The following is a 72,089-nucleotide window of genomic DNA, read 5'->3' as shown; positions in this document are numbered from 1 at the left end:
TTCAGATTGTTGACTCACTCGGCAAATATCTTGGTGTTCCTATTATCCACAAAGGAACCCGATGCTCAGATTTCGATTTCATCCTCGATAAGATGAAAGTACGCCTAAATGGATGGGTGACCAAAACTCTCTCCTTTGCCGACCGTATCACGCTTGCGAAGTCAGTTCTCTCTGTCATTCCCATTTAGTTCATGCAAACATCTCTCTTCCCGAAGTCTGTTTGCAATGAAATCGATCGACTCATAAGAAACTTCATTTGAAGTGGTTCTTCCCCAGATACAAAAGTTCTTTTAGTAAATTGGGACTCTCTCTGTCAACCCATCGAGAATGGTGGTCTCGACATACACAAAACTTATGATCATAACATAGCCTTCATAATGAAATTGGATTTGCCTTAATCACCAAACCGGTAGCCCTTTGGGTTCAACTTCTTCGTGAGAAATACAAAATGATGGACATATTACATCAATATACTTCGCCAACGCTACTCCAATCTTTGGCGATCGATTGTAAAAATCTGGAATAATCTCATTCCAAATTTAGTTTGAAGCCTTGGAAACAGTAAGCATGCCTCCATCTGGCACGATGTTTGGGTCCAAGCTTTTGGTCCAATTCGTGATCATGTTATCGACACTTTAAGTATGGCCTCGTTCATGAGTATCCACGACCTCACTGATGGTGCTTGGAATCTGGAAATTCTTGCCTCTATTTTTCAATTGGCTACTATTCATCATATCCTTGCTATCAAATGTCTGAATCTGCTTGATATTAATGATGTCTGTTATTGAATATGACCAAAACAATAATTTTGAAATGTCCTCAACTTATAAATCACTTGTTGACCACCTTTGGCGCGAACCTGACTCTTTATGGAATCTATTTGGCACATTCCAATCTCTCGAAGAATCCGAGTTTTCATTTGGGCTGTGTCTCAACAAAAAATCATGACCAACTTGGAACGTTTTGATGCTCTCTTTCAAGTGACCCGGGCTACACTATGTGGCTCAACTCAAGAATCAACAATCTATGTTCTCCGTGATTGCAATCAAGCCAAAAATATATGGCAGTATTTCAATGTATGTTCTCTCATCTCGGACTTTTGGACAGTAGATATCTGGCAATGGCTTGCATCAAACCTTGGTTGCACTCAAATGTTCCCTACAACGAACAATGAAACCTCTATCCCATGGATATTCTCCTTGCCTCCCTAATTTGAGTATCTGGAAAAGATGAAATGACTTCGTTTTCAACTCAAATCCAGCTCTTTCAACGAATCATTACACAGGATAACCTATGGGCTATCTATTATCACCAACATCGCATGTCCTCATTTGGACTGGACCTTTAGCTATTCTCTCTATGGCAATTGGCCGAAACCGCCCTGTGGTTGGATCGTCCTCAACACGGACGGAGCAATCCATAAAATCTCGGGATAAAGCTCAATAGGGGTCTCTTCCGAGACGCAGACGACTCCTGGATCATAGGTTTTTCCGGTACATATGCATCTCAAACCCGTTGCAAGCTGAGCTATGGCCGGTCTATGAAGGATTGAAGCTAGGCTGGTCTCTTGGCTTTGAATTCTTACAAGTTCAATATGATTGCTCCACTGCGATTGCCCTCGACAATTCACCAAATGCCAGCTCCAGCCCTCATGCGCTAGTCTGAACAATCGATGATTACGCAAACGAGTTTGGGTGATAGAGATTATATGACTTCCTCGACGTGTTAATCTTCTAGCCGATTGCCTCTCTAGACTAAGTGCACCACATGATTTCGCTCTTCAAGTTCATGAAACACCATCGATTGCAATCCTTGACATGTTAACTAAGGATATTTCCAGTTTTTCTGTAAGTCTCGCTGAAGGCAATAGCTAATTATCTTTATTCCTTTCAATTAAAAAAATAGTGGTAGAGCTAGGGATGAGCATGCAAAACCCAACTCGACCCAAAAAATATATACCCTTATCAGATTGAAATAATAAAAAATATTATTTAATTGAAAAAAATAATATATAGAAAGACATTATTATAATTATTCTTAAATATATAAGGTAAAATTATATTTTTTTTCAGATCGGGTCGAGTATTTTTCACCCTAAACCCGAATCCAACCTGACATGAACATCAAATTTAAAAAAAACCCGACCTGAACTTATTTTTTTTTTAAAAATACCCGATTCGATCGGATCAAGTCGAATCGAAACCCGTCAGATTCGAATTCGAGTCGGATGGACCTAAACCTAGTCTAGTCAGCTCCATTTCTCCGTACCATTATTATGTGTAGCGTTTATATATTTTCAACTCCCTCGCCGTTTTTCAAGTCAAATTTAATAACTTCTCATCCCGGTAAAGCAAGTTGGCCCCGATCATTCTGTTTGCCCCTTCTAAACAAGTTGTTCAACATGATGCGCATTGCAGTTCCAATCATCGATTTAAATTAACATTGGGATTGAATTTCAATTATATTATATTTATCACAATTATAATAATAATGATAGTTATTATAAATATTATGACCATATAATAATAATTTTAGATAATATTTTTATGATTATATAACAATTATTATTTGCTCTTGTTCTAATATACTGTTTTTGTGTTATTTTTACGCGTCGAACCACAACCACAGCTGTCTTAACTATTGGACAAAAGCTAAAGGCCTAGAAAGCGTAGAGCTTTTTGACATGCAACCCAAGCTATGATCTCTGTTTATGGTTTCTCATGTCTCCTCTGTTGTTTCATCTGCGATCATAACCCTCCTTTTGTTCTTCGCTTCGGTAGTTTTATATCTTGAATTCGTTCACAACACAAACTTCAACTCCACAAATCTCTTCACTTTCGGCGATGCCACCATTGATTCTTCTTCTTCTTCTTCTTCAATATTGGTTTACGATTACATGGAGAACGGGAGCGTCGATAAGAGAATTTTTTACTGCGATGAGGACTTAATGTTGAGTTGAGATGAGAGGGTTAAAGTCTTGAAAGATGTAGCTTCTGCTATCTGGTATTTACATGAGGGTTGGGAAGCTAAGGTCTTGCATAGGGACATCAAGGCAAGCATGTCTTACTTGACAAGGATATGAACGCCATATTAGGCGATTTCGGATTAGCACGTACTCATCACCACGACAAATCAGCTAGCACTACACGAGTGGTTGGCACCATAGGATACATGGCCCGGAATTGATTAAAACTTGACGTGCCTCCACTCAAAACAGACGTGTTCTGTTTCGGGGTGTTGATTCTCGAGATAGTATGCGGATGACGACCAATTGAAGAAGGGAAGCCGGGTTTAATTGACTGGACATGGAGGTTAATGGAGAGACAAGAACTGGTTTCGGCTCTCGATGATCGGTTAAAAGGAAAAAGCTGTCACAATAACGATGAAGTAGAGATTTACTGCAACTGGGATTGTTGTCTGCTCATCCGGAAGCTCATGTTAGGCCAACAATGAGGCAAGTATGAAGCTGTTAGAGGCAAGGGATGAAGGTGCCGAATCGGAAGGAGAAGGCTCGGAGTTGAATCTAAACAGAGAATGAGAACTGCAACAACAATGTGGGAGAGCTTAAGCAGCAGAGGAAATCATCCTACATTCAATGACATTCAGAGGAACATTTCTTCTTCCATGTCAGTGAGTAAGTCGGATGTCATCCGAGAAGGACGATAACATCGATGAATTATGTTTGTCATTAGAGAAACGAGTGGTGTGTTCCATTTAGTCTTCCATTTATCTTATGGGAAGTGGGAAACAATGCTGATTTAGAACATGCTCAAGCAATTTGCAAGCTTTGGGATGTTACAATATTCAAATGGAAACATATGATTTTGTTAGCACATAGCTTGTCCCGACATCGCATGATATAAGTTTCTTGCACCAAAGAAATTAAAACATAAAATTATTAACCTTTATAAAGAAGCACCAGTGGTCTAGTGGTAGAATAGTACCCTGCCACGGTACAGTCCCGGGTTCGATTCCCGGCTGGTGCAATCCTTCTTTTAATTTTGCCCGTCTTTTTTGGGCCGGTGCACCATTTCTTCTGAATGTGTCAAAGGCCCATTTCCTGAAACCGAAGTACATGCACGATTCCTTCATTTCTTAAAAATCCTATCGGAACTAAACGGGTACTAATAATCATTATTATTCTAATAATATTTAAAATATAAAGAAATTTAAGAAATATATTTATAAATATTCTAAAATTATATTAAAAGTATTAACAAATAATAAGAGTGCAAGAAGTACTTAACATTTGAAAAAATAAAGTAGTGATCTGTTAATCGGATGATTTGTACATTAAATTAAATTCTGTATCTTGAAATTTTATCATTCTATTTACTTGACCAACATTAGTGATTGAATTTAGATTTATTTGGATTAATTGATATACTGTATTGTGTCGTTATAATGTCATCTAATATTTCAAAATGAAATTTTGGTATTCAATTAAACTTTTAAGTCATTTGAATAATTTTAAGCCTTAAATCTTAATAATTTTCTAAGATATTATGGTCACGTGATACACTACAGTTTTAACACATGGGTTTATAGATTATTAAATGAATATTTTAAAAATATTAAAAATTCTAAAATTTTAATTTTTATGAAAATACCACGTGATAGCATCGTAATGATCTAAAAAGAATAATACAATTCAATGGTGAATTTTAGTTAAAATAATAAATTAATAAAAATTTGAAATATATAAATTTAACTAGATTAATTTTTTAGAGATACTATTATTAAAGAATAGTTAGTACGTATGGGTAACAATAATCAACGTTTATCATGGGTAGTTAATCGAGTAAACTACTATTGACTTAAATGCTTTGAATATGGTGAGTCCACTTCCACCATCACATTTCACATCAAAAAGTGCTTATCACGACAACCAAATAATAATAATAAGTAGTTTAGTAAAATACAGGAGCTGATTTAAGTAAAAAAATAATTTGATATGTTTATATAAAATTTTGTGTTTGAATTTTTGTGTATGTAAAAGATTTATACTGGGAGATTTACCCGTTAAAATTATGCATACGACACGGATTAACCCAAATTAATCAGGATGAAACTTTAATATCGGGAGGATATATTTTTCTTTTATTAAAAGTTTGTACTAAATCTAAACATTCGTTTTAATTTATACCTGAAATTAATCTAATAACAAAGGGATCAATTCATATCATTATCAAAGCATCAAAATTTCATCATTTACGTAATTGGATTATCCACGTATTATTATCAATATGGAACAAGCATTTTAACTCAACTTCATGTATCAAACATGTGAGTTAGATTAATTTCACAAAGATATCATATTTTTCATATCAATCATAGATAGTAACATGCTGAGACATATCCAAATATCAAATTTTCATATCGAAACATACATAGTGATACCTCTTCAAGACGCAAGACAACCATTTACTCAATTTAAAGTCAATAATGAGATTTAAGCATTTTAATCATATACCACAACAAATATAAATGCAAAATCAAACATAATATCAACTACACTCACTTAATATGAACTTAAACTTTACTTTGGATCAGTGAATTGCTTGATAATCTTCGCTTTCTCTAGGGATGTAAATGAAACGTGACAGATCGTGAGTTACTCGAGATCGACTCGGTCAAAGTTCGATAAATACTCGACTTGAATAAACTCGACTCGAGTCCTTAACGAGCCAAAACAAGCTACTTGATACTCGACTCGAAAAGCTCGCGAGCAACTCGTAAATATAAATATATTAAGATTTTATTTTTTTAAAAATAAATTTATAACACCCCCAACCCGTACCCGACCCGGATACGAGTCTGAAGTGTCACATTGACTTCTCAAAACATTTACTTTTACAAAATACCCAAGATTCAGTTTGATATTTCTAATAAAACCATTTACTTTCTATGATACAAACATATGGTTTTACAAAACTAATCAGAGCGTATCTAATACAAATCTTTTAACTACATGCCAACTAGATTCTATATAACAAAATACATGTTATTCATTTATGTTATGATCTGACCTTCAGTAAGGAGAAACTAACCTGCCTTGCTACTCTTAGCTTCTCTTCCTGCTTTCCTGAACCTACGTGTGAAACACTCACACGCTAAGTCATAGACTTAGTGAGACATATAAATCCATATGTAAATTATCAAATGCATGTACATATAATGTAATACAACGTCATACTTGTATACATACTTTTTCATGTAACAATTATATACACACATGCATGTCATCATTTATATTTCCTCATACTCTTATATGATTATCCTTTCTATCTCTTATTCATATGATCTCTTATTTTCATATTTTATATCTTATAACATCTTCTTACATCATCATATGAGTCATTGATATTCATTCATATATATATATTAACATATATTCATGTACATCATATAACAAATGCCATAACCCATAACACACATTCTTTCTTGTAATACATACACACATTCACATATATCCTCATATAAAACATGTAACACATTTCTCATTACAACTCACATTTTATTTTTATCCTTTTTTGTTAGCCCATGCATACTACTGAGAACTTAAGGTATGTGAGTACATAGAGGTTGTGCACAATGTTGTCACCACAGCTCATATAAATCCCACTAGGGGCGCGTAGAATTTGTCCTGTAGGACCACTATGTCCCGAAGGACCACTGTGTCCCGAAGGACCACTGTGTCCCGAAGAACCATTGTGTCCCGAAGGACCACTGTGTTCCGAAGGACCATTATGTCCCGAAGGACCACGTAGACCCTCGACTCTTGGCATGCCAACTATACCTATAGCTCTCTTATTATATAACATAGGCATTATTATTCATCTTTTTATATATTCACGTAGGCACATAGTTCACTTTCACATAACATATTTCCATGTAATTCACATTCACTTATCACATAACTTTTCACTTTTACTTGTATTCTTTTTCACATGGCTCATAGTTATGATTCTTATCTCATAACACATGTTCACATATACATATTCTTGCTTTCACATGGTCATTTATCTCATGTTAATTAATCATTTATATTAATATACCACCTTTATATCACATGATCTTATTTCATATAAACTTATATTCATATCTATTATCATCACATAATCCTACATCTTATTATCACATAAATCATGGCTATCAAATTTATCACACAATATACATTCATATAAATCATATATACAGATGCAGTTAACTTCTAAATGCATATATGTATATCCATCTACTCATAAACATCTTATGCAACATGCTTGTATCTTTGTACTCATGTAATCTAATATCGGAATTAGACTCATCGCAAGTCTAAATTCCCTAACATAACATATACTTACTATCATGTACTCACCTGATCACAAATAACACTACCAAGCTCTTTCTCTTTCTTGCGCATCTTACTCTGACGACCTATCCGAACTTTGCCTTCGATCGAATCTTAACTTGATAATCGTTCCGGAACTTGTTCGTGCTCGATATCTATATAATCGTACATTGATACATATCAGTATCCAATTGATATATTCTAATCTATCATTTCTTAGACCAAAAGAAATGTCTATTTCAATTTCCCCTTGAAGTGCATCGATGCATTCTACAGTGCATCAATGTATTCTTTAACATGTGCATCGATGCACTACCCATGCATCGATACACAAATCACCTTCGATGTTTTCATTTTAAGGGGATGCATCAATGCACTCCTTATGCATCGATGCACCAATTGCATTCGATGTTTCTTCTTTAAAGAGTGCATCGATGCACATTGAATGTGCATCGATACACCTTTCCCAGAATTTGCATTTTAAGCCCAAAAATCATCAATTCTTCATTCAATTATTCTATTTTAAGCCTCTATTATGTCATTAAATTCAACTACCATTACTTAAACCAACTTATATCCATGTAAACCATCTTTATCTTCCATATCTCATCATGATTCTTAAAATCTAAGAATCTTCCTAAACTTTCAACTTTGTTATTAATCATTTCTAACTTCATATATCTCTTATTCTTAGTGATGACAAGTCAAATTCCTTCTCAAATTTCACTTATTAACTCTTTTCCAGAAATTCATCTAAAAACTCATTTTCTTTAATCTCTTATATATCTTTCATCTTGTTGTTTTAGAACAACTTAAGCTTTCCTTAAGCTTAATTATCATCTAATGATCATAACTCAACCTTAAAATCAATAATTAATCAACAAAACAAAGAAACTCACCTTTGAGTCAAGCCTTCACGTATGAAGAAGGAAGAAGAGAAGAGAACTCTAGAACCTTTTCTCTCTTCCCACGTGATTTCCTTATCTTATAAGGAAAATAAAAATCTTCCTTGTCAAATGACCCTTTTGCCCTTCAATTCATCTTATAATTACTAACAACTTTTATGATTTATTTCCAAATAAATCATTGAACTAATCCATGGTTCTACTCTAGTCACCAAATTCTGAAACTTTACAATTTGATCACTAACCCGGTATTGAGGATGTTACAAAATTATTAATAATATTAACATTTATGTGTTGGTTTTTTTTTTAAAAAAAATACAGTATAAGGTTTTCATGTATTTAACGGTCATCTTCGAGTTTGAGCTTCAATCTAGTTAAGTTTAAGATTTTTTTTCCATTTTGAGCTTTTATGAGCTTTAATTCATGGTTTCAAGTTCGAGTCGAACTTAAAAATTTTAAACTAACGAGCTTTCAAGCCGAGCCGACCTCCATTTTAGAGTTTTTTGAGTCAAGTCGAACTCAAAAATACTCGAACTCGACTCATCTTATTTAAAGTCCTAGCTTTCTCGCTTGTTTTGGTTTTTCCAACTTCACATTCTTAAACTTCAAATAACGCATACACATTTCATCAAACATTTAATAAATTTAAACACTTTCTAATAGTTCAATAGAGTGTTTTAATCCTCGAAAAGTATATTTTTAATCATCGAACTTGTAACACACCAATTTTGAATTTGAATTAATTAAGGCAAATTTTGGAGACCAATTTGTGAGAATTGAAAATGTTTGTCTAGTTCTCAGATTTCTTGAAAGTTCAAGGACCTAGCTTAGGATTTACCCCTAACATGGACCTAAAGTATGGTTTCCCATACCCCTGCTATTTAGGCTGGAATACTATTGGAATTAAATTAATACAAATATCTTCTATATTATATATGAATTAGATTTAGGGGAAACCAATAACCCCTTATTTCAATTGAACCTCGAAATCATAAAAGATTTAAAACCCACTGTTGTCGCCACCATTAAATGTTGATCTTTCACCGTCCGACGGTCGTGAATTGCATCGCCCCCACCATCTTGCTCTCCGGTACCTCACGACCAAACGCCCTTGGTCCCTTATCGTGGAACGTCAACAAATGTCGTAAATTTGACCATCAAGCGTTTTTTGAAACCCACCGGCCACCGTCGAATTTCTTCTATTTTAATCGATCCCAATGTTAGTTTATTGCATCGCCACAACTGTAAAGACCCAACCGACAGTGTCCCTTACCGTCGTGTTTTCTCTCCGACCACCATGTGTAAGAACCCGATCACTTGTCGTTCGTTTCTATTCATTTTTGGTTGGATTTAAGATTTTTTTTGGTTTGATAATTGCGAGATGATGTTGCAGGGCTAATTAGACTGTTAAGATAACTCCCGTCATCACCCCACGTACCCTCACGCGTCACCCTTACGCTTAGGGCTTCTCCTTCGTCTATTGTATCTAGAAACGGGTCACACCAAACTGAACATGTTCAAATCAAATAGCATTGGTTCAATTAGAACTAAGCTGAGCCAAACCAGCTAGAGACCAAGTCGTTGACTAATGCTGACTTTGACTTTTATAAAAAGTCAACTTTCCTGAAAAGTCATATTTTATGTTTTTTGATGTCCTGAGTCCGAATCTGAAGTCAGTTGACTTTTTGCTACTGCACATGATATGGTGATCACTAACCCTTTCTTTAACAAGAGAGATATGAACTTGATTACGTTCCATAGCGGGGGACATTGTACCCAAATCGACTACATCCTGGTTCAAAATCGGGATCGATGGGCTTGCATTGACTGTAAGGTGTTCCCTGAAGAGGCATGTGCATCACAACACAGATTGTTGGTTTTAGTGTTCTGCGTACGCCATGGGCGGAGCACTCATAGGAGGGCTAAAATTGGTAAACCTAGGATCCTTTGGAAGAACTTACATGGAGTGAAAACTGATGACTTTAGGAGTAAGGTTTTATCTAATACAGGTTTTAGAACTCCAAACTCAAATAATGCAGATATGTTATGGAAAAATATGGCAAATTCCATCAGAGAGGTGGGCAAAAACACCCTTGGGTTGTCGACAGGGAAGGTCAAAGAGCATAAAGAATCGTGGTGGTGGAACGATGAAGTCCAAACTAAGGTGAAGACAAATCAAACTTGCTTCAAGGAGTATCTACAATGCAATGATGACGAAGAAATATCGAGAGCTCAACAAAGATACAAGGAGGCAAAACGGAAAGCAAAGAAAACGGTGGCTAAAGCAAAGGATAAGGCATACGAGGAAATGTACAAGAGATTAGACACCAAGGAATGACAAAATGACATCTTCGGGCTAACAAAATCCAGGGAGAATAGCAAAAAGGATCTATGTAGCATTAGATTTATTAAGGACAATAATGAAGTTCTTTTAGTGAAAGATCATGATATTAAGAGTGTTTGGGGTAGTTACTTCTTTGGCTTATTTAATGACAGTGCCTCTTCCTGTAGAAATAGTACCGTTAATGGGTCAGCCGACCATCATACTACAGCCAATGACTGCACTACAAGTAGGATTGGGTTTGAGGAAGTCAAAATGGCTCTTAGAAATATGGGGAGAGACAAAGCTGTCGGTCCAGATCAAATTCCAATCATTGTTTGGTTGGCCCTAGGAGAAGAGGGAGTTAAGTGGTTGACCATTATCTTTAATATTATTTTAGAGACTGCCAAGATGCCAGGGGAGTGGAGAGAGTCTACGGTGATACCAATCTATAAGAATAAATGAGATCCTCAACGTTGTGGCAACTATAGAGGTATTAAACTACTCAGCCATACTATGAAGCTTTGGGAAAGGGTGATAGAGGCTAGGTTGAGACAAGTTACTAGGGTTTCGAAAAACCAATTTGGCTTTATGTCAGGCAGGTCTACTACGGAGGTGATTCATCTACTTCGACGACTTATGGAGAAATATAGGGAAAAATAGAGATCTTCACATAGACGACATATTCGCCTTGATTATGGATGACATCTATTGTACGACATCTGACGGTGTTCCATGGTGTATGCTTTTCGCTGACGACATTGTCCTAGTTGCTAAAACAAAAACTGAGTTGAATAGTAGACTGGCTACTTGGAAGACTGCTCTGGAAGAAAAAGGTCTAAGGATCAATATTGAAAAGACATAGTATTTATGTTCAAACTTCAGTGGGAACCAAAACGATGAAGATGTAGAAGTATGCATAGAATGACATGTTCTCCCCTCAAAGGATTGTTTCAAGTACCTAGGGTTTATGATACATAAATATGGGGGTATGGATGATGACGTTACACATCGTATAAAGGCGGGATGGCTAAAGTGGAGGGCTGCAACTGGAGTTTTATGTGACAAGAAGGTGCCTCTAAAACTTAAGGGAAAATTTTATAGAATGGCAATACGACCAGCGTTGTTGTATGGATCAGAATATTGGGCAATCAAGAAGGATCACGTAGGGAAGATGGAGGCCGCAGAAATGAGAATGCTTCGATGGGTATGTGGTAGGACTCTGTGGGACATGACACCAAACTCTGCTATTAGGAAGTCCTTGGGGGTGGTGCTTGTATCCGAAAAATTGAGGGAGGGAAGACTACGGTGGTTTGGGCATGTCCTTTGGCGACAACCAACGGATACGGTCAAGAAGGTAGAGTCGATTACAGTCTATGGTGCCAGAAGGAGAGCACGACCAAGGCGAAAGTGGGAAGACTGATTGATATCTAATTTGAAGGATTTAGCCATTACCGAGGACATGACCTCTGATAGGAAAGTATGGAGACTTAAGACCAGGGTAGCCGAGTAGTGCGGGCCACATCCATAGGGTGTATCATCTCTGTCTTCTTTTAATGTCTTTGTAGTAATTTACATGATCTCTACTTTTTATATGTTTTTTTGTCATTGGAATTTATGAAGGCTTAGAACTAGGGTAGCGAAGTAGTGTTTCCTTAATTTAGGTTTTAACCCTTTTGACTTAATTCTTTTCTCGTAGCTTGTTATCGTTGACTTATGTGTATACTGCTCTTCATGTTTCATCTTTTTAAATTTAGTCGGGTCTTACGTTTCTGACTATATGCAGATATTTTTACGTAGAGATTTATTTTAAGGGATTACTTCTCATTACAGACGCGCATACGAAGACTGCATATGAAGAGTGTCAAACTATATATTTATTTACACATGCATTGCATTTTATCTTTATTTTTAATTTTCTGACTGTCGGAGGTCTTCCACGGAAACTGCTCTCAACCTGGCGTTGGGGGCAGCCTACTACCCTACCTCCCCCTTACCCCATTACATATGGGAATATGGTTTTGTTGTTGTTGTTGTTGTAAGTCATTTTCAGCATTTTATCTTCTGATTTGATCCGTATTTCCCTATTAAGTTTTGTTTCTGACGTAATTTGTTTTGATGTGTATCTGGGATATTATGGGACATTGAAATCAAATTTGAGAGAGATCTTTGGACTTTAAATGGTCGACCGATATGGCTTGAAAATCAACATAATACTTTACTACCTTATTCATGCTTCATGGTACATGTTGGTGATTGTTTAACACATGATTGGAATTATTAGTCAATTTCATATAGTTAATTATTGATAGACTCGAATTGAATATGATATAAAGATAATAAACCCAATAAGACTCGCTTGACTCATGTGAGGAACTAGAAGACTGATAAGACATAAATCTAATTCAGTGATTTAATTAGTAAATCAATTAATCTCATGACCCATAAATTCTGACTAATCTCGTTAAAGGTTAAATATCGAAAATACATGGATAAGGAATTACAAAAAATATCCATAGGATGTAAAAAGATAAGGATTACCCTCGAAATTAGAAATAACCCTGAAAGTTATACCTAACCCGATAAAACTATTGTCTCACCTTTTAAAGGCTTGTTTTACCTAGAAAGTCATGATAACTAATTTTAACCTTCAGGATGGCAATTGAGTTAGAATTTCTGATTTTGGAATAAACACCCAATAACTAAATTACTGGAATAATTCATACAACTGAATTGAAGAAAATAACCAAAATACCCTTGAGTATTGAAATAACCAAAATGTCTTTGAACCCTATAAGGGACAAAAAACCTTGAACTCCAAATTGACCAAAATAACCTTGAGTGTTGAAATGACCTAATTACTCTCATAAATTGGATTAAGGGAAATGCTTGTGGACGAGTTCTGTAAGTACCAACGAAACTATATGTTGTAATGACACCAAGGGTCTTGGAGTACAACCTAAGTATGCCAATCACCTTTGTTATTATTACAATATGTGGAATGATTATCATCTGAGTATATGTTTGTCTCCTCGAGATTCATTCAACGATGATTCTACAGGTGATCAGTTCAACTAGAGCAATCAATATTAAGAAGTGAATAATGGTGAGGTACCTCAGTCTAAATCATTGACAAGTATCCCAGTGTTGGGATCGATTAATTTCACTTGACTCGAAATCTTGATAATTCAATATAAATCCTAAATACTATAAATTGTCATTTTACTCTCATTGGGTTAAATTACTAAGAATTCTTCAAGAAACAAAAATGTCTAAAATGCCTCTGATTGCCTGAATAATGGATTCACTTCTGTCATATGTAAAATCTCAAGTAACTCTGATGTAAAAGATTCTGAATACATTCCTAATTATTTAGTGCCTCCGAAAAATATATGAATCCTCTAGTGTGTTTCTTGTGTGCTATCTAATTATTTTATAAGCTATGAAAGATGATGGTTTACCTGAATTGATTTATAATGCTTTACTTGATCGATATTATGTTTCCTTATTTACTGATTATGGATTATGTTTACTTGATACAAGCTCTCTAGTTGATTTGTTTTTACTGGGAAATATAATTGTGCTTGATTTATGGATCATGGAACTACTGTTACTAATTGATTTGTTTTAATTGGATACTATTTGGGTAGGTTGGAGTATGGAGGTTCCACTCTGATCAAGCTGGCAAATCTTTATAGACCTAAGGTGACCCTTAGGTAGGCTCTTAGGCCCCGAGATGCTCTTGAGTAGACTCTTAGGCCCCAAACATACTCCCTTAGGTAGGCTCTAAGGCCCCAATGAATTCCTTGGGTAAGCTTTAAGGCCTCATGGTGTTCTCTTAGGTTGGCATTTACGCCCAATGGACCTAGGGTAAGTCCTTATGGGTGCAGTTTTGGGGAACTGCATATTGGTGTACGGGTGAATGGTATTATGTTATTTTTAAATATGTTTTACTGAAATGGACTATTATTGTTTTCAGACTACTTGTACACTTATTTTTCTAATTTTATTGGAACACACTAAACCTCCCAACTTAATCTTCTAAAATTGTCTCTCTCTGAAATGTTCCTTTTGAACTGTAAATTTCATGTCTATCACATGCGGAGTTAATCAATGAAACCTCAACTTATCTCTATGACTTATATATGCCTGGATAACTAAAGAAATATCATGCTTCCATATACCGGCTTGTCCTTTAGCTTCATATGGTAGTTTTGTATTACCGAGCCAAAGCTCACTTTGTTACTCACCATTTCAGGTTAAAGAATCATTTCAGGTTAAAGAATCATCCTGTGCAGAATCGACATCAGTTTGGGAGTTCTTTATGTGTTGCTTGCGAAGTACGGTACAATTGTAACTAGGGGCATGTGGGTCTCATTCTATATGTATATCGGAGTCTGTAACTTGTTTTGAAATTGTGTATGATTAGATACTGAATTTAATTTGTGAATGTTTTTTTTGAAATGATTTAACAAAATTATTATTTTCTAGTTTTTTATTCTAGGTCGCTCCGATGGCCCTAATATGACTCGTATCGATTTGAGGCTGTTAAAGAACTTGAAAAATACTTCGTAAAATAAAAAAAGGTTATACAATATTTTTCTATAGTTAAATGATCCAACATAATCCCTTTCTCCCTAACCCAAATTAGGGTCCCCCATTATGTGATTGAGACCCATTGCTCCCCTGTTCCCTTAAAACTTAAAATAACAAAAAGTGAAATTGGAAAATGAAACGAACCTAAAAATTAATAATGATTATCATTACAACACAATTAATATCTATTGGTAACAATAATCAGCAATTACCATAGATTTAATCGAATAAATAATAATTGACTTGAAAGCTTTTGGATATTGTGAGTCTACTTCCACCGTAACAATACACATAAAAAAAACGCATGATTAATATTTGATACATATATTACAAACAAGTTAAATTTAAACTTGTTTCGTTTGATTCTTACAAATTTTAATATATTAAATATCTATATATTATTTGAAGTTTTAAAATTTGAAATTTCCATTTTAATTAAATATATTATGTGTATATATTACTTTTATTAAGCAATGGTTTTGAATATATATTATGTTCAATTTAACACAGCCATGCGAAGGAGGAGTCCACTTAGGCATAGCTGTAACTTCAGCCTTTATTAAGCAATGGTTTTGAACCAGTAAAGGTTCATTAACCAGACTTTCCAACGAAATGAAGCATTCACCATACTTAGCTTTGATTAAAAAAACCAGTTGCAGTCAATCCATCATTTTGTCATTAAAAATCATGTCGTTTTGAATAATCATACATACAAGACCATATCTCACTGATCGATGAAACTCCAATACCCCTCCAAGCCTCCATAAACGCAGTCGTGTCTTTGGGCATAATTGTTGAAATTCGCAGCCAATGACAACAAGTCATCCACACCTTCCAACTACGCCAACGAAAAGAAAAAAGTGATAAGTGATTTCAGGCATTTCTTCGACAGAAAGCTCTGTTTTGAAAACCGGACCGGACCGGACCGGCCGGTTCAACCGGTTCAACCGAGAACTGTTGCTTAGTCCGGTTTAATCTAAACCGGTTGAACCGCTATTAGTGAACCGGCTAGAACCGCTGAACCGTTCGAACCGGACCGGCTGAAAACCGGGAAAAACCAGGATTTTTGTTTTTTTTTTAAAAAAAAAAATTAAACCAAACAACGTCGTTTGTTAAACGAGCCAAGTCGAACTCGAGTATTGCTGAGCTCGACTCGAACTTGAAAACTTTAAAAGTAAGCTCAACTCAACTCAAACTCACAAGCTAAAAATTATCAAGTTCTACTCAAACTCGAAATATAATATTGAAACTTGAACTCAAAAAGGCTTGAACTCAAAAAAATTAGAAGCTCGATTGAAGCCTAAAATTCGAGCTTGATTGAAGTGAAAGAATAGTTCACTCAATGCTCACCAAAAGGCTCCATGATTTTGAATGTCAAATTACCACTATTATTTATAGAAGTTAGTTGTGATGTGCTTCTATGTTTCTTAGCAATGTGAGATTATTTTGTTTTCATATTTTCTCTTTAGACTTTTGGGATGCTCTTCTGTGTTTATTAGCCATGTGAGATTGTTTTTTAAAAAAATTAAACCAAACAATATCATTTTGTTATGATTTTTTTAACCCCAAATTTATTTTTTAATTATAGTTATATAATTATATTTATTATTTAATATGTTTTACCTTAAATATTATGTTGTAGTTAATTTGAATCATTTTGTTTCACTTGATTTTATGGTTTTTAACTTATATATGTTATGACTTGCTTTGAATATGACTTGTGATATAAAAAATTATTTTTTATTAAATATTTTTGGTATTTTTATTTAAATTTTTAAATAATTATGACGTCGTACGGTTCTTCCGACCGGTCAAACCGGTTCGATCGGTTGAACCAGTGAACCGGTAACCTGACCGGTTCGTTAACCGGTCCGATTTTTAAAACCATAACAGAAAGTACATATATTATTAGTCATAAAAGATACTCCCTTTGAAAAGTTCAATCTTTACCGGCACCCGTTCCTTCATCATCGGCCATAAGAAGAGTTAAGGGGAGCGAAACCAAGCCACACGAAACTGCTCTAAAAGTTGCAAAAAGGCAATGAATCGTAAAGGAGCTTTTTTAGGGATTTTACCGAGAAAGAACCATCACTAGAACCCATCCATCTTACCCAATCCTCCTTTGGCTCAATGGATTTAAAGTTTTTGAGTCTATTCATAAATTCGTTCCAAACTAGTAATTCTCGTTCAAAGAGATCTCTTCTTTAAGGGATATGCCATACCCATCCATCTTCTACTTTCCTTCCAAATTCCACGATCGACCCATTTCTCTTCAATGTCACAACGAACAGACGGGGATAGAAGGAATGTAGAATTTTAGAGAAGAGTCACCGATCCATACATCCTCCCAAAAGGATATGTGTTTACCGTTACGCACTTGCAAGGACAAATTCGCTCGAAGCAAATTAGTAATAGTTTGGAGAAAACATTAGTTAACTGGTAAGGATATTAATCGTTAGGATTTTAGAGAAGAGTTCCCAAGTGATGATGTGAATACATAGCACATCACCCCATAGTGATAACATCACAAGCGTCACATTAATAATTAAACGCATATAAAAATGTCATATCAACAACATATGTTGACCGTTAGTTAACTAATTATTTCTTTCCAACAAGGGTACTTAGACCAAAACTTGAAATGTTGGGTTAAAATATTCCAAAAAGAAGGAATATGAACAAAAATGATCATTTGTGAAAATGTTGGGTTAATTTTATCATTATGCCTAAATCAATCTTAAATATCTAACATGTTAATATAAAATAGGGTAAACTACGCATTTATTACTTAAACTATCAATTTTGGTCCATTTTAGTACCTAAACTTTCAATTTTTTTTAAAAAACAAACCTAACTAACATTTAGTTTTTGTTTCATTTTAGTACCCCCACCGTTTAAAATTTAATGCATTTAGTACCTAAACTATCGGTTTTAGTCCGTTTTAGTACCTAAGCTTTCAATTTTTTTCAAAAATTAACATTAAATTTTGAACAGTGATACTAAAATAAAACAAAAACTTAACTTTAGGTATGATTTTGAAAAGAAATAAAAGTTTAGGTATTAAAACAAATTAAAATTGATAGTTTAGGTACTAAACACATAATTTACCCTATAAAATAAAGGGTAAACTACACGTTTAATACCTAAACTATCAGTTTTGATCTATTTTAGTATTTAAACTTTTAATTTTTTTAAATCATGCCTAACGTCTAGTTTTTATTTCATTTTAGTACCCATCATTAAAAATATAATGAACGGGCTCGCTGCTAGTCGCGCCACAGTTGGCAGACGTTGCACCCGTCGGCTAATGAAGCCCAAACTTCACATCTCGCACATTTTTTAACCCCTGAACGTAATTTTGACCTCCATTTCACCATGAAACGCCTCAATATTTCCAAATCAACGATAGACTCTTCAATTTCTTCATCCCCGATCTCTATGATCCATTGTTCAGATTGGTCGTCCATCCACTAGAGCTATGCCACATCAGTCTTTCTGTTAAGTTTTTAACGATTGGGTATTAAAATGAAACAAAAACTAAACTTTAGGTATGATGTTGAAAAAATTAAAAGATTAAATACTAAAACTGATAGTTTAAGTATTAAACACGTAGTTTACTTTTAATATAAAACAAAAAGGCGACGAAGTCTGGTCTTTTGCGTGCTGGTTCTGATGGTATTGTCCATGAAGTTCGAAGGAACTTCCTTGCCGGAATTTATGTTCTCCCGTTTATACTGTGAAAGAAGAAATATGTAAAATTAGAAAAAACAACTTAAACTGAACATGGGTGGAGTTGACTCAGTCAAACACTGAATGGGAGAAGGAGGTGTTGGGGGCATGAAAAGGAGGATAAAGCCGCAATTCAGACAGTGTTTTCCCATCTACCAGACACGTATTAAACTAAGCTGCCTTGTCCTTCCCTTCTCCTATAGTTACATAATTTTCGGAAATAAACTTATAAAGTTTTAAAGAACATATATAAATATATGAATTGGGATTGAGTGACACAAATTGATCTACATCATTAATGATTGCAGTGATATGCACCATTAAAATAAAAATATAGTAAAATTTATAAATAATTATTAAATTTATTAAAATGATTTCATTTGTCATTAAATTTTTAAAAATTATAAAATAAACATTAAACTTTAAATTTTATTAAAAATAACAGAAACTATAAAATAGTATAAGGAAATGACGTGATATATTAAATTAATAAAAAATATTCGATTGGCCCTCAAAACTAGGTTCGGATGAGTAAGTATAAAATTTTAAAACAAGAGGAAGAAAAAAAAAGAATTTATTTTTTTTTTTTAAAAAAAAGAGCGATTGCCCTCTATCATTCCTATCTATGGTCAAAACAACATGAAGTTCTACAGTACTACACCTTTAATATATAATTAGAAAAATATATTATCGGTTTTGTTATTATTTAAATAATAAAATCAGTAAAAAATTATCTAAAATATTATTATTTTTATTTATAACATTAATATTTTTTAACATTTTCGGTAAAATGTCCAACAATAATAAAACCGGTGGTGCTTTACCGGTTTTTTTACAAAACCTATAAAACACCCAATAATAATAAAACTAGTAAAAATAATAATGTTTTCAAAATTTTTTTACGGGTTTTATTATTTAAATAATAATAAAATCGATAATAATTTTTTTTAACATTAATACTATCACAGTGATCGTTTCCCTCCAACAACACTGGTAGTCAAAGTAAATTATTCAAGTCTCTCTGCGCTGAAATTTGACACCCAATTGGATGCCCGATTCCTGCAAGGAAAATGTATGGGTTCGGTTGACGGCTCTGATTCATCGAACACTCGCTCTCATAGAGTCCATCCTCCACGACAGTTTAAGGATGTTTTTCTATATATTAAAAGACGCTACTAACAATCGGTACGACGAAATGAAATATTAAATATTTAAATAATGTTTAAAATTTGAATATTTAAATAATTATATTAAAAAAACTAATCTCATATTAGACCTCTAAAATACTATGATACCAGCCCATATTAATTAATGTGTAGAACAAAAAAGCACCGAGCAACATTAAAATATTATAATACTGCTGTAAAATGAAACATTAGCATTGACTTGAGATAAAATTAAGTTTGTTTATGTGGTGAATGAATTATTATAATAAGTAAAATTATATTGATTGATATAATCCTCGAAATGAGTGTTATTCTTTGAAATTAATACATTCTTTAAAATTTTATACACTTAAAATCTGAAGTGAAAACCACGATATTACTCTTTTAAGAGCTTTGGAAAAAAATAGAGAACTCAAACAATAATTTAGAGAGAACTGTGCGGAGAGAAATTATATATGAATGGATTATAGTGGACGGAAATGCTCTCTATTTACAGTTAATAGGTTGTCTAATTAACCCAAACAACGACTGAAAATCAGTAGTCAAAATGTTCTTATAATCTTAATAATAGATATTAATTCGCTCATACACATGAAGACCAACCTATAAATAACAAAGAAGATATATCATATAAACTTAAAACTCTTAGAAAAATCATTCAGATTCTTTCCAAAACATTTATGTGCATGATACATATTAAAGACATAAAAAACTACAAACCAAACGATGATGTTGACAACTATACATATATTTAAAAAACATGTCCACCAATACTTAACAAAGAAGGGGAAAAATGATACATAAACCATCACTATTTTCTCCAAACTTACATGGGATTTAATTTTGAATATTTTTAACACTTCATATATATATATATTATACTATATTGAAACTTTTAGTTAAGAAAACAATTTTTCCTACTAAGAAATATACTAATATAAATTTTAACCTAATTTGCTTCAACAACACATATTTTACCATTAGAATCAGTGGCAAAACTCGACATTATTTGCTAGAGGGTAATTTGAAAAGAACTTATACATTTTAAATAAAATTCATTCGTTCACATAAAAATTTAAAAAAAAATACATAGATAATAATATTATCTAGAATTGCAAATGATGTTCTTTTAAAGAAATAAAATCTTAAAGAATTGAATTTGAAGTAGAAGTCTAGGCAATCTATCTTTTGATGTTAATAACCAAATTATCTGTAAGAAATTAATCTTTCATCTTATTGCGCAATCTTGATTTGACGTTCTTCATAGCTGAAGATGATCGCTCACTAATCACTATAGACATTGAAACAATTAAAACATGTTTGATCGATATGTCAAGAAGATAAAACTCTTTTGTTTTTCTTGTAATGCCCCAAATGTTGAATAAAGGACTTTATTGAAATGATTTAAAAATATGAGGATTTATTCGATTAAATGATAAAAGATGAGAATGAATTGGGAAGAATAGTTTAAAACTAAATTGTAGTAATGGAGGATTATAAAGGACATTTTGGTCAGTTGGAGTAAATGAATTTAAAATTCATTTCTCTTAGGGTATTAAAGTAGAGAGAAAAGGGAAAAAAGGTTTTAAAATTTTGGTCAACTCTTTTCCTTCTTCTTCTTTCCCGTGCATAACCTTCCTCCATAGCTCAAAGGTGAGTTTTCAATTCATTAGTTTATTACTTTGTTTTTGTTGGATTTTGAAGCATTGAGCATAATAGAAGTTTAAGGAAGGATTTAGTGAGATTAAAACTATGAAATGGAGAAAATATGGGAGATTTTAGAAAATGGGTTTTGAAATGATATGTTGGTATATTGTTGTTTATTGAGGTTTAATGGTAGATTTGACTTGCCAAAGAGGTAAATGAGAGATTAGATGTATTAGATGGAATATATAACATATTAGAAAAAGTTGTTTGATTCTTAGAATTGAATGTTCTTGAAAGATGTTAGATGTTTTAGGAAACAAAATGAAGGAATGTTAGTATGGATAGTTAAGGAAGAGTTTAATAGTATTGAATGGGGTAAATATAAAGAAATTTGACCCCGTTTGGGTGATTTACGAGCTGAAAACTGGAATTTCTGGGTGAGGGTATCGGTACTGCTAAGAACAGTATCGATTCTATAGGCAAAAATGAGATAAATTAGATGAGTGATACCGATACGGATTCAATCAGTATCGATATCTAAGAGGTAGTATCGATACCATGATAAGGGGTATCGATACTGTAAACACCAATTTTTCATTTTACTTAAATTATTATTAAAATTATTATTATTATTATTAAATATTATTATATTATATATATTATATTATTATTAAATAATTATTATTTACAAACTGGCCCAGACTAACTAGAAACCCTAAACATTTAGGGTTTCAGCTAGGGTTTCTAAACCCTAGCTCCAGCCGCCGCCTCAAGCTTCCAGAAGCCACAGCCGCCGCTCATTGCCATCTCCACGTTGCCGCTTCAGCTACCGCCACGCCTCGCCACCACCGAAAGATCCAGAAGACCCAGATGGCCGTCCACGTTGCTGCTCTAAGGGTGAGTCACCACATAGCTCGATGACTCACCGAGGTGCCCCCTTCTGTGACCGGTCCGAGAGCCACACCGTCGATGGCTATAAAAGCCATCGACCACACCTGCAACAAGAGAAGGAAGGGAAACAAAAAAAACAAAGAAAAGGCCACAGCAAGCAAAGACATAGAGCAAGAGCAACGATCGGACAACCACAAAGAAAAAAACAATCCAGCAACCACAAATCACTAAAACAACAAGGAAAAGAGAGAAGAGAAACTTACCGAAGGAATAGCGGTCATCAGAGCCTCTTTACACCGTCGGAAAGTCAAAGGTCGAAGGTAAAAAAATTGTACATCTACGCATTTCAGTAGTTTTTTAGGCTAAAAAACCTCCGGATTTAGTTTTAGGGGAAACCAGGCTTTAATTTGGGGTGGTTTTGGTATTTTCCGGCCACCAGATGTGGTGGCCGGCGGCGGGTTGGACGGTGGCCGACCGGAGACTTTCCCTCCGGTGAGGGAAATTAAGAGAGAAGGAAGAGAGAGTTTCTTCTTCTCTCGTTTTTGAGAGAGAAGAAGAAGAGAATAATGAGGCTGTTGGCCCTTTGGGCCAGCTATGAAGGGGTATATATATCCCTTCCCGAACGACGTCGTTTTGGGAAGGGGTATATGCGTAATTTACATGTATGGCTAAACCCTTTCCGTAGCCATCCTAGTTTTGTAATTATTCATTTTAGTCACTGAAACTAACTTCTGAATATTTTAATTCAGTCTTCGAATTTTATTTTATTATGTTTTAATCCTTACCAGTATTAAATAATATATTTAGGATAAATATCACATTTAGTCCCTAATAATTTTAATATTTCTATTTTAATCACCGATTAAATAAATAATGGTTAATTACACTACTAGTATTTATATTTTATGATAATTCTAACCATGTCTCTTAAATATTTATATTTTATAATTTGATCATTAAATTTTATATAATCTTAATTTTAACCATAAGTTTTATTATTTTTACATTTTTAAGTTCATATATTTATGAATATGATCCATTAGTGTTTAATATTATTACTTTTAATTTTCTTTCATTTTAATTATTATTATTTTATTTTATTATTACGTTTGATATATGTTTAAATTATTATCTTCATGATTATTTTATTATTATTATTAAGTTATATAAATATATTTATATAATATTTATTTATTTATTCTATTTGTTTATTAAATAAAAATCCTATTTATAAATTTAATTTTATAAATTACTTTTAAGAAAAATAAATATATTTTGATATGTATTTATTTTTTAATATCTAAGAAAAGAGCTGTCTTAAAATAACTAGAAGTCATTTTCTGATATTTCTAAGTAAATAAATATCTTATTTATAAAAATAAAGGTATATATTAATATATTTTCTTAAAATTATAGTAATAAATTTAAATTAAATAGAATTATAAATTAAATATATCTTTGAATTTTTCTAATAATAGAGACAATTTATAATTAAAAAGTACTAATTTTGGGCGTTGTAGGGGTGTTAATCCTTCCCTAAACGTAACCGACCACGAATCCCTTTTTATTATTAAAAAGAATGAATTTTTGGTTAAAACACAGATCAGTTTATCTTTTAATCGATGTTTTCTTAAAAACTCTTTTAAAAGATAATTTTTTAGGTATTCGACCTACCTGACCCAAAAGGCCGATGGCGACTCCCAAATTATTTTAAACCATTTATTCACATCACTTTTCCCGCCAAGTAAAAAATTAGTGCCCGGGCGAAAAACGGTTACGACAGCTTGGCGACTCCGCTGGGGACCGTCAAACTTTAAAATTAATTATAAATTGTCTCTATTAATTAGAAATTAAAAATTCATTTATTTAATTTTTTAATTCTTTTCTTTCAAATTTTTTATTACTTATTATTTTTATATTATTTTATTCAGGTATTAATTATTTTATTTGTCTGTTAGAGGTTTGAACATTTCTCCTCACACACAACACTTGCGTTGCATAACATAAAGCTCTATAATTGAGTTTGTCCCTTTTAAGTGGGAGTGAAAGCGACGTCTTCGTGAGAATTTATTCTCCGTGTCAGACCTAGCAAATAACTTTCGGGGTTCATATGCTCTATATCTTCGTGAGAATTTATTCTCCGTGTCAGGCATAAAGAAATGTGTCCCCTCGAATTGAACTCGGTCTGCTTAAGTCTGTAGAGGACTAGGATTGAGGGTTGGTAGCCCAAGGGGGCATCAACAAGGACAATTCGAGTACCTTTACTCCTAGAACTAAAAACCTGCATATAATAAACCCTAGAAATTCTCCTAATCTAAGACAGTATTGAACCTCTGTTCATAGGTGTACACAAAGGAGAAATAAGCTCTAGCTTTTAATTTATTTAATTTATTTTTCTCTCTGAATAAATGCCTGCGAACTAGAAATCATGCGGTTAGGATAAATTTTACAAACAAAGCATGGAACTAGGAAGCATGAGGTTAAGATTTATACATTGATAGATAGAATTTTTATTTCTATTAATTGGTACTAACCAATTTCTTTTTTCACTTCTCATTTTTTTTCATACATATTGTTTGCTCTAAACTTGTTTATATTTGATTTCTTTTGTTTGCATTGAATGATCATGGCATAATCAAAAGGTGTTGACTTGAAAGAATGTTCATCAAATTGAAAAGAAATCGTAAATGGACAAAAAGTTTTGTGATCAAACAAAACATGATGCGACCAAGGAAAGACATCCTGAAGAAACTCTGAAGATAGAAATGAGCAATGCACACAGAGATCATGTTATATTAATACCAAAAGTACTCCACAAAGATTCTACCAAATTGATACCAAAAGCAGTCTATGGTAAGAGTATCAGTCAGGGCATTCAGAGTAGTGGAGGTTTTTATGAAGCTCAAGCATGTTATTTGAAGGACTTGAACGACCAAAATAAGAAATTGAGCACAGAAATGAAAACCATGCATGAATATTTTCAGAAGATCAGTCAAACCTTTCAAAATGCTAGCCTAGGAAGTACCCCAAAAGAGTGGATAACAGGGGTCACCAAGCTGAAAAAGAGTTGCAACATATATGAGGATCTTGTTCAAGAACTTCTTGGATAGAAAGTTTCTCTTACAAGGGAAATGAGCAACTCCGAGAAATGACACAAAAGATGAAAGAGAATATCATGGAAGAAGTTGCAGTCCAGACAAGCAATATGGTTCTTAAATGATAGATTTAGCTGATTTTATAAAGAGATGAAGCAGACTGAAGACTCAATTTTTTAAGCATGAATGGAAACTAACTGGGCTTTGGAAACGTTAGGAGTGAAAGATATCCTTATATGTAAAGTTTTGTTTGATGTACCGAAAATTTTGTGTTCAATGAAATCTGTTCTAGGATGATCACTCTTGAGTAAACACCTTTTCATACATACATTTGCATTTTGCATCTTTGCATTTTTCATTGTGCATTTATACTTTTATATCTGTTTTTGTACTATACAATTTGCATTTTTATTGTTACATTCACATATTTACATTTGCATTTACATTTGCATTTTTTACGTTTGTATTTACATTTTCATTTTTACATAATTACATTTCGTTTTAAACTATTTTACATACATTTAAACATGAAAACATGAGAGTAATTCGTGGAGGATTCCATGAAAGAATTTCTGAAATCAAAATGGAGCTAACTTGGTCTTCCTAAAGAAGGATAATAGCCATGAATGAGATTTTAGCAAGGGTTGGTAGAATTGAGAAATTGCAAGAACAACTTATCAATACTCAACAAGAAATGACTGATCATGCAAAAAAGTTTCAGGACGATTCAAAAGAGCAAATGACCAAGCTGATGAACCTGATGAATGTTGTGATACATGGAGAGAAACCTTTAGAGGATCCTGTTGTGAAAGATTTGAATAGGATTATGAATAATGTAGATGATGCAATGGAAACAAATGACCAGAACTTTGCCAATGAATGTGGAAATTCGATAAATCTCCAAAAATTGGGTATGACCCCAGAAGATGAGACAAAGATCAGGTTGAAGAGAAACATAAAAGAAATTTCAGTACCATTGAAGAAAGCTAAACAAAGCAAACATCTAGATCGTAAGTCACAAGATCTTCAAGAAAGCAAAGAAAATAATTGTAATGTGACAGTGATGTCAGGGGAAATTCTACCCAAGTTTCCTTCAATCTTATGCAGCAAGTTATATCCTGAGTTACTCAAATCCCATCTTATTGGCCCATGTCAGGCTAAGCCTTTGTTTCCTCCTTACCCGAGATGGTATAATGAGAAAGTCTTTTGTGAATATCATGCTGGAATCCGATGACACTCCATCGAGAATTGCGGTAACTTCAAAAGACAAGTTCAAGACCTTTTGGTTCATAAAATCATAAGAGTAGATGTTAACAGTCAATCCATTTTGATCAAACAACCGGGATTCAAACCCCAAAATGAAATTAACACGGTCAAGGCAAATGAAGATCATACAGCGGAAGATATTGAAAAGAAAAAAGGCAAAATTAAGGAATATGAAGTATGTATGACAGATTCAACTCCTGATACTTCTCTGATACTAAAGAATGAAAAAGAAAAAATGAAAAGAGAGGTAATTCGAGATTGGCCCACCAGTTTAAGAATGAATGGGAAAAATGTAACTCTGAAGAAACCTCAAACATTTGTATTAGATGTTCCGAGGACAAGTGAAGCAGTGGGCAATATAAAGAGTCTAGTGAATACTACTTCAATCACAACTGCAAGATGCATTCATAATCAGAACAAAACTTTCATCACCAAAGGAAGCTATTCTGAATATAAAATTGAGCCCAATTTCCACTCGGGGAAGAAGAAGATGATGATAGAGACTGATCAGGAAGAAGCAAAGATTTGTGCATTTGAGAGTTTATCCAAAGAATTTGACACAAAAGATGATCAAGAAATGGGAGGCAAATGAGGACAAAAAACCTTAGTCCTATTACACACCTAACATTATAATGAGGCATGATAGATCAACAAGCGGAAGTTGATATCTACCACTGTAGTACCTTTCTACTTTCAGCATCTTGTTTGAACTTGTTTTTTGTTCCTTTCTACACCTTTTGTGCAATAAATAAATGTGTTTTGCTTTTATGGTTATGAGTAAGGAGTCAAATTTTAATCTTGAGATTATTGAGTATCAAGTAGATTAAATATTTTTTTAATTTTTCAAGAGTTATAGATCTATTGGCAAGTGGTAAAATTATATCTTCAATATCCCATCCAATGCCAATTACTCGACCCTTACCAAAACCAAATCCTGACACTACATTTATCTGAGATTCTGAAGAAATGTCTTTACTTGTTTTTGAGACATCAACTCTAGATGTTTACCTTCTCGGATAGAGTTGGTTGGTTTATAATACTACCCCTTCCACTATATATATGACCTCAAAAGTCACACATTTGACCTTCCAAATACAAAACCATCATAAACCAAAAGACCTCAAAAGAACCAAACTTTCAATTATCCGTGAATCTTACTACAAGAAAAGACGAGATGAGGCATCAGGGACCAACTTATTGAAGATGATTTCGAGTGATTAGGGCATACTCAAAGAAGAAGGAAAAAATGATTGATTAAAATAAATATGTCATGCATTAATTACATTTTTCATGTAAGTAAAGATTAATCTTGAATATTCATTCCCCTGGAGATACCTCTTTTTACAAAGACTTCTATGTATGAGATGACTAACTTCGCGCACAGATCAAGCACGCCAACTCAGTGTCATATCGCCCAAATCTGAATGGGGCATTTGCAGGAGCAAATAAGAACCTTAAGAGGATCATTACAAAAACCACTGAAGCTTACAAATATTGGCACGAGAAGCTACCATTTGCCTTATATGCATATTAAATTACTGTGCGAACATTTATTGGGGCAACATCTTATTGTTTAGTCTATGGGATGGAAACAATATTATCAATTGAAGTTGAGATCCCATTATTTTGTATCCTAAAGGAGGAAAAATTGGAAAATACTGAATGTATCTAAGCTCGATTTAATCAATTAAACCTTATTGATGAGAATCAATTGAAAGCTATTAACCATGAGCAAATGCATAAGAAATGGACAAGAAAATACATCCAAGAGAATTCCAAGAGGATGATCTAGTGCTGAAAAAAAATATTTTGCCTATACATAAAGATTTCCGGGGGAAATAGATGCCTAATTGGGAAGGGCCATACGTTGTAAAGAAGGCTTTTTTCGGAGAAACGTTGATCTTGGCAAAAAATGGTAGAGAAAGTTCTGAGAAACCAAATAAACTTAGATTCTGTCAAGAAATATTATACTTGAAGAAGAAAAAAGGACAAAAAGGAAAAAGAGGTATTCAAAGCAATTGAAGTCATATACTCATCCAGCAAAGAAAGAAATAAGAAAAATCCAGCAAAGAAAGAAAAAAAAAAGAAAAAAAAGATGAAAAATAAAAAATAAAAAAAAGAAAAAGAAAAGGAAAAATAAAAATGGGAGAAATTGAATCAAGATGGGTGACTCCAGGGAGCCTCAAGTTACAAGATGGATCAAGTACAATTAATTCAGATATTCATATTCAACAAGAAGAGCAAGAAATGATGAAGATATGAAAAAATGGAAATGAATCCAAAATTTGGCATTTTAGAGGGATCCAAATGATGGAAAAATTCCCAACAAGGCAGATCCAAGTCAAGCAAAGCAAGAAGGCATCTAAAGAGAATATCTTCAGATTTCATTGCGCCTCTCAAGATTGATTTTTATTTGCAAAAAATTGATTTTTAAAATCTTTAATGCATGATATGAAAAATGATAAAAGGAGGGTTCAAGATATAAATTTTTAAATAAACATCTTGAAACCAAAGGAGGATTCGAGTTGAAAACCTGAAAGGGCGGCTCGAATATTGAATGGTGCAACAACGACATAAGAGACAATTTTAAGCTCTTAAATGAAGCACCACACATCTAAAAAACGTTCCTGAGATTCTGGAAACGAGAAGCATCTTTACAATATGAGTATAAAAACCTTTTCTTCAAGTTAGTGGAAGTCGAAGCGACATACTGAACCAACTTGAAAGAACCTACTTTACCAAAATCAACCTACACCTCATATCAGTCAATAATTTTGACACTTGCCATAGGACTATGATTTTTGAATGATTTAAAAGTGTAGTTAATTTATTGGATATTCATTAAACTTATTGTTTATGATTTGATTATATTGTGAACCTGAAAGGGGTAATACTTTGCAAAATTCTTTCATTCTTCAATAAAGAAAGGAGAAAAAAACATTTTCAAACAGGACAGTCTCAAATGAGGAAGGTCCTTGAAGCAATTGTTGTTTATTCTACCTCTGTTGTAAAATAGAATGAACGAGGCCAGAATAATGAAGCACTTCACATTTTTGAAGGCAAGTGGTCCAAGAAGCCAGAAAGTCTGGAGAATTGAACTTGTGATACTCTCCGATGACATTATTAGTAGCTCATCAAGAAATATAATCGTTTATCTCATGCTGAGGGCGATAAGCATCACCCGACATATTTATTTTCCCCAACCATCAATTCATGTTCTCTAGAAAATTACATCATAGAGCCATGAACAAGTCACTACCTGCACTCTGGTTATACCGTGATGCTGGCTCAAGTCTTGATACATCATTGCTACTTCTTCTATGCCGATCACTTTCTTTGTCAAGATGATATTCATTATGTCCTTTAGAAGATTGCTGAATTTGAATTTGAGGACTTATGGCATAGAATAAGACATTGGAACAGAATCTACCCTTATAGGCCTTTTATATAGGGTAACATTGGTTACAGGATTCCAAAAGTTGAAGATGACCAGTTTTACTGCCAACTAAACCATTCTATGATTCGAAAAGAGTGGGATATATTGGAGCAGCTGAAGAGAGAGTTATTGTAGCAGTCATTGCAAGAAAATGAACCAAAAAAATCTTCTAGTTCATCCTGATGATGTTTATTTCTTCCAGTAAGGTTGTTACACTTGATGCCACCGACAACAAGGTCGAGTCCGTTAAATCTACTCATCAATTGCTCCAACCGATCATCATTCAGTTCTTGCACATCTGTTTTCAAAGATATGCCAAGACAGTAGAATGCGACCTTTGCATCACTGATCCCAGAGAAAAGAGACAGGACATTGATACCACCATGGAACATGTCTCTATACAGATCCTCATGTATGGTTTTTAGGGAAATCTAAAAGCATTTCCACCACATCAGGTTCAAGTGGAACAACTTTATTTCTTCCAACCCATACCAGATTCCATTTTCGGCATTCATCAAGAATATACTTATGGACACTCGAAGATGGCTCATCATCACAAGCTTCAAGAACCTTGCGGATCTTTTCTGTCAATTTGGCACTTCCTGTACATGTTTGTAAACAGTTCAACTTTGTTCTTGGATCCCAGGAAGGCCATCATTTCTTTGTCAATGGAAAAATATCATGTATAGTGCGTGGAGAAAACAAAATAAGAGGAAATCTGTTCTCAATTGGCAGATTATGAATATAGCCCTTTTCAGTGTAGCAGCATGAAAATGCTTCGAATCTACAAATTCTGGCTCTACTTCGAATAAGTACTGTGATATTCCAATCCAAACATTAACTGGAGCAAGTGCCACATTCTCGTAATAGAAATAAGGAGACCCAATAGCATCTTCTGGAAGTGTTCTTTTAGTTATCTGATCTGATTTGTTAAACCAATCATTGGATTTGAAAGATGAATTTACTCATAGTAGAAATAAGGAAACCCAATAGCATCTTCTGGAAGTGTTCTTTGAGTTATCTGATTTGGTTCGGTAAGAACCCCAAAACCAATCATTAGATTTGAAAGATGAACATGATCATCTTCATTAAGAAGCTTCTTTTCAAGTTTCCTCTGCTTCTTCCTTTTCCAAAAATCATAGCCAGAGTTTCGTCTTTGCTTGTAATTGGGGTCATTGTATAATTGCTTCCTATCTTCTACTGAAAGAAGTGTGTCAGCAGCCTTAGCCATTTGAGCAGCACATATAAAATCTGTCAACTCTGTAATTGATGAATTCGGACCACATCTCTCCATGGCTATTGAAACCTCAACCTCTGAATATCCTATTTTCGTCAAGAATAACAGTTTATTCTCCTCATCAGAATCAGAATTCAGGATTTCCTCGGAATCAGAAAGAACTATCAATATTTGTGAAATCATCCTGAAAGATCGCTTCATAATCAGATGAGTTGTTATCAGAATCAACATGTTGCATGGGTGTGGATTTTTCAAGAGCATGTACCATTGTATATGTAGTTTTTCCAGTGCATCAGATTACTGTTTGCATAAATTGGTTTCTCTCCCACAGAAAAGTATATTTCAGAGATGGCCTTCACTGAAAGATGATAAGCCACTGTGTCATCCTGGAACGGATTACCAAGTTATATATACTGCTTTGTCTGACTAAATCCCTCCAGATACAGAAAATGGTCATCTCATTCAGAAGATACATATCTCAGATGTTTCTGTCATAATGATTGAGTACTACTTAAGTTTGTGACAACATGAAGATAATTCTTCCAGTTACCTGACAACACTACTGTTTAGTAACACCAGAATGAGATTATTCAAGTTAAATAGATTTGGGGCACGAATGAAGCTACAAGTACCTACAACAATTCATTGTCAAAATTGAACCTTGTGGGAATCATGATATTCTAGTCAAACATACATTGAGAGTGAATCAGACAGATCTAGATGGACATCTTGAGGGCCCATTTCAACTAGAAATAGAATATTGGGGCATTTTGAAGGCTCACAACAATATGAATATTTGGGCATTTTGAAGGCTCATCTCAACAAGAAATAATATGAACATTTTTAACATCTGTATCAAAATGTTTGGGTATGCTGAAAGCCCATTTCAATCAGAATCAGAACTGTTGATGCATCCTGAACACTTGTATTAGCCAATGTTGGGGCATGCTGAAGGCCCACAACATCCTGTGTCAAGATCATTGACTTGAACAAATATTTCCAATGAGACAGAAAGGTGTGAAGAATGAAAATGGTGAAACAGTGATAGTCGAGCTGACTATACATAATTGCTTCGTTCATCAAGCAGTTATATTATGATCATGTTGTTGAACAAATATCTACTCAGCAAGTATATCCAATCTTCTTAAACCATGTGTCACATGACAGTGTGTTCTTTGATAAATTACATCATGGTTGCATGAATAAAGATGGTCCCCAGGTAGACTACTCGATCCAGGGTTCAGTTCCTCAAGATTTCAGCTTTGAATTTTGTATTATATGTATCGGTGATGATTGGAAATATTTCTTTGAGATTCCTGGCAATTAGTTACAACCATACTGTTGGGATTATGAAGCTATTTTTCACAATAGTTTTTGCTTACTTGATGACATTGAAAAGGGAGACTCGACTCTCAATTATTACTGTTATTACCGTTGTTATTGGGATCATCATTGCTAGACAAGATGAATTGAGTTTACATCTATTTGGGTTTTATCATGTGCGTTTCATCCCCAGCAGCAAGAAATCCACGGATATCTTTTTGTACATTGATCCTATAGCTGAAGTATTTCTGCTTTCTACAATGCTCATTATGAAAGAAAGCATGATCAGTATCACATTTTCCTTTTCCAGAGATGATATTAAGATTTGTTGGTATCTCCTATTCAATTCGACACCAGCACATTTTTTGAATTTGACCAACTTTTTGGTCATACCAACATTACACTTGAATCCCCACTGAGTTTTGTTCTCAAATGGTCTTGTGACATCATTCAAAAGCTTTGAACACTAGGCAAAGAGCTTCAATGATTGAAAAATATTGGCAGAAGCCACAGAAAAGGATGAATGTGTTGTCAAACGCTTTACGAACGTCTGAGCAGAAACCACAAGAAATGATGAATGTGTTGTCAAATGCTTTACGAACTTCTGAGCAGAAACCACAAGAAATGATGAATGTGTTGTCAAATGTTTTACGAACGTCTGAACAGAAACCACAAGAAAGGATGAATGTGTTTTCAAATGTTTTACGAACATCTGAGCAGAAGCCATAGGAAAGGATGAATGCGCTGTCAAATGTTTTAAGAACCTACTATTCTGATATTGAACCAATGTTGTGATCATATGGTTTCCATTTATTGATCCAAGATGAAGTCTGTCTTCTTCAACTTCAAGATTAGAAGTGAGATATAATGAAGATTTCTTTCCACATAAGGAGAGCTGAAATTTTGACAACAAGAAACTAGTGGAACCAACTAAAGTTGAACGACAGGTTGTTGTTAAACATCTCGACATGATATGGTCCTAGTTGCCTTATTCGAGATCTGATTATATGTGAAGACATGAAAGGAATTGAGATAAATTCTCCTTATGATGTGTTTCAAGAGTTAAATCAGAACAGACTCTACTCCCCTAATTAATCCCCACTGAGTTAGACATATATACATCTACACTCTTCAAAGATGATAGATTCTCTTTTTGAAGATAATAGATTCTCTTTTCAAAGATGAAAGCTTTATGGGATTTTTACAAAAGTCCAAGCAAATAAAGTTGGTTCTATCCAAAGACAAAATGGGGCATCAGGGTCATAATTTTGACTACGAAAAGAGTTCCACAAGTGAAACATTTCTTCTGAGACTTAAATAAAGCAAAGAAGATACAAATATACAAGTTGATCAGATGATTCTGTAGAAATGCAAGCTTGATAGCATAATTTTCTACACTGATATCCAGAGGTAACCCTGGCAATAAATGATGAAGTAAAGGAAGACCAAATTCACCACTTTGAAGTCAAATGAAGATTGCATCAACATTCATGCATTCATAAGAATATCATTTACACAATATACAGTGCATTACATTGATACATCTGAGTGCATTCAAACATGAAGTTTTACAGATCTTCGAAAGAACAAGAAGATTCATGATAAAAAAAATACCTTACAAGAAGAAGGTATTCAAAACCGCAAATACAAGAATCAGGCAAACATATGAAGAAGAGATGGAAGCAATCCACAAAAATCAACATTATCTTGAGATTGGGGCATGTTACCCAATCAACATGTTATTTAAAAAAAACAGAATGAGAAAACGATTTTCATAGTTTCTCATTTTATCTTTTCTAAAATGAAATTATTGAAAAGTAAGAAAACGATTTTCTTAGTTTTTTTTACTTAGTAAACTATTTTCAATAGCCTTATCTTGAGATTGGGGCATGTTACCCAATCAACATGTTATTTTGAAGAAAAAAAATAATGAGAAAACGATTTTCATAGTTTCTCATTCAATCTTTTCTGAAAATGAAATTGTTGAAAAGTAAGAAAACGATTTCCTTAGTTTTTTTTACTTAATAAACTATTTCCCACATCTGTAAGTCCTGTAGTGCATGATGTTTCCAAAAAGCCTTCGGGAGCTTTTTGATGTTTTCAAAACCTTAGGGTCATATGTAAGTCCTACAGTGCATGATGTTTCCAAAAAGCCTTCGGAAGCTTTTTGATGTTTTCAAAGCCTTAGGGTCATCTGTAAGTCCTGCAGTGCATGATGTTTCCAAAAAGCCTTCGGGAGCTTTTTGATGTTTTCAAAACCTTAGGGTCATCTGTAAGTCCTGCAGTGCATGATGTTTCCAAAAAGCCTTCGGGAGCTTTTTGATGTTTTCAAAGCCTTAGGGTCATCTGTAAGTCCTGCAGTGCATGATGTTTCCAAAAAGCCTTCGGGAGCTTTTTGATGTTTTCAAAACCTTAGAGTCATCTGTAAGTCCTGCAGTGCATGATGTTTCCAAAAAGCCTTCGGGAGCTTTTTGATGTTTTCAAAGCCTTAGGGTCATCTGTAAGTCCTGCAGTGCATGATGTTTCCAAAAAGCCTTCGGGAGCTTTTTGATGTTTTCAAAACCTTAGGGTCATATGTAAGTCTTGCAGTGCATGATGTTTCCAAAAAGTCTTTGGGAGCTTTTTGATGTTTTCAAAGCCTTAGGGTCATCTGTAAGTCCTGCAGTGCATGATGTTTCCAACAAGCCTTCGGGAGCTTTTTGATGTTTTCAAAACCTTAGGGTCATCTGTAAGTCCTGCAGTGCATGATGTTTCCAAAAAGCCTTCGGGAGCTTTTTGATGTTTTCAAAACCTTAGGGTCATCTGTAAGTCCTGCAGTGCATGATGTTTCCAAAAAGCCTTCAGGAGCTTTTTGATGTTTTCAAAACCTTAGGGTCATCTGTAAGTCCTGCAGTGCATGATGTTTCCAAAAAGCCTTCGGGAGCTTTTTGGTGTTTTCAAAACCTTAGGGTCATCTGTAAGTCCTGCAGTGCATGATGTTTTTAAGACCTCTGGAATGATGTTTTCAACATTTCAGTTTTACTTAAAAGAAGTCAAATGAAAAATTATTGTTTTTTCGTCTTTGCTCTATTCTTGTTAAAACAAGAATGAGCAAAGAGAGGCAGCTGTAAACACCAATTTTTCATTTTACTTAAATTATTATTAAAATTATTATTATTATTATTAAATATTATTATATTATATATATTATATTATTATTAAATAATTATTATTTACAAACCGGCCCAGACTAACCAGAAACCCTAAACATTTGAGGTTTCAACTAGGGTTTCTAAACCCTAGCTCCAGCCGCCGCCTCAAGCTTCCAGAAGCCACAGCCGCCGCTCATTACCATCTCCACGTTGTCGCTTCAGCTACCGCCACGCCTCGCCACCACCGAAAGATCCCGAAGACCCAGATGGCCGTCCACGTTGCTGCTCTAAGGGTGAGTCACCACATAGCTCGATGACTCACCGAGGTGCCCCCTTCTGTGACCGGTCCGAGAGCCACACCGTCGATGGCTATAAAAGCCATCGACCACACCTGTAACAAGAGAAGGAAGAAAGACAAAAAAAAACAAAGAAAAGGCCACAGTAAGCAAAGACACAGAGCAAGAGCAACGATCGGACAGCCACAAAGAAAAAAACAATCCAGGAACCACAAATCACTAAAACAGCAAGGAAAAGAGAGAAGAGAAACTTACCGAAGGAATAACGGTCATCAGAGCCTCTTTACACCGTCGGAAAGTCAAAGGTCGAAGGTAAAAAAAATTGTAGATCTACGCATTTCAGTAGTTGTTTAGGCTAAAAAACCTCCGGAATTAGTTTTAGGGGAAACCAGGCTTTAATTTAGGGTGGTTTTGGTATTTTCCGGCCACCGGATGTGGTGGCCGGCGGCGGGTTGAACGGTGGCCGACCGGAGAATTTCCCTCCGGTGAGGGAAATTAAGAGAGAATGAATAGAGAGTTTCTTCTTCTCTCGTTTTTGAGAAAGAAGAAGAATAAAAGAATGAGGCTGCTGGCCCTTCGGGCCAGCTATGAAGGGGTATATATATCCCTTCCCGAACGACATCGTTTTGGGAAGGGGTATATGCGTAATTTACATGTATGGCTAAACCCTTTCCGTAGCCATCCTAGTTTTGTAATTATTCATTTTAGTCACTGAAACTAACTTCTGAATGTTTTAATTCAGTCTTCAAATTTTATTTTATTATGTTTTAATCCTTACCAGTATTAAATAATATATTTAGGATAAATAACACATTTAGTACCTAATAATTTTAATATTTATTTTAATCACCGATTAAATAAATAATGGTTAATTACACTACTAGTATTTATATTTATGATAATTCTAACCATGTCTCTTAAATATTATATTTTATAATTGATCATTTTATTAATCTTAATTTAACCATAAGTTTTATTATTTTATTATTTATTTTATTACGTTGATATATGTTTAAATTATTATCTTCATGATTATTTATTATTATTATTAAGTTATATAATATTTATATAATTTTATTTATATTCTATTTGTTTATTAAATAAAAATCCTATTTATAAATTTAATTTATAAATTACTTTTAAGAAAAATAAATATATTTTGATATGTATTTATTTTTTAATATCTAAGAAAAGAGCTGTCTTAAAATAACTATAAGCACTTTTCTGATATTTCTAAGTAAATAAATATCTTATTTATAAAATAAAGGTATATATTAATATATTTTCTTAAAATATAGTAATAAATTTAAATTAAATAGAATTATAAATTAAATATATCTTTGAATTTTTCTAATAATAGAGACAATTTATAATTAAAAAGTACCAATTTTGGGCGTTGTAGGGGTGCTAATCCTTCCCTAAACGTAACCGACCACGAATCCCTTTTTATTTTTAAAAAGAATGAATATTTGGTTAAAACGCAGATCAGTTAGTCTTTTAATCGATGTTTTCTTAAAAACTCTTTTAAAAGATAATTTTTAGGTATTCGACCTACCTGACCCAAAAGGCCGATGGCGACTCCCAAATTATTTTAAACCATTTATTCACATCACTTTTCCCGCCAAGTAAAAAATTAGTGCCCGGGCGAAAAACGGTTACGACAGATACCATGAAACATCGAATCTAATTTTGGTATCGATACCATAGAAGGGTAGTATCGATACCATGGTAAGGGTATCGATGCCAGGAAACATCAAACCTATTTTTGGTATCGATACCCAAATGGGGTATCGGTAACATAATATAGAAGTATCGGTACTAGGGTATGGGTATCGATACTGAAGGGTCAGAAATTTTAAGTTGGACTAATATTGTTGTAGAAAGGTTAATAATAAGTTTTTTGATTAATGTTTAAGTTATAATTTTTAGGAAATACACTAACAATTGATATTATGCATGTATTTAATGAATGTGGGATAGATCGAAATCAAGCTCCCGAGTCGAGTAAGGCGAAAGGTAAGGGTCAAGTTCCAGAGTAATTATCTTCCCATTTTGGATATCTAAGCAAGGCGAGTCAGGTGAGTGCATTTAATTATGTACGTATATACTATAATAGTCATAATGGTATGATTTATTGATGTATGTATGGTGATTACCAAAAAGGGCACTAAGTGTGCTAAAACGATAAGGAAATCATACTAAATGTATGAATTTCCAGATAGGGCACTTCGTGTGATAAAACGATAAGGAAATCATACTAAGTGTATGAATTTCCGGATAGGGCAATTCGTGTGCTAAAACGATAAGGAAATCATACTAAGTGTATGAATTTCCATATAGGGCACTTCGTGTGATAAAATGATAAAGAAATCATACTAAGTGTATGAATTTCCAGATAGGGCACTTCGTGTTCTAAAACGATAAGGAAATCATATTAAGTGTATGAATTTCAAGATAAGGGCACTTCGTGTGCTAAACGATAAGGAAATCATACTAATGTATGAATTTCCATATAGGGTACTTCGTGTGCTAAAACGATAAATCATACTAAGTGTATGAATTTCTAGATAGGGCACTTCGTGTAACGATAAGAAAATCATACTAAGTGCATGAATTTCTAGATAGGGCATTAAGTGTGCTAAAAAGATAAGAAAATCATACTAAGTGTATGAATTTCTATATAGGGCACTGTAACACCCCCAACCTATAACCGACACAGATACGAGTCCGAGGTTTCACATTGACCAGTCAAAGCATACGTTTATAAAAACCATAGAAAATTTAAAAGTTCTATTCTATAAAGTAATTCTTTACATAAACCTGTTTAAAACCTTAACAGACTCTATCAGAGCGTTCATATATATAATGACTTATTACATGCCAACATACTAAATTATATGACAAGACATACTTTACAAATATTTCTGATCTGAACTTTGCACAGAGATATCCTGCTTTACGGATCCGAAGCTTGATCTTCTGACTTATCCACACCTATGTGCAAGACACTTACATGCTAAGTCATAGACTTAGTGAGACATGTAAATATAAGGTAAACTAACAATTGCATGAACATCTTATGTAATACAATATACTTATACACCTATTGAACTCATCACTAATATGTTTCCTTACTTATTTCCTTGTCATTAATTTTATTCCATTATATGAGCAAATATTGAACATAAACATATAATATAACTTCAACACACAACAATACATGAGTACTTATTACGTATACATATCACATATACCATTTCACGAGAAACACATATCATTATATCAAATTATTTCTTTTCAAAGTTCATGCACACTATTGAGAACTTAAGGTATGTGAGTACATAGAGGTTGTGCACTATGCTGTCACCACAGCTCATATAAATCCACTAGGGGCGCGTAGAATTTGTCCCGAAGGACCACGTAGATGTCCCGAAGAACCGCGTAGACCCTCGACTCTTGGCATGCCAACTATACCTATAGCTCTCATAATACATGACATGGGCATTATCTTTTACCTCAATAAACATTTACATATTCATATCACATAGTTCTTTCACATAGCTCTTTATCACATTTCATATGATCACATAGTCATGTAGTTTACTTTCACGTAGCATTTTCCATGAAATTCACATTATTCATCCTTTTCACAAATGGTCATATCACATATACCATTTTCTCATATGCATATAACATATTATTTCTTATCTTTTAACTTATATTACATATGCATGTAATCTTATGTCTTATTATCAATATCTCATAGATCATTATTATACAACACATGTTCATGAAATTCACATTATTCATCCTTTTCACAAATGGTCATATCACATATACCATTTTCTCATATGCATATAACATATTATTCTTATCTTTAATATATTACATATGCATGTAATCTTATGTCTTATTATCAATATCTCATAGATCATTATTATACAACACATGTTCGCATACAATCCCTTCATTCAATTATAATATCAAATTTATCTTATTATACTAACATGTATTCATGTCATTCATTTCATATACATAACATATATAACATTCTAATAGAAGCACATATGAGTCAATATATTTTCATATATTTTATCATATATCTCATGATCACATGACCTATTATCATAATACAGGCATTTACATAGTTCACATAAAAATGCATTCAACAAATTAAACATATGCATTTACTCATATACCATACATCTAACACCATATCACTACATGTTTATGCTTTAGTACTTATATCATATAATATCGGAATTGGAATTATCGCAAGTCATAATTCCTTAACATAACGTACACTTACTATCATGTACTCACCTGGTCTCAATGAATACTCTTAAGCTCTTGTTTTCTTTGCGTATCTTACTCTGTAGACCTATCCAAACTTTGTTTTCGATCGATGTCTACACAATCATATATTTATACTATCAGTATTCCATTGATATACTATAATCTATAATTTCTTAGACTGAAAGAAAGATTTATTTCATTTCCTATTGAAGTACATCGGCACATTATACCATGCATCGATGCATCCCTTAACCTGTGCATCGATGCACTACCCATGCATCGGTACACCAATCACCTTCGATGTTTTCATTTTAAGGGGGTGCATCGATGCACTCCTTATGCATTGATGCACTAAGGGCATTCGATGTTTATTTATTTGAGAGTGCATCGGTACACATTGAATGTGCATCGATGCACACAGCCCAGAAATTACATCTTGAGCACAAAAATATCTTGTTTTGACCCCAAATTCTACTTATTAATCCCTCCTTGTACCTTAAACTTATCTATACATATATAAACCTTCTTATAACGCTATAACACTTTACCATCTCCCATAATCCACCATAATTCTTGAATTAAAGAATTTCATCAACTTTTTCATGTGTTCTAAATTCAATTCTATCACCTTTAACTTCTCAATTAACCCATTGACAAGTCAAATCCATCCTAAGAACTTCAAAACCTTTCTATACAAAAGTTCATTTCTAAACTCTTAATAGAAATTCCTTTCTAATTCTTTCCTCTTGGTGTTTAAGCTTATATGAGCTTTCTTTAAGCTTATATAACACTCAAAGAATAAAACACAACTCAAATATTCAAGAATTAACCATCAAAATTAAAACTCACATTTGAGGCTTGAGCATGAACTCACGGGAAGAAGAAAGAAAGAAGAAAAAGAAGATTTCTAGATAACTCTCCAAACCCACGTGTTTCATTCTTATAAAAGGAGGAAAATATCTTTTAAGCTAAAATTACCATAATGCCCTTATATCCTTTCATATTTACCCCTTTCATCCAATACTGAAATAATCCTATTTAAATCCTTGAAATTTAATTTTCCTAAATTGATCCCCAAATTTTAAAAATTCTCATTTTTGTCACTAACCCTGATTTCAGGATATTACAAATCTCCCATCCTTTAAAGAAAATTCCTCCTCGAATTTTCACTTTACCTTGAGATGAAACAATCCTTTATATTACTCAACAATTCTTATCTTACCATTACTATTAACCTTTACTCATATAAAATTCTCATTCGATACTCAATATATAAATATCTTCCTTACTTATTCCATAAACAACCTTCATACAACTTATTTACTTGGAAATCATATACTATTAATTCTTAACAATTCATTATTTTTTGCTTCTACTCAAATCTATTAAAACCAAACCATTTTACCACGATATCGAAATTTACCTGCCAAAATCTCTGGGTTATCAAAATCTTCATCAGTCCTTAAATTATAAACTTGGCCAGGTGGTTGCATATCATGTTGAGTGAATGACTCATATCGATTCCTTCTACGACCTCTACCTCTATTTCGTTGAGGTATTGTAATAGATCTTTCTCTTTGCATCGTCTCCTCAGTCATAAGTGGACAATCTCGAATAAAATGTCCAACATCCCCACATCTAAAACAAGCTCCAAAGATTACTCTGCATACCCCTTTATGATTCTTTCCATAATATGAACATTGCCTGACTTGATTGAGATTTGATCTTCTATTAATAAAAACATCTGATTCCAACATATCATGAGTTGGAGAATCCCATTCTCTATTTTTCTTGGATGGAGAGGAGCTCGACGAAGCATTCATTCTTTTGGACTTCTGAACTTTCTGTTCTTTAAATCTTTCATTTTGAGCTCTCTCTAGAGCTTTAGCTCGATTAACCACTTCTTGAAACGATGACAAATTCAAGGCTATCAGCAACTGTCTTAGCCTAGGGCGCAAACCCTCCACAAACCAATCACATACATCCTTTTCGGTTGGAATAAGCTCAGCAGCAAAATGACTTAACTTATTAAACTCACATTCGTATTCATACACTGTATAATTCCTTTGCTTCAAATTCAGAAATTCTTGTTTCATCTGTCTAATATATTGGTCACCAATATACTTGCGATTGAATTCTTCCAAGAAGAATAACCAAGTCACTTGATCACTTCTTAATCTCATGGTGACATTAGTCCACCATATTCTAGTTTGTCCCTTTAACAAAGAAACTATTCCAACTAATTTCTCCATATCAGAATAGTGGAGCCCATCCAACATAATCTTAACATCGTTCAACCAAAGATCTGCAGCAATCGGATCTTCCTCAGCTTCACCCTTAAACTCAGGTGCTCCTATACCTTTAAATTCTTTAGCTATATTCATTCGAGGAACTGAGGACGCAGAGGGTTGAAAACGCGACAAAACAACATTTAGCGTCCCAAAAAATAACCCTCGATCTCTTACTAGTACTTCGGGAGGTGTTCGCTCTTCACCATGCCTGGCCAGGGCAGGTGAATTGCTACTACCTCATTCTCCTTTCACTGCGAAGACTCTCACGATCAGACATCTAATATAACAATATAATTTATTAGAAGAAAACATACTCATGACTCTATCAGATCAGAAACTTTCACTTTTTATTGGTATGTACACCTTTTCAAAATACTTTTAACTTCGATTTAAACCTAGAATCGACTAAACCTTAGCTCTGATACCATTAAATGTAACACCCCCAACCCGTAACCGACCCGAATACAAGTCCATTATGTCACATTGACCAGTCAAAGCATATACTTTTATAAAAAAAATCATAGAAAATTTAAAAGTTATATTCTATAAAGTAATTCTTTTACATAAACATGTTTAAAACCTTAACAGACTCTATCAGAGCGTTCATATATATATAATGACTTAGTTACATGCCAACATACTAAATTATATGACAAGACATACTTTACAAAATATTTCTGATCTGAACTTTGCGCAGAGATATGCTGCTTTACGGATCCGAAGCTTGATCTTCTGACTTATCTACACCTACGTGTAAGATACTTACACCTAAGTCATAGACTTAGTGAGACATGTAAATATATAAGGTAAACTAACAATTGCAGGAACATCTTATGTAATACACATTATACTTATACACCTATTGAACTCATCACTAACATGTTTATCCTTACTTATTTCCTTGTCATTAATTCCACTCCATTATATGAGCATATATTGAACATAAACATATAATATAACTTCAACACACAACAATACATGAGTAATTACTATGATCATATCATACATAACCATATAACATCTCATATCACCATTACACATATGCACTTGTTACCATTACTATCATATGATCCTAACTTATTACTTATACATATCACATATACCATTTCACGAGAAACACACATATCATTATATCAAATTATGTTTATTTTCAAAGCCCATGCACACTATTGAGAACTTAAGGTATGTGAGTACATAGAGGTTGTGCACTATACTGTCACCACAGCTCGTATAAATCCCACCAGGGGCACGTAGAATTTGTCCCGAATGACCACGTAGATGTCCCAAAGGACCACTTATAACACATATGTCCCGAATGACCACTATGTCCCGAAGGACCGCATAGACCCTCGACTCTTGGCATGCCAACTATACCTATAGCTCTCATAACACATGACATGGGCATTATCTTTTACCTCATTACACATTCACATATTCATATCACATAGTTCTTTCACATAGCTCTTTATCACATTTCATATGATCACATAGTCATGTAGTTTACTTTCACGTAGCATTTTCCATGAAATTCACATTATTCATCCTTTTCACACATGGTCACATCATATATACCTTTTTCTTATATGCATATAACATATTATTTCTTATCTTTTAACTTATATTACATATGCATGTAATCTTATGTCTTATTATCAATATCTCATATATCATTATTATACAACACATGTTCGCATACAATCCCTTCATTCAATTATAATATCAAATCTATCTTATTATACTAACATGAATTCATATCATTCATTTCATATACATAACATATCATATAACATTATAATAGAAGCATATGTGAGTCATATTATTTTCATATATATTTTATCATATATCTCATGATCACATGACCTATTATCATAATACAGGCATTTACATAGTTCACACATAAAAATGCATTCAACAATTAAACATATGCATTTACTCATATACCATACATCTAACACCATATCACTACATGTTTATGCTTTAGTACTTATATCATATAATATCAGAATTGGAATCATCGCAAGTCTTAATTCCTTAACATAACGTACACTTACTATCATGTACTCACCTGGTCTCAATGAACACTTTTAAACTCTTGTTTTCTTTGCGTATCTTACTCTGCAGACCTATCCGAACTTTGCTTTCGATCGATGTCTACACAATCATATATTTATACTATAAGTATTCCATTGATATACTATAATCTATAATTTCTTAGACTGAAAGAAAGATTTATTTCATTTCCAATTCGATGTTTTCATTTTAAGGGGGTGTATCGATGCACTCCTTATGCATTGATGCACTAAGGGCATTTGATGTTTATTTATTTGAGAGTGTATCGGTACACATTGAATGTGCATCGATGCACACAGCCCAGAAATTACATCTTGAGCACAAAAATGTCTTGTTTTGACCCCAAATTCTACTTATTAATCCTCCTTGTACCTTAAACTTATCTATACATATATAAACCTTCTTATAACACTATAACACTTTACCATCTCCCATAATCCACCATAATTCTTGAATTAAAGAATTTCATCAACTTTTTCATGTGTTCTAAATTCAATTCTATCACCTTTAACTTCTCAATTAACCCATTGACAAGTCAAATCCATCCTAAGAACTTCAAAAACCTTTCTATAACAAAAGTTCATTTCTAGACTCTTAATAGAAATTCCTTTCTAATTCTGTTCTCTTGGTGTTTTAATCTTATATGAGCTTTCTTTAAGCTTATATAACACTCAAAGAATAAAACACAACTCAAATATTCAAGAATTAACCATCAAAATTAAAACTCACCTTTGAGGCTTGAGCATGAACTCACGGGAAGAAGAAAGAAAGAAGAAAAAGAAGAGTTCTAGATAACTCTCCAAACCCACGTGTTTCATTCTTATAAAACGGGGAAAATATCTTTTAAGTTAAAATTACCATAATGCCCTTATAATGCTTTTATATTTACCCCTTTCATCTAATACTGAAATAATCCTATTTAAATCCTTGAATTTTAATTTTCCTAAATTGATCCCCAAATTTAAAAAATTCTCATTTTTTGTCACTAACCCTGATTTCAGGATGATACAAGCATTAAGTGTGCTAAAATGATAAGGAAATCATACAAATTGTATGAAATTCTTAATGAATTTATAGATTCTATTAATGATTGATAAATTAGGGTAATAGCATCAGTGATGCAAATTATAGTGTACCTATTGGATTTAAAGATTCATTGGAACGTGAAGTATAATAAAATAACTTGTGTTTAGAACTTTACTTGTGATTAATTATGTCTCTCTAAATAATATTTATCGTGTGTTTATTTCATGGGTAGGTTGATTACAACTGAGTAAGGAGATCTTTGGACATCCAGTCAGAGTTGCCTCATCACTAACCGTATGACATATCTGTCTACTTTTGTTATATTTTAGTTGGCATGTAATAGGGTTTAGTAAATACACTTTGATCATTATTTAGAATAAACTGTTGTAAAATGATGAGGTGTTTGAACATCTCTTTTTGTTATCTATTTAAGTTAATGTATGTTTTCTTTTAAATGAATTAAATGTTTTTATAAATGCAAAAACAATTTACGGTATTTTGAATTAAGAATATTATTATTAGTGTGACATATGTACCTCGTATACGTATGTGTATATGGGAGATGGGTGTTACATTTCTTGTCTTCGTCAAAGCTACACACAATTGAGACAAACATGATAAATTTTACAATTTCACATCAAGGCGCATATCGCACTCAAAATGCTTCAACTGAAATTTCAAATTCAATATCTCATGCTCAGTGAAATCAAATGGATAATATTTTTTCAGTAATAGTACAAATATCACTCGTATTAAAAGATTTGTAATATTCATTCGGATCCAAAGTAGATATCATTTACAAAAGAACCATTGCCTTTATGCTAAATCTTGTATTCAATTCTTTCAATTAAAAATCAATCACTTCATTAAATATGTCAAAATGATAATGGTGTTCAACTGTTACTTGATTTTGTTGGTGTTGTCGACGCCTACCTTCAAAATATTGTATATTTAATTCAAGAACATTTAATTCAAGAACATTTAATTCATTCTTTTCACAAAAGAATATCACATGTTTCAACAAACTTTTCCAACCATTATCTTTCAAATCTTGAATATCTTGATGCTTGAGACCAAATGTATATTACAATATTTTGAATTTTTTACTGCAAAACTTGATATAAAACTTGATATAATACATCAGTAATGCCCATGATCTCTTTCATCTAATGCAAAATGAAAATGAGTTCAAACAATTGAATCATTTTAGATGCACTAATGGCATCCCCTCGTTGAAAATAAGTGGAACCTTCACTTTTAATATTTTCAAGCATCAAACAAGTTGCGTCTAACATTGTTATAAGACTACATATAGAATGACAATGTGAATTCCAAAGAGTATCTCTAGCTCATTTTAAAGTGTCAATTTGATTATCACCTTTTTCGGTTTGAATATAATTTGTAGTTAACATGTGTGCAATTTTATTTTCTTGATTAGCATGTAATTCTTCATGACGTCTACATGAGGCATCAACAGAATGGATAATGAAACTCATTATTAAAAAAACTCATGAACAAAAAGTACTTCTTGAGATGTAACAAAAAGAGCTAAATGTAGTCAATGAACAAAACAATGCACATAATAAATAGAAGAACAATCATTAAGGAATAATATTTGCAATCATTTCCACTCCTCACGAATATTAGTAGCTCCATTGTAACCTTGACCATGAATATCTTGAACATCAAGATCATGATGAGCTAGAATAACACATATTCCATTTTTGAGAGATAATGCAGATGTATCTTTAACATGTGTAAGATAAAAAAATTACTCTTTAATATAGCTAACTTTATCAACAAATTTCAAAACAAGAGACATTTGTTCTGTTTTAGAGTCATCACGAGCTTCATCAACAATGATGCAGAATTTTGAATCTCCAATATCTTCACGAATCTTGTTCTTAACTTTATTATAAATAACAGTAAAATCTCCTTTTGAATTAAAGGAGAACATTCTTAACATGCTTAAGGGCATTTCCCAACACATTTTTTTAACGTCTTCATTATAGGACGCCAAAAGCTCAATCAACTCAAGAAAATTTTCACTATTTTTGAATCAAGTTTCTTATCATTACCTCTAAAAGCACAACTTTGAAATGTAAGTTATCTAACAACATTTATTGAATTCTTGACTCATAATCTATTATTCAAAATTTGTTCTGAATTTTCTCGATCTATTATTTTATCAATATGTTCAGATTGTTTCATCAAATACACACAAGATCTTACGACATTATTATGTGGTGAACAATGATTATCTCCAATGTGATTAAGAAAAGAACAATTCTTTTCGAAATTTACTTTTTTCCAACTTCTAAAACCTTTAATAATAAATACATCCCAATCGGGTTGCCTACTAGATTTCATGATAAAAGATAACATGACAAACAATATGCAACGTTCTTAGTCAGAGAATACTTGAGCCAAGAAGAAAATTGAGCAAACCAATAATATTGAAAATGCCTATGATGTTTGTCTTGAGAAAATGGATAACTAGAGAGACGGATTTGATATGGATCCACTCTCAAGTATGCTTGTAGAATTTCATCTTGTTGATGTACTAGATATTCCCACATTGGCTTACGTAATCCAAGATCACGTTCTATAGACAAAAGATTAACGTCTTCAACCTCAACAACCGGACTTAGTAGGAGATTGACTACAACTCTAATGCTCAAGCCTTGGAGTTATTGAGGGCATACTAATTTTTATATTATCACTATTTTTTCTAAAAAAGAATTTAATCTTTTTTGTTTGCTCATGGTTTCAGAGAACCTGGAACATATAATCATAAAAATATATTGATTTAATTTTATAATAAATTTATATAATATAAATTAAATTGAAAACTATTTAAAAGAAACTTACCTTCAACTGAAATAAAATATTTGATAACTTGATCGAAGTCCTCAATCCATAGAAAATGAACAACTAGAAGAATATGAACAACTAGAAGAATATGAACAACCAAACAAAAAAAACAAAATTTTTTAATCTTGATAAATGTTAACGTTTTTCAATAAATAATATTTAAGTAATTTCCGAATTCCAAAGTATTATACACATTTTCTTATGTAATTAAGTTTATTAATTTATTATTCATATCTTTTGATAGGGCCAAATTTAGAGGTGACAATCGAGTCATTCGAATCGGGTTCGAGTCATGTCATTTTGGTTCAGATTATTTCGGGTCTAGAATACTTCTATTTAGTTTCGGTTTGGATCGGATTGAATTTGGTTTGGGTCTATGAAAATTTAGTTCGAGTCGAGTCAAAATCGAATCGGTTGATTTTTGGGTCGGATTAATATCAGATTGGTTAGCTTCAGGTCGGGTCAATATCGGATCCGTTGGCTTCAGTTCGAGTCGACTATTATATTTTTGAATCAATTTGGATATATTTCAATTCGGGTCAGTCTTTAGATTTTCGGGTTAACCTTAATATTTTCGGGCAAATCTTTATATTTTTAGGCCAATCGTTGTCGCTTTTTGTCCTCATAATGTTTGGTGATTCTTTTTATTACTTATAATTTAAGAAATTTATATGAATATATATTGTCACATCTCAAATGTAGAGTTAAAAGTTTTAATTTTAATCAATTGAATCAATAAATCTTTAAAATCAAGAATTTTATGTGAATATATATTATCATAGTTCAAATTCAAAGCTATAAGTTATTTCATCGAACATAGAGATGGTCTTTTAACGGAGAAAAAATTATATTGAACCATTAAACTATTACTAAAAATGGTAGTTAACAAGTAGTATAATAATAAATGAGGATAAAACATAGATCATTTTACTATTTATCAATTCTAAAATTAGATAATAATAATAATAATAAAATAAATAAATTATTCATCCTATTAGACTCAATTATCATGTTAAAATCGGGTTGAAATTCGGTTCAGATCAGGTATGGGTAAACTAAATTTGGGTTGCTTTCGGTTCGGGTTACTTTCGGTTCGGGTTGCTTTCGGTTCGGGTTACTTTCGGTTCGAGTTGCTTTCGGTTCGGGTTGCTTTCGGTTCGAGTTTCTTTCAGTTCGGGTTACTTTCAGTCCAACTAATCCATATCAATTTCAATTCGATTCGGGTTATTTCGGGTTTCAAATCAATTTTAGGTCATCCTATTTTGTTATATATCGAGTCTCATATCGACAATGAAATTATTACTTTTTGGATTGTTTGAAATTTAGGTCTTTTAAGTTTGATTTCCTTAAAAAGAATAAACCAAAAGTCCTCTAATATTCTACTCATTCATACTTGAATTATTAGGTCCATAAAATTTGAAAAACAAATTATTAAAATTTAAATTTAAATTAGTATAAACTTATTTCACCCTTTTTCACTAAACTTAAATTATTCATATTTAAAAAAAATAATTGGATTATGAGTTTCACAAAAGCTTTAGGACGTTGTCCTGTTCTTGATGGAGTGTTTATGAGGGACTGAACATCGTGTGAGAGCTGGACATGAAACATGTGGTGATCGAATCGGTTAATAGAGAGATATTTTAGTTACTTTGTCAAGGAAAGGCTATAGAAGAGGTTGATCATATGATTCTCCATTTGATTGAAATCACTTCCCAGAACTGACAACTTCAGTTCTCCCATATTCGTCAAGATGCTAATCGTGTTGCGGATGCAACGGCCAAGGTTTTCATTGGTGCTAGTAGATTTTCTATTCCTCTTGCAACAGTCTCTAACTTGCTGATAAATGATACTTGACACATGTATTGTGATATAGCTTATGTATTCTTCATTTACAATAAAAGAAAAAGTAATATCAGTTAAAATTTTATTTTAATTAAGAGAATATTATTTTCTTTAAAGATATTAAATTTAAGTTGTTGTACTTGTATATGTGTGCATTATCAATAAATTAAAATATATATATATATATATATATATAATATTTTGTAATCATTTCACACTAATAAAATAACAATTTTTTTTTATTATTACCCACATAATTAAGTTAAATTTATTTTAATTATTAGAATTGTAATTGTCAATCATCGAGTTCTAACATAAAATTCAAAACTTATTAAAAAGCAAAATTCTCTTAATAAATGGACAGTTAATATGCATCACTAAATAATTTAAACTAATATAAATTTTCATGCATGAATTTTACATTTTAATTATCCGTAATGCTTATTACGAAGGGTGACGCAATATAAGTGACGATGTCAACGTGTTGTCATATATTCAACATTTGCTTGATAATCGGAATCCACTGAAGCTCCGGCGTTTTCCACCCTAAAACACCTGTTTTCAGCGTCTCTATATAAACCACCCCTTAAATCATCTTCATCAATGGAGCCTCAAATGGAATTCTTGTCTCACAATAAGGGAATGGAAAAGAAGAGGCCTCGTCGCTCTTCAGCTAAGATCGAGAGGAAGATCATCGAGAAGAACAGGAGAACAGCATGAAGAATTTGTACTCCAAGCTCATTCTCTTCTCCCCCTCCATGATTCCAAGGTTTGTTTCCTTTTCATTCAAATCTTAGAAGAGTTTCAGTTTTGATTTGAATCTGGGTTTTGTTTTGCAGAAGCCATTGTCACTTCCTGATCAAATAGATGAAGCTGTGAACTACATAAAGAGCTTGAAGACGAGGTTGAATGAATACAGGGATAAAAAGGAAAGCTTGACGAGAAGAAAGAGATCTTATACATGCAAAATTGAGACCAAAGTGAGATTGAAAGCTCCTGAGCTTAAGATCAACGAAAACGAATCCGCCATGGAGGTGGTTTTGACGACCGGAAAAGACAGCCAGTTCATGTTTTACGATATGATCGGCATACTAAACCAACATGGAGCTGAAGTAGTAAACGCCAGCTTCTCCGTTGTCGGGAATACAGTTTTCCACGTGCTTCATGCCGAGGTAATTAATTTGATATCACATGCTGAGGTAAATAAAAAATCTAATTGATACGTTGGTGGCAGATTGGAGCATTTGTTGGAGCACAAATAATAAAGAACAAACTGAACAAGTTGGTGCATGAATCCAGCTGCGAAGATGATCAACTGCAACAAGAGTTATGGAACTTCGATGTCCTTCCCGAAACGTGGGATTTAAACTACGAAATCTATACTGAAACGTGGGATTTCCCTGTTGTGTGATGACAAAAAACCAAGAACAATTTAAGAGAACAATTTAAGAGAACAATTTAAGGAAGAGCTGCCTTATTGTTTTCGAAATAAGTGTATAGCTAACTAGCTCGGTTTGCTGGTGTTGGCCGCTGCTGTTGCGTCAAAATTGTGTTCTTGACTGTGTAATAATATAGATCATGAACCTTTACAATGGATGCAATGATATTGTTTTTTCATTTTCTTTTTCTTGGTCACTTGATATAGTATTGATCAATGCATGGATCTGATCTGAACGCCCTCGTCAAGCAACCATCCGACACCACACAATATATCATTGGTCGGGACCCTTTAGAAATCTGGATCCATGTTACTTTGACAGAAAGGGTTTCGCAAATACCAGATTTGCCAACAACATGTAAAGTGCTGAAAATATTAGTAGACCCATGGGGTTTCATATAATGACACAGTAGGTTGGTAACCTTGGACAAAAGCAAAATAATGATTGGAATTCAACAACACACTTAACCCTATCACGTTACCAAAAATTAGGAACGGACATAAGATTTTATGTTAGGCGGATGAACTTGAATTTTTAAAATTTCAGAGGACGAATTTAAATTTATAAAATTTCAAGAGAGATAAAAAATATTGTCAATAAAATATATATATAGAAAAAAATTAAATTACATAAGGTAATTTTAAATTTTCAAGACCATCCCTACCGAATATATATATATATGATAGGCAACAATACACACAGTGAGGAATACATTAAAACACAAGAGCAGAACAAAAGTTAGGGTAAACTACCACTAAGGTTATTAAACTATTGATTTGATCGTCTCGTTAATGATTTTTGTTGATGAATTTGTTGATCTTCTCCCGATTCTAAGGTCACTGCCATTAATGAACCTCCAGATTAAAATGATTTGGTGTTTTGTGAAAATGCCAATGCACGGGAGTGAATGGATGTTTCTAAAATGCAAGAAGGTATTGATTCAAGGACGATCCCAAGGAACAACTTCCATGAACACAATAGGGATGTGAGTTGGGGGATTTTCCCGCCCAACATCGTGCCCCTAATATATCAGTGGGTCGGCTGAAGCTGGTTGGTTTCTGGGCTTGACAAGAGTAGGCTTTTGGGCTGAAAATGGCTATTATAATGTTGGATATGGGTCTAGGTTTGGCTCTGGATCTGAATTTTTGGCTTCCAAGTTTGTTCATCCGGATGAAATCTTGTGCCCACATTTTCTTTTACAAATTTGAAAGAAAATTTTAGGACATTTTCATAAATTTTAAAAGATGTATACCTTCCTATAATTTCCTTAAATAATTAATGATGGAGTGATAAAATATTGAATGATGTCTAAATTAAACGATCAAATTGATTTTTTTTAATTTAGAAATCAAAATAAAAATATAATTAATTAAAGTTGAATGATAAAATTTATAATTAATTATAAATTATTGATCGATCCATTTTTCTCGTGAAACCATTTTTTGTACAGTTTAATTTCTTCTAAGAACAATCTCACTTGTTATTCCTCGAAAGTTTGTTTGTTTATTTGATGCGTTGGGTTAAAAATGTTTTCCTGATAATATAATATCTATTTGAAAGAAATATAATTTTTTTTTATTCTCAGTAACTATCAAACTGACAATCTAGAGAAGATGGGATGTATCAACGGAATTCTTTTGACTATCTACTTTAAATATTGTTGATCAAATTATTTTTTAATAGAGAAAACGCTCTATCACGTTATTTAAGTATTCATTTCAAAAGATTTTATATTACAGTCAAGCTATTGATAATTTTCTTTGAATAAAGTAACATAAACTCTTTTCCCCATTGATGTTTCAAAATAAATGATTTTAATCATTAACATTATCAATTTATAATAAATCGGTCATTTATCGATAACAATTATTACTTGAATAAAAAAATGTTGATGTGACACATTAATCCTGCCATGAAAACACTATTTTACTATACGAGACAAACTTTCATGTAGACGACCATCCCTTCACTTTCAAAGTGAACTCGTCTTGCCTACCTATGACTCGAAGAGTAGAGTTCCTTTTCTGCAACGTCATTACTATGACATTTTACAATGAGATCTAAAGTGTAGAGGGACAATATCAAGTTCATCGTCCTAAAATATTATTGAGTTTTTTATGGTTGTCTCGCATGACAAAATGATGTTAGGTTAGCTGAATTAATACGTCACATCAATACTTTTTTTACCTCTAATAATAATTTTTAATAGTTAGTGATCAATTTATTATTAAATCGATATTGTTAGTGATCAAATTATTAATTTTGAAATATTAATAAGGAAAAAAACCTACTCAAATCTTAATAAATAACCAATATTAATAATCAATGATGTGGTTTACCTAATCTCATTCATGATGCATTAAGAATAATAAACAATAGAAATGAAAGATTAAATATTAGAATTAAAGCTAAAGCATAATAAAACTAAATAAAGTAATAGTAATTAAGCGATTTCCTGGGAAGCATCGAGTATCATCCCAAAGGCAGTCTCGATCGCCGACTTGAACTTGATCGGATCTAAATAGCCTTTCTCGGCTCCTACTGCAACGCTCAGCTTTCCCATGTAACTCATCATTGTTATGGTTAGACTCTGCAAAGTGCAAATTCATCTTTCAAAACCAAATATATTTCCATATCATTCATTTTCTGCAAAATTCTGTAAACAAACCTGAGGCACGCCGACCACCATAAAGTACAGTCCTTTCACCGGATGATCAGCCAATGCCATTTTTTCCACCGGTCCGATCACATTCGAGATCGTCATGCTCGAGTTCTTTAATGTGCTGTGTATGTATTTTGCCGTTGCCTATAGGACATATACAAGAATATATATAAGATTTTATGTTAACAATGTAAACTTTTTAAAAATCAAATTAAAAATTTAGAACTATAAGTCTATAAAATTTTAAAGATTTAAAATTAGATTATTAATATAAAATATATAAAAAATTATAAATCATGTAAAAAATTTAAAAGTTTTAAAAATGTAATTGCTTCTACACCTATCGATCCATCTTTGTACACAACTGTCTACTCCATATTTTCATATTTAGGTTGGTCAAATTGAGATATGATAATATGGAAAGAATATAATATTAAAAAATGTAAGGTATACAAATAGTTTTCGAACACAGAGTATTATTTTTTTTAGTCCCTCAACTATTAAACGTTACAAAAATGATCCTCCAATTATAGAGTGTTACTTTTTTGAGTCATTCAACATTAAAAGTTACAAAATGGTCACTCAACTATTTATTATGTATGAAATTTGTAATTTTCTGTTTAAAATTGATTGTATTTTGAGCTGAATGTTAACATGTTGACTATGATATGATAAATTATAATCATAAAATCTCAAATGACTATCATATCTCAATTATCATGTTGACGTCAAACTTAAACAATCCTAAATTTTAATAAAAAGGGAAGAGTTTGTAACACAATAAATAGTCGGTTGACCATTTGGAACTTTTAATAATCAATAGACTTAACAAAGTAACATTTTATAGTCAGAAAATAATTTTATAACTTTTAATAGTCAAATGACTTAATAAAACAGTATCCTATGTCAGGAGACAATTTGTGTACTTCATCCTATAAAAAAATACTCTTAATGTTTAAGGTAGAAGATCTCTAATATTTAATTGAGTAATCATTTTAATTTTTTTTTACATTTTAACTACCAATATTTCATTTTTAAGATAAAAATTATTAATATAGAACATTTTGACCAGATTTTTATCCACATAAAATTTTCTTATCTCAAAAAATAAAATTAAAAATTGAAATAATTATTTAATTCAACGTTAAAAATATTTTATCATATGGCAAAGAAATATTACATACCTCAGGGCCTGTATATTTCCTCAAGCATTCCAGAAGCAGACCAGTAAGAAAAACAGCACTGGAGTTTCGTTTTCTCTGGATGAGTTTCTGTGCTTTCCAAACAAAATCAAGCGGTTGACAAGATTCGGCACTGCTTAATTCAGGCAATGAAACATGTAAGAACCCGAACTGGTTTCCCCATGCCGATTCTGCGTCGGGTTTGACCATCTCCTTCACCGATTTGTACCCTCCGATTACCCTAGTATTGAGCAGCACAAGTGCTGTCGTGTGTTCATTGTTCAGCTTATTGCTTCCTCCAACAGTTCCTTGCATGTATAATCGAGTCCCCAAAAATATTATCCCCGTTATTACATCATTTATTGTCTGTTAATGAGCCCCAAAAAACAAAAACTGTAAGATTAAGAACAGAAAACTGGTTTTAAGGCATAAATCCCGGCACTACCTTTGTGTGAACGAAGGATGTGGATGAATAAACATAAACAACGAAAACATAAAGATAAAGATATCATTTTGATTTTCCCAAGAAAAAAGTTGGTGGAAAACTGCAGGTTCTTAAATGCATTGTTATATAATATCGGTCATTTCAAATCGATGTACAACAAGTTAGGCAGTTTGAATTAAAACAATTAATGTGTTATTTAATGTGGATGGGAGATAAAAAAAACATACCACTCCAAGCTTGTTCTTGATTTGTTTGATGTGATGAAGAGAAAATGTCATTGTTGAGACAACAACAGGCTTGAGCTCTACCCCAGTAACCCCAGATCTTATCATGCTTTTATCATCTTCAACATAAGTGCTTTTCAACAGGCTCCACCCAAAATCCGATACGGTGTTGAAAGCTGACCATAAAACATTAGGAACGTTCCTCAAAAAGCTGTTGTTTTCGACAGAGAGTTTCGTGGTTGGGGCTGAAGTAAGCGAAGGAAATGTCAATGGAACATTGGGATTCTCGGCTCTTTGCAGACAAGAAAGAAGAGCGCCCATGAGAGAGTAGCCGTCACCAAGTGAATGATGGAGCTTGAATATTAGATTACCAGCTGCGTTGCTTGTCGGGTACTTGATGATATGAATGTTCCACAGCGGCCGGTTATGTTGGAGTTGTTCCATTGCAATCTTGGACAGATAGTCGCTTAGATGAGTGTCGTAAGATTCGGGAGATAATCCGGGAGGGAAAACTGGGATATTTACATGTTCTTCAAGCTTCACTTCAACCTTCTTCCATTGCTTTACACCATTCTCATCATTAACCTGTTGTTTATCATGATAAATTAATAATCAATGTTCCGAACAGTTGCGTGCATTGTTAAATGGTTAAAAACCTAACCTATTCAAAAGAAAAAAAAAATGTACCATGATGGAGGAGAAGCGATGATTGATCGGAAGGAAGACATCTCGAAGCAAAGACAACGTCGGAGAATCATCTATCGGGATTTCGGAGTCCAAAACGGCGAGAACGCAAATGGAGAGCACTGAGCTGTTGAAATACTGTCCGGTGGGACTGACTGGCTCTGAATACTCAGTATCTTCTTCTACATTCAAGTATTTCACCATGATGATTATAACTCTGAATGCTAATATATCTATGAAAGAACTGCATATAATGGTTATCTATGTGGTGTATGCATTTATAGAAGATGAGATTCAAGCTTGTATGATAGATGTACATTGTTGGGTTGTTCGATAATTTACTTTTCAGCTTTCATTAGTTATCGCTGTGGGGGTAGACGGTCTCATAAATATCATGTTTTTCATCCGTATAGGCAGCCACAATTTATTGTTACTACACTGTTATTAATGGCTGTTCGGTCACGGAATAAAAAATTACAAGTTAAAATTAATATACCAATTGAAAAATGATCATTATCTTTAGATGTTTTAAATTTAAACAAGTGTTTTTAAAAATAATTATTATTTTTTAAAAATTTAAGTTCAAACACGTGGTTTGTAATTAAGTGTATATTCCTACTTTATAATCACTTAAACTACTCAAATATTTTTATAGTTAATATTGGACAATTCTACTATATTCTTAATAGCTTTGATCCTTTTTCATTACAATCTAGACGAAATAAATGCTAATGGACCAAACTATTTCTTTTTATACATTTTATAATTAATATTTCAACTATATTTATTAATTTAATTATTTTTATACAAGTCACTAATTTTATTTAAAATAGAAAATATATTGAATTAAAATAAAGATTTAATATAATAATCATAAATTAAGCATATAATTAGAACAATTTTCTATAATAATTGAAACAAAATTAGCAACTTAAGATCATATAAGGACCATACAAGGAAAAATTAAAAACCTAACCAATAAACTCAAATAAAGACAAATACAAATAGATCTAATTGTATTGGCAAACGAAACACAAAATGAGGATTAAGCTACTAAAAGACTACTGAAAAATCACAAATCAAATTCAAACGATGTGAAAAACTATCCACGAACGCAAATTGGGTATCCAAATTTAATTTGAGGGTCCAAAGCATGAAAGATAAACAAGATGCATCTTGATAAGTCGTGGTAATATTAAATCAACCCTTAGAAAAATATAAATGAAAAAAAAATAACCAAACAACCGAAAAAACATATCAAAAAATAAAAGAAAATGTTTCATATATGTAAACTTATATAAAAAAAAATGTGATATAAGAAAAAAAGATAATAAAAAATATTGGTGTTCGACAACTAACATTAAAATTAGTGCCGCCGATCAATAAAAAAATCACAAACCAATGAAAAAAATTAAATTTTACTCTAATTATTAATATACTTATTTAATAAGTGTGGTCTTGATATATGTCATTAATCAACTTTTGAATAACAATGAAGATAATAGGATAATTTTGCACATATTTTTAACTAACTTTCAATTACCAACAATGATGATTGGACTACTGCATCAGATAACTCTTATATAATAACATGGATTATAAGGGAAAAAAGGGTAAATTAATCAACCCTCAAAAGAAAAAGACTCAAAATTATTTTTTTTATGAAAAACTTATCTTCATTGTCTCTCAATAGAAAAGTAAATAACACATTTATAGGTAAATAAATTAATCGACTCTTATATATTAAACGAAACTCTGAAGATATGTTTCAGTCCAGGCACAGTGTCAAGATTAAATATTGAGAAGAGTCCAAAAAAATTAAATATTTTTAAAAAATATGTAATAATTTATTAAATATTTAAATTCAAAATTTTGAAGATAATGTCTAGTTTGTATAATATTTATACATACAATTAACTAAATTGTTATTAGACAAAAATTTAAGAACATGAGATTATTTTTATTTACTTCGACCCATATTTAATTAAATATTTAATATATATTTAATTTAAATATTTATTTTTACACAAATCAAAACACTATTAAATTAAAAATTATCGAATATATAAAATTTTTATAGTAACATAGACCTATTTGGACCCAACGTAACTCCATCCTGTTTCAGTCAATAATTTAAGAGATATGATTGAATGTAACTAAAACTTTTTAAAAATTCTTAATTTCATGTAAAATGATCCTATTTTTTCTTCAAAGAGTCATAATCTTATTTAAATATAAATAAAATGAATAGATCTTTTAAATTTCGTCTAGAGTTAAAATTCTCTATTTAAACTTGTACTTAATTTTTATTGTATTTTGGTCTATGAATAGATCTTTTAAATTTCGTCTAGAGACAAAACACATGTAGTTTTCACTTAAATGCTCATAACTTGAGCTACCAATATTCTATTGATGTGTTTTAAATTGTATTAGAAAGTTAAAAAATTATAAAATAATTTATAAGAAGATATTTAAATCCAGAAAGATGAGAGAAAGGATGGCAACCACTCAATCGATTTTTGGGCACTTAACTTTAGTTTGGGAGAGCTTAAGTTTGAGTTAAACACTTAACCCTAATTTTTTTGGGATAGTTCACGAATTCCATTAAGTAAAATGAAAGTTGTCAAGCTGCTACAACAGACCAAAAGGACCCCCAATTAAGGCAGTCCCCGTGCAGAACACAACCTAATGTTCACCTTATCCCCCTTATCTATACAAGTATTACCAAGTTTAATACAAGCGGTCTCTTTTATGTTATCAACAATAAGCTCACTCGATCGAACAACACCTATGAATTGCCTAAAATTACGTTCTTCCCACACACTATACACAGCCAACCCAAGAAGGCTTAAGAATACAAGTAAGAAGCGAATTACCTTTCCAATTTTCCACCTCCCAAAGCACAAACTGCTCCCAACTCATAGGGTTTAAATAGAGCCCATAAAGCCTCAAAATTCCCCGCCAAACACCCATAGAAAATCCACAATCAACAAACAAATGATCACGGGATTCCAACGCCACTCCACATAAGCTACAAATCTCATCCAAAAAAATATCAAATCAGATAAGCTTATCTTTAGTAGGTAATCTATCCAAGCAAGTCATCTGAGCTATAATCGAATGCTTAGGGATGTGCTTAAGAAACCAAATGAGCTTATGCCAACTCAGCTTATCCCTCCTATCACAAATCCCCTCCCACATCCACCTACTAGTGACAGTTGACCAACTAACAACACTGTCGTAACCGGTATTCGTCCGGGCACGAAATATTTATTTTGGCAGGGAAATTGATGTGAATAAATGGTTTTGAAAATAATTTGTGAGTCGCCATCGGCCTTTTGGGTCAGGTAGGTCGAATACCTAAAAAATATCTTTTGAAAGAGTTTTTAAGAAAACATCAATTAAAAGATAAATTGATCTGCGTTTTAACCAAAAATTCGTTTTTTTTAATAATAAAAAGGGATTCGTGGTCGGTTACGTTTAGGGAAGGATTAGCACCCCTACAACGCCCAAAATTGGTACTTTTTAATTATAAATTGTCTCTATTATTAAAATTTTAAAAATTCAAAAATATATTTAATTTATAATTCTATTATTTCAAAATTAAAAAAATATTTTAAAAATATCAGAAAAGAACTTCTAGGTGCCTTAAGACAGCTCTTTTCTTTGATATTGATAAATATTAATTTAAATAATATTGTTTACTTTTTAATTTTAAAATATCAGAATAGGACATCCAGTTGTATTAAGACTGTCCTTTTCTTCGATATTAAAATAAATATTTAAAAATTACTATTATTATATATATTTATGAATATATAAAAATATTTAATAATATAATAATAAAATAAAAATAAAAATAAAATACTATTAAAACAATATATTTAAAAACAATAAAATAAATGAAGACATATAAAATAACGGACTAAATTATAGTAAAAATAAAATTAAAAATCTAATTCATAATTAATCAAAATTATAGGGATTAAATATGTTATTTCTTTATTTAATAATTATTGACTAAAATAAAATGATCTAAAATTCGGATATTATAATAAAATAAATTAAAAATATAAACTAAGGATTAAAATATTATTTATTAAAATTAATGGATTAAATCTGTAATTTATCCTAAATATATTATTTTAATATGAAGGACTAAAATAAAAGAAATTAAAATTCGAAGAATGAATTAAAAATATTATAAATTCAATTTAGTGACTAAAATGTAAAGTTTACAAGTTCGGAGGACTGCGGATAGGGTTTAACTATTTTATAATTACGCGCATAGTCCTTCCCGAAACGACGTCGTTTGGGAAGGACTATATATGGTCCAAACCGGCTGGCCCGAAGGGCCAGCTATCTCATTTCTTCTTTTTTTTTTTTCTCTCAAACAGAGAGAAGAATTCTCTGGCTTCTCTCTAAACTGAGAGAAGCCTTCCCGGTCAGCCACCGCTATCGGCTCCGACCACCGCTGCCGGCCACCGTTAATGGTGGCCGGAAATTACAAAAATCTACCAGAATATAGATCGGGACGGTCTAAAACCGTTTCCGGTGTTCTTTTTCCTTAAAAAGCTCCCAATCGGAGCAGATCTACAAATATACCTTCGGTTTTGTTGTATCCGGCGACGGTTGGGGTTCTCCGATGATAGGGTAAGCTTCTTCCTCTCTTCTCTCTTTTTTTCCTTGCTGCGTTGATGCTGACTGAGATCGTTGGTTTAGTTGTTTTTTTTTCTTTCTCTCTGTTTTTTTTTTCTCTCCGGTTCTGTCTCCGTTTTTTTTTCAGGTTGGGGTGGTGGTTTTTATAGCCACCACCGTTGTAGCCGTCGGACCGGTCCGAAGAATGCCCTTTGGTGAGTCACCGGACTCCCAGTGGTGACTCACCGTTTGGGGAAGACGTGTGCGGCTACGGCCGGCCTTCTGGACTCTTTGGTAGACGTGGTGGAGGCTGGAACGTTGGTGTGGCGGTGAAGGCTTCTGGAAGCAGCAGCGGCGGCGCTGGGACGTGTCCCTAGGGTATAGATACCCTAGGGTTTCCTCTGGCAAACTGTGGACCGTTGGATCAAACCAGATCCAACGGCTGGGATTGAAGATGGCGGCTGGTTTAGATTAGGGTTAGGAAACCCTAACTGGAAACCCAAATGTTTAGGGTTTCTGGTTTGATTTGGACCGGTTCTGGTTTGTTTGTAACTGGGCCAGTCCAGTTGTAATTGGTCTGTAATTATTATTTATATATATATGTTTAATATATATTTAATAATAATAATAATAATAATGATAATAATAATAATAATAATAATAATAATAATAATAATAATAATAATAATAATAATCATCATATGGGTAAAAAATTAGTATCTTCAGCTGCCCCTCTTTGTTCATTCTTGTGTTAACAAGAATAGGGCAAAGATGAAAAGATAATAAAATTTTTTATCCATTTGGCTTCACTTGATTATAATGGAGATATTGAATAAATTCTTCTCTTTCTTCAGATGAGTTCTTCTCATTATGAACTTTCTGCTGGGGATGATGATCCATCAAATGATGAATTCAAGCAAAAGATTGAACAAGTTCTTCTCATTATGAACTTCTTCTTCCTTCTTCAGATGACGAGTTCTTCTCATTATGAACTCTACCTGGCAAAGTTGATCCATCAAATGATGAATTCAAGCAAAAGTTTGAACAAGTTCTTCTCATTATGAACTTCTTCTTCCTTCTTCAGATGACGAGTTCTTCTCATTATGAACTCTACCTGGCAAAGATAATCCATCAAATGATGAATTCAAGCAAAAGATTGAACAAGTTCTTCTCATTATGAACTTCTTCTTCCTTCTTCAGATGACGAGTTCTTCTCATTATGAACTCTACCTGGCAAAGATAATCCATCAAATTGATGAATTCAGAAAAAAGGTTGAACAAATTCTTCTCATTATGAACTTCTTCTTCCTTCTTCAGATAAGTTCTTCTCATTATGAACTTTCTCTGGAAAAGACTGATCCATCAAATGATGGATTCGGGTAAAAGATTGAACAAATTCTTCTCATTATGAACTTCTTCTTCCTTCTTCAGATGAGTTCTTCTCATTATGAACTTTCTCTGGAAAAGCTAATCTTTCAAATGATAGATTTGAATCTTTGCTAAAATCTTTGAAATTCCTGTTAAAAATTCAACAAGAATAAAAATGAATGAAAATGCACCTATTTTTGTAAACCCCTAAAATATGATGCATGAATGTTAAGTTATTTGATTTCAGATTGGTGAATTGAGTATTTCTTCAATTGTAAAAACCCAATAGATCTTTCTTCTTCAAAACATAGAATCTATCATCTTTGACAAATGTAGATGTAGATATAATGTCACAAAACCTCTTGAGAATAAAACTCAATAGTATAGGCTCTTGAAAAGCTTGCATTCAGGCAACATGTTGATTCTGATAACGATTCATCTGATTATGAAGTGACCTTTCAAGATGATTTCACAGATATCGATAGTTCTTCTAATACCGAGAAATCTTGACTTCTGATTCTGATGAGGAGAATAAACTGTTATACTTGACAAAAATGGGATTATCATGGGCTGAAACTTCAATAGCCCTGGAGAAATGTGGTCCAGATTCATCAATTGTAGAATTGGCAAATTTTATATGTGCCGCTCAAATGACTAAGGCTGTTGATGCACTTCTTCTGGTAAAAAATAGGAAGTCATTATGCAATGATCCCAATTACAAGCAAAGGCAAAACTCGGGCTATGATTTTTGAAAAGGAAGAAGCAGAGGAAGCTTGAAAAGAAGCTTCTTAATGAAGATAATCATGCAGTTCATCTTTTAATTCTAATGATTGGTTCTGTAGTTCTTACCAAACCAGATCAGATAACTCAAAGAACACTTCCAGAAGATGCTATTAGCAAATTCATCTTCCAAATTCAATGATTGGTTCTGCCAAACCAGATCAGATAACTCAAAGAACACTTCCAGAAGATGCTATGAGCATATTCATCTTCCCAATTCAATGATTGGTTCTGCTAAACCAGATCAGATAACTCAAAGAACACTTCCAGAAGATGCTATGAGCATATTCATCTTCCCAATTCAATGATTGGTTCTGCTAAACCAGATCAGATAACTCAAAGAACACTTCCAGAAGATGCTATTAGCAAATTCATCTTCCAAATTCAATGATTGGTTCTGCCAAACCAGATCAGATAACTCAAAGAACACTTCCAGAAGATGCTATGAGCATATTCATCTTCCCAATTCAATGATTGGTTCTGCTAAACCAGATCAGATAACTCAAAGAACACTTCCAGAAGATGCTATGAGCATATTCATCTTCCCAATTCAATGATTGGTTCTGCCAAACCAGATCAGATAACTCAAAGAACACTTCCAGAAGATGCTATTAACAAATTCATCTTCTAAATTCAATGATTGGTTCTGTCCAACCAGATCAGATAACTCAAAGAACACTTCCAGAAGATGCTATTGGCAAATTCATCTTCATTTAATGTTTGGACTAGGATATCACAATGCTTATTCGATGTAGAGCCAGAATTTGTAGATTCGAAGCATTTCCATGCTACTACACTGAAAAGGGCTATATTCATAATTCTGCCAATTAAGAACAGATTTTCTCTTTATTCTGCTTCCTCCATGTGCTGATGCTTTTCCATTGACAAAGAAATGATGGCCTTCCTTTGAGTGTCCAGAAGTATTTTCTTGATGAATGCTGAAAATGGAATCTAGTATGGGTTGGAAGGAATAAAGTTGCTCCACTTGAACCTGATGAGGTGGAAATGCTTCTAGTTTTCTTTAAAAACCATACACAAGGATCTGTATAGAGACATATTTCCCAGTGATATCAATGTCTTGTTTCCTTTTGTTGGAATCAGTGCTGCAAAGATCACCTTCTATTGTCTTAGTATATTTTTGAAAACAAATGTGCAAGAACTGAATGGTGATCGGTTGGAGCAATTGATGAGTAGATTTGGCGGATTCGACCTTGTTGTCGGTAGCACCACTTGTAACAATCTTGATGTTCATGGCTTTAAGCTAGTGATGATTTGCCTACTTTGTATTCCATGTATTTAAAAGTATTAACATAAAGTGATATTCAGAAATCTTTAAATTATTTCAAAATTATGTTAATTCAATAGAAAAGAATAAATTGAATTTCCAAAAATAAATTGACTCTCAAATAAATTGAACTTGAAATAAATAGAATTGTATTCAAAATTTTGGCAAGCATAAGAATAATAAAAAATTCAAATGTCTCAACAAATTATAAGCATAAGTATTTCTAAATTAATCAAGTTGACACAATTTAGAGTAATGATGTAAGCTTTTGTCTGGAAGATCTCAAACGTTGTCAAAATGCTTGTATATGTGAAGTTTCTCCCAAACTGTCAAAATCTTAAGAGGGTTCAATTGCCAGATGCCTAATATCAACCTGCATTTGAGCCGCCTTTTCAGGTTTTCAACTCAAATCCTTCCTTTGGTTACAAGATGCCCTTTGTGGGTTTTCACCTTGACCCCCTTTTTCTTTTTTCTTCTTCTTTTTTTTCCTTTTTTTCCTTTTTTTTTCTTTTCTCTTTTCTCTTTTTTTTTCTTTCTTTTTCTTCAAGCATAATATTTCTTGACAGAATCTGAGTTTATTGGATTTTTCAGAATTTTTCCATCCATTTCTGCCAAGATCAACGCTCCTCCGGAAAAGGTCTTTTTTTACAACATATGTCCCTTCTCAATTAGGCATCCATTTCCCACGGAAATCTTTATGTATAGGCAAGATCTTTTTTAATACTAGATCACCCTCTTGGAATTCTCTTGGATGTACTTTTTTATCATGAGACTTCATCATCCGTTTTTGATACATCTGTCCATGGCAAATAGCTTTCAATCTTTTCTCCTCAATAAGGTTCAATTGATCAACTCTAGCTTGGATCCATTCAGATTCATCCAATTTTGTTTCTCTCAATATTCGAAGCGATGGAATCTCAACTTCAATTGGTAAGACTGCTTCCATCCCGTAGACTAAAGAAAACGGTGTTGCCCCAGTAGATGTTCGAACAGTAGTTCGGTATACATATAGAGAAAAAGATAACTTCTCGTGCCAATCTTTGTAAGTTTCAGTAGTCTTTGTAATGATTCTCTTGATGTTCTTATTTGCTGCTTCAACTGCCCCATTCATTTTTGGACGATACGCCACTGAGTTTGAATGTTTGATCTTAAACTGTGCACAAAGTTCGGTCATCATTTTGTTGTTCAGGTTCAAAGATTGTCTGTAATGATCCTCTCTGGTAGGCCATATCGGCAAACTATCTCTTTCTTTATGAACTTGCAGACTGTGGACCTCTTAATATTAGTGTATGAAGCAGCTTCAACCCATTTGGTAAAATAATCAATTGCCACAAGGATGAAACAATGTCCATTCGATGCTTTTGGTGTGATTGCCCCAATGACATCTATTCCCCACATAGAAAATGGCCAGGGTGCTGTCATTACATGTAGAGGAGATGGGGGTACATGAATCTTGTCTGCATATATCTGGCATTTATGACATTTCCTTGCATAATCAATGCAATCTGTGTACATAGTAGCCCAATAGTATCCATATCTCATTATTTTTCTGGCCATGGAAAGACCATTTGCATGTGTTCCACATATTCCACTGTGTACTTCTTCAATAACGTTTCGAGCTTCGCTGGTATTTAAACATCTCAATAGCATTTGATCACTGCTTCTTCTATACATAATCTCTCCATCAAGAAAATATCCAGCAGCCATTCTTCTCAAGGTTCTTTTATCAATTTCTGATGCATTTGGTGGGTAACTTTGATTTTTGATATATTGCAGAATATCATGATACCATGGTTTACCATCTACATCTTCTTCCACACTATAACAATGTGCAGGAATTTCATAAACTTGCATTTCGATTGGCATCATATCAACTTTCTTAGTTGCTTGAAACATAGCCGCTAATGTAGCCAAAGCATCTGCCATTTGATTTTCTTCTCGAGGGAGATAATTGAAGGTAACTCTCTCAAATTCTTTCACTAATTCGAGGGTAAAATTTCGGTATTCCAACAATTTGGGATCTTTTGTTTCCCATTCTCCTCGTAATTGATACACCACCAAGGATGAATCTCCATATATCTTGAGAAATTTGATTTTTCTTTCTATAGCTGCTTTCAATCCCATGACACAAGCTTCATATTCTGCCATGTTATTGGTGCAAAAGAACTCCAGTCTACTTGTAAAGGGATAATAAACATTTTCTGGAGAAATTAACACTGCCCCAATTCCTCGTCCCAAAGCATTAGATGCTCCGTCGAAATAAAGCTTCCAAGTTGCAAATTCATCATTTGTTCTGACTTCTTCATTCATGGATATGCACAACAAATCTTCATCGGGAAAATTGAAGTTCAAAGGCTGATAATCATTTGATACACGACTGGCCAGAAAATCAGCTATGACACTTCCTTTTATCGCTTTTTGGTTGACATATATAATATCAAACTCAGATAATAACATCTGCCATCTAGCCATTCTTCCTGTCAAAGCTGGTGATTCCATTAAGAATTTCAAAGGATCAAGCTTTGATATCAACCAAGTAGTATGGTATAACATATATTGTCTGAGTCTTCGAGTAGTCCACACCAAGGCACAACATAATTTTTGTATTGGTGGATATCGAACTTCACAATCAGTAAATTTCTTGCTCAGATAATAAATAGCTTTTTCTTTCCTTCCTGATTCATCATGCTGTCCTAGTACACATCCCATCGAATTTTCGAAGACCGTCAAGTAGAGAATTAATAGTCTATCAGGCATTGGTGATACTAAAATTGGGGCGTTGGATAAATATTTCTTAATAATATCCAAAGCTTCTTGACATTCTTCATTCCAGACTTCAGGATTGTTCTTTCGAAGTAATTTGAACACTGGATCACATTTGTCAGTTAATTGAGAAATGAACCGAGATATATAATTTAATCTTCCCAAAAAGCCTCGAACTTCTTTTTTTGTATTGGGTGGTGGAAGATCTTGAATTGCTTTGACTTTATCTGGATCAATCTCGATTCCTTTTTTGCTGACCACAAATCCCAAAAGTTTTCCGGAAGTTACCCCAAAAGTGCATTTTGTGGGGTTGAGCTTTAATTGATACTTCCTCAATCTTTGGAAAAGCTTTCTCAGATTTTGAATATGTTCTTCTTCAGTTCGGGATTTGGCAATCATGTCATCTGCATATACTTCAATCTCTTTGTGCATCATGTCATGAAACAAAGTTACCATGGCTCTTTGATATATTGCCCCGGCATTTTTCAATCCAAATGGCATCACTTTATAACAGAATGTGCCCCACATGGTTATAAATGTTGTTTTTTCCATGTCTTCAGGATTCATTTTTATCTGATTATATCCTGAAAAGCCATCCATAAATGAAAACCATGCATGCCCTGCAGTATTGTCCACCAATGTGTCTATGTGGGGTAAGGGAAAGCTATCTTTCGGACTAGCTTTGTTGAGATCTCTGTAATCCACACACATTCGAACTTTTCCATTTTTCTTTGGTACGGGCACAATGTTGGCTACCCATTCTGGGTATTTAGATGCTTGTAGGAAACCTGCATTGATCTGTTTCATTACTTCTTCTTTGATTTGTAACAACATTTCTGGCCTCATTCGTCTGAGCTTTTGTTGGACCGGTTTATATTCTGGATTGATTGGAAGCTTGTGTATCACTATATCTGTGCTCAAACCGGGCATATCTTGATAAGACCATGCAAAGATATCTTTGAACTCTTGAAGGAGATTTATCAATTCTTGTTTTATCTGGATTGTCAGAATAGTACCAATTTTCACCTCTTTCATTTCTTCATCTGTTCCCAAATTCACAGTCTCCACCTCTTCTTTGTGGGGTAGAATTTGTTTGTCTTCTTTTTCTACCAATCTTAATAGTTCAGTAGGAACATCACATTCTAGTTCATTCTCACACCCATTGATTTCTTCCAGACATATAGGCTGCTCTAAATTTATCACTGGATTAAATTTAGGAATACACATGCTATTAACACGGTGACACCTGCAAATTTAAGTCGGACATATTTCCGAAAGAATATAATAAATTTATGAAATGTAAAAATGTAATAAAATGTAAAGAATGATTGCCATCTGAAAATTTTAAAGAAAATTTCTTATATTTAACATAATTTCTTTTACAAGATAACAAAAAGTTTTTCATATTTTTGAGCTAAACATAAAGATTAGTTCTGAATATTACTCTGCGTTAATATTAAAAACTATAGGAAGATCTTCAGTGGTCCAATTGGTGAGTGTTTCTCCAGGAAGACATGGTCGAATCCTATCCAAGTATTTGCCAGTTTTGTTGTCATTCATGATCATGTTGATAAATAATCCATTCATAGCTTCTTCAACTATGTCTTGATCTTTCGTCAACTTTTCTTCTTTAAAAGCTTCAACAAGCTGCTGTTCTACATTAATTGTTCCCCCTGATCTGAATATGGTCTTCAACTGTGGGAATGACATGTGTTTCCAAAGGATTTCTCTTCCTTTCAATTTTGCCTTTCTGTCTTCACATCTTCTTTTCATCTCTTTGTTCTTCTGCTGAAGATTGGGCTTAAACCCTAGCCCAAAACGGTCTTTTTTCATCTTTATACTGATAGGAACTGAAATCCCTTGAAGATTCTTTCCTAGACCTCTCCCAGCTTTAGCTCCGATGCCTAAAGTTTGTTGTACCGTCATCTTGGTGCAATCAGACAATCTGGGATATGGAATTTTGCTTCCTTCTGCAATAAAGGTTGCATTTACAAATTCAAGAGCTCGAAAAGAGCATTCAAGAGCCTCATCATTGGTGTCGATATATGGAACATCGCTTGTTACAGACGCAATGATTTCTTCTTCAGCACTGACACATATTAGTTGTCCCTCCACAACAAATTTCAATTTCTGATGTAATGAAGAAGGAACGGCTCCTGCTGAATGAATCCATGGCCTCCCTAATAGACAATTATATGTGGGGTGGATGTCCATCACCACAAAGTCAATATTGTACACGACTGGGCCAATTAATAACGGTATTTCTATTTTCCCAAGCACTTCTTTTTTAGTACCATCAAATGCTCGTACCACATTCTGGTAACTCTTCATGTGTGATTGATCCAGAGGCATTCTTTGAAGTGTAACTAGAGGCATCAGGTTGAGAGCGGATCCATTGTCAATCAATACTCCTGGCAACACATGACCATGACAATGTGTCGTGATGTTCAAAGCTTTTACTGACCCCATTCCGCCTTCCGGTATTTCATCATCTGTGAACGTTATGTAATTGTCAGCGGCTATATGTCCCACAATTCTGTCAAGTTTATTGAGGGATATATCTTCGGGGATAAATGTTTGATTGAGGATTTTCATCAAAGCATTTCTATGTGCTTCTGAATTCATCAAGAGATCAAGAATAGAAATTCTCGCTTGTTGTTTGTGTAGTTGTTCAACCACACTATACTCACTATGTTTCAAAAATTTCAAAAATTCTTGAGCTTGTTTTTCTGTCACAGGTTCATTAAATGCTGGAAGGGATTCATCCTCAAATACCTTCTGAGGTATTGCCATGGTTTTTCCTTTTGCTTTCACTTGTTCTGAAGCATTGGATGTTTCGGGAGAGTAGCATCTCCCACTTCTTGTAAAGAAACCGACCTCGCTCACTGCTTCAGACTTCGATGTTGTACTCAGGCTTTGTATTTTCTCTTCTGTTTTTTCTAAAGAAACAGGTCCTCCTACCATGGAAACATTGGTAGTATAATTCCAAGGTACCCTGCGGGTATCTTTGTATGGAAATGGTAGAGGAGTGGTAATAACTACTTTCGGCTTTATTGGTGCAGGAATCGCCGTAGATGATTTCACATTAATGATCACAGGATCATTTATTCTTTGACTTGGTTTAGAATCCTCTGATGAGCAAACATCATCTTCTTTTTTTCCTGGTTTTTCTTCAAAGAATTATATTTCTCTGTTGTTCATCAATTTTTGCACCAAATCCCTGAACTCAGGACATAGTTGAATTTTATGTCCTTGCTCCTGATGATATTCACAATAATTCTTGCCTTCATTCTGCTTTGGCCTGAATTGTTGTGGAATTATACCGGCTAAAGAGAGTTGTTGGAATACCCAAACAAACGGAGATTTAATTTCAGAAATGTCAGTTTTTGCTTTCTTTCTGTTCTTTTCCTGAATTGCATTCACGTTTTTATCTCCATGATTTGGCAATGGATGATTTGATGCAGATGGTGTATTGAATTCCAACTTCCCAGTGTTGATCAAATTTTGAACCACCCTTTTGAATGCTAAACAGTTTTCAATGGAATGACCCGTAATTCCTTCATGGTAAACACAGTGTGCCTTTGTATCATACCAAGGAGGGAATGGTGGTTGCATGGGAACCAAAGGATAGGGCCGTATGACATCTGCTTTTAACAGCGAATCATAGATCTCAGCATATGGTACTGGTAAAGGTGTAAAAGATAACCTTTCATTTTCCTTTCGAGATCCTCTGGAATCTGCTCGATTAGTGTTTGTTTCCTCTTTCTTAACCCTTGGCTGGGTTATTGTAACACTTTTCGATGAATCCTTGCTGTAAGAATTTGCATTGTTGACCTCATTCTTCTTT

At 33.2% G+C, this 72,089-nt stretch overlaps 1 protein-coding gene, 1 non-coding gene and 1 pseudogene across 2 annotated transcripts; 2 read left to right on the top strand and 1 right to left on the bottom strand.

Moving 5' to 3' along the window:
* Positions 1-3,915: 3,915 nt before the first annotated feature.
* Positions 3,916-3,986, top strand: TRNAG-GCC. Its single transcript has one exon. It is a non-coding gene; the product is annotated as a tRNA-Gly (tRNA).
* A 47,404-nt stretch (positions 3,987-51,390) lies between these two features.
* Positions 51,391-52,184, top strand: LOC120129255 (annotated as a pseudogene).
* A 2,456-nt stretch (positions 52,185-54,640) lies between these two features.
* LOC120129095 (O-acyltransferase WSD1-like) lies at positions 54,641-57,612 on the bottom strand. Its single transcript, XM_039146690.1, has 5 exons — positions 57,412-57,612; positions 56,728-57,309; positions 56,059-56,421; positions 54,881-55,018; positions 54,641-54,802 (listed from the first exon to the last, which is right to left on the bottom strand). Exons 1-5 carry the CDS (start codon positions 57,610-57,612, stop codon positions 54,656-54,658), a joined length of 1,431 nt encoding a protein of 476 aa, XP_039002621.1. The 3' UTR covers positions 54,641-54,655.
* Between the last annotated feature and the right edge of the window lie 14,477 nt (positions 57,613-72,089).

This window comes from Hibiscus syriacus, unplaced genomic scaffold (genome assembly GCF_006381635.1).
Source record: "Hibiscus syriacus cultivar Baekdansim isolate YM2019G1 unplaced genomic scaffold, ASM638163v2 tig00110483_pilon, whole genome shotgun sequence".
In the NCBI taxonomy this organism is placed as follows: Eukaryota; Viridiplantae; Streptophyta; class Magnoliopsida; order Malvales; family Malvaceae; genus Hibiscus; species Hibiscus syriacus.
This window is presented reverse-complemented; position numbering and strand designations above follow the sequence as displayed.

Bases quoted from the DNA above. Each gene is read 5' to 3' on its own strand.
- LOC120129095 (XM_039146690.1), bottom strand. From the start codon at position 57,612: ATGGTGAAATACTTGAATGTAGAAGAAGATACTGAGTATTCAGAGCCA. The intron at 57,310-57,411 runs GTACATTTTTTT...GATAAACAACAG, and splicing joins ATCGCTTCTCCTCCATCATG to GTTAATGATGAGAATGGTGT. The intron at 56,422-56,727 runs GTATGTTTTTTT...GCTCATTAACAG, and splicing joins TCAAGAACAAGCTTGGAGTG to ACAATAAATGATGTAATAAC.